The sequence below is a fragment of the Pinus tabuliformis genome, chromosome 5_1 (assembly GCF_031772625.1).
Source record: "Pinus tabuliformis cultivar Carrire ecotype Pingquan chromosome 5_1, CPIR1, whole genome shotgun sequence".
Classification (NCBI taxonomy): Eukaryota; Viridiplantae; Streptophyta; class Pinopsida; order Pinales; family Pinaceae; genus Pinus; species Pinus tabuliformis.
The window spans coordinates 942,709,421-942,768,778 of NC_142305.1; the positions used below are offsets into that span (position 1 = coordinate 942,709,421).

Genomic DNA, 59,358 nt, shown 5'->3' on the forward strand with positions numbered 1-59,358 from the left:
ATGATAGAAACAAATTGAATCTAATCATAAATCTCTTTACTGATTAAGATGTTACAGTTGGTCTAAGGGAAAATTGATATTCAACTTTAGCCTCTCAAAGAGTACTTCATATAACTCTGAATATTTTATGATTGCAAAGGTTGTGATTCATAAAAAATAAATTAACACATAGAAACAATACAAACTGCAAACAGTTGAAAGAAGAATCTATTGTGATTGACCAATTCCAAAGATATTTCCCACACACTTTTACAAAAATATAACACGTTCCGAATTTTCTCCCAAAATCCAACTCTTCTCCAAAGTTTGTTTCTTATATTTATACAAAATTATTGCAATAGAAGTTCATTGTAGATGCAACTTTTTAGGGTCTACTTTATAAAATAAGAAAGCAATATTCTGCAATGTGTTTAGAGGAAAAAGGGTAAAATTATGGAGTCTTTGGTGTGATCTAGGCTTATTAATAGAAGGGTTTCTCTCATAGCTTTATTCATTGTCAGGAATGGTTCTTTCTTGGTGTCATCCCATATTATCTCATTGTCATTCTTCAATGTCTAAGTCATGTTCTTGGTGACTTAGCAAAGGTTGTGGTAAACCTCCAAAGGAAATTTATCTTCCCATATAATGATTGGATGAAATTTTGAGCCTATGGGAAATAATGTTTATGGCCTCAACTCTTTTTCATATCAACCTACACCAGTTGAAAAAATACAATTTGTCCCAACAACCGGTCCTTCACCATCCCAAAAACCAACTTCCTTAGATTGAGGGTTATGCCAAACTTTTGAATCTTTTAAAAACTTGCCTTAAATTCCTCTGGTGATCAAATTCCCTCATAGAGAAAATAGTCATGTCATCCTAGTATATCATAATGAAGTGATATTTTATGTTTACATAAGCATAGTCCCTAACCTTTGGAGGTGGCTCAAACATTTATCATCCTAAGGGGATTCCTTATGCAAATGTGCCCCACAAAATAATAAAGTTGTTTTCAACACATCTTCTAGGTCAATATGAGTTGGTTATAGCTAGAGAAGTCATCTAACATGGAAATCCTCTTAGAATCTACTACCTTTTGTACCATTTGAGCCATCTTGGCCAATAGATAGTTATCTTTGAGGGAGACCTTATGCAAGTTTATGAAATCAACACAAAGCGTTGTCTCACCTTTCTTCTCTTTGGTATGCATTAAATTAGCAACCTAGGTTGAGTACCTAATTGGGATGATTGTATTCATATGACAAATCCTTTTAGCTTATTCTAGAGAAGAGGGAAAATGATTCAACTATCCATACTTTTACCTCAATGGCTTGATATCATCCCTGAGAGGAATCTAATGTTGACAAATGGATTAGTTATAAGTCTTTAGGTCCTCATACTTCCTTGCAAAAACATCTTTAAATTCATTGAATGCCTAATATATTCCTCCCTTTGTGAAGGAGATAGGGTCTTGGATAGTTTGGAAAATTAAGGATCCTCTTATGTGCCTAGATTGCAATCCTTTGGCTTAAACAATTATGGCTTTATTAAGAAATTTGTAGGCACATCGTACAAGTCAAACAACCTTTTTGAAGGGACTAGGCCTATAGGGATATAATTTATCTTCAACTAAATGACTCTCTAACATCCTATCTTGTTGGGATAGCATAACTGAGGGTTAATATATGTCTAATTCAGATTCTTCCTCCTCCCCATTTGAATCAATATTCAAATTTGTGTATTCATCCACCATAGCCAATAGTTTCTCAATCTATTCATCACCCTTGAAAACTTTCCATCCTTTGATGTTGTTAAAAATGGAAAGCATGTGCATGACCTTAATAAATTAAGTCAATTGATCAAGATTATGAGTTGAATTTAATAACAAACTTAGATAGAATATTAGCACCATGGTTCACTTCCCTGGGAACAATAGCAACGTTAATGGCCTTGAATAAGTTTTCAAAAATATCCTAGACCTCATTTTTGTACTTTTTTAGCCTTGGGTACCTAGTGTAGTAGAACTCCTTCACTTGGTTCGTTACCAAGTCAAAATCCCTAAAGATTTTAAGAAGCCTTACACCCATCTTTATTATAGTATCTAATCCAAAAATTAGAGAGTCATACTTAGTCACATTGTTAGTGCATTCAAACTCAAGCTTGAAACCACATGGGAACTCTTCCTCTTTAGGCGAAATTTAAAAACTTCTCCTACACCAATTTTGTCCTTATTACATGCTCCATCGATGTACAAAATCTAGAGGCTAGAGCGACTATGATTTTCTTCTCCAAACCCCAATTTTCACACCCATATATAGGATTTAATTCATAATCAAGAAGAAAGTTTTCGATGTCACCTAAACTATAGGAAGGAAATTAGATGGACTCCTAAGATCAATAATGGTGTATGTCATCTTAGGTTCTTTAAATAATTGACAAGTGTTGCCTACAAAGATAAGTATATTGGCATAAGACATGTAAAATATAGTAATACCACTTTATATAGGTTCACCATCATCTAAATATCAACATATCATGTATGGGGCAGGCTTCTATAGTAAGCACATTTATCATTACAAAATTCCTTTGGATATGCACCTTTCTAACCACTAGGTTTGTAATCATTCCTAAGAACTGGATTTTCTTGGAATGAAATGAACATAGGTTTTAATGGGTCCTTTTGATGTTCAATCCCAACTTCTCCATGATTTCCAAGGCTTAAAAAGATGATAGGTTTTGGAGTCATATAAGAAGTTGTGGAGATGAAAGTTTTGGAGTTATAGCGATATATAAAGGAGGAGTAAGCTTGTCCCTTCAATCGATTAGATTTCCTATCACAATATTTCAAGCATCATCTTGGATATTAAATATCAATTAGCAAGGGAACCTCATCTTGGAGAATTGTGACATTTGAAACTTGGCCTACAACTCTATTTTGAGACACTTGAACTATTGCAGGTTGGGTTTGAGGATACTCTCTTGCTCTTGTGAACTCAGATGCTTCTCTTATGAGAAAGACTCTTGAAAAATTTAGATGTGGCCATCAAAATTTCAAATTTGTACATTTCATGTCTAGTAATCAAAAGGTGGAGGCATCAAAAGGCTTGTGTTATAGTGATTTGGAAGCAAACAATGGGCCTAATCAAAATGACACATGGTTATTGTGATGTTAGTCGATTCTCACCAACACCACCACCTTAAGTATTCTTGGGTTATTCAACTACCTTGGGCCCTTCCTTGATTGGGACCATCGACATCCTAAAGTTAAAGGCCTTAAGTGCTTCTTATTTTCTCAAACTTCCAACATAATTAGATGCATCTTTCTTTACATTCTCAAATCCCTTTGTGGTCTCTTCCATTTTAAAATTTGGTTCAACCTTGGTTGTAAATCATTCCTTATTCTCACCTTAGCCTTACTATTGTTAAACATCATTATAAGTTGGGTAGGAGATATATAGAAGAGCTAGTCATCATTCGCTAAAATGGCCTCCTCTTATATTTCTTCCTCCTCTTTGTTATGAGCAAAGCAATTTAAATTTGGGGAGGGAAATTATTTACTATATTTATGTTATCATTAGGATGAAACAACAAACTGATATCTATTGGGATTTCTAAGTTAATACTTCTGTGATCCATAATGTTTAGATGAGAACTTTTTCGAAGAGAGCACATCGAATTTTTTGGAGCCAACACTTCGAACCCTCCATTGTGGTTCATCATCAGGGCAAAGGTGGAGTACCTTATCTAACATTAACAATAGGTGGAGATGCTTCAGCAAGATCAAGGAAAAACAAATTGATCCGTTAGAAAGTAAAAAAAAAAAAAAAAAATTGAATATAAAAAATAATAATAATAATAAAATTTATACATTAAAAAGTCAAAGTAAAATAAAAAAATAACTAAATTGATAATTAACATTCAAAGAAATCCTCATAAATCAAAATAAAATTGGAAAGTAAAAAATGTAAAAATGAAATGCTAATATTATGGAATAAATATTAGAATAAAAGAATAAAAAAGAAGTAAAAAAATAAAATTAATGAGTAATACAAATTTAACTATATCTAACACTACTATATATAAATATATAAAAATAAAAGGAAGTCAAACAATAAAATTAATGAGAAATACAATTTTCAACTTTATATAGATATATATATATATATATGAATTTTAAATATCTAATAAAGAATAACAATTGGAGTAGATTCTCAGACGGAGAAGATGGATTATGTGAGTGTGTGACTTGAACTATTGATTAGGCCATGCAGATACTTTCTCTGATCTACCACATTCAGATTTCTGTTAAAATGTGTCTATGTTCCAATTTCCTTATCAAAAATAGGTAGTTTAGCACCTGGGTGGAAAGGCATTGGTCAGTTTTTTCTGTTCCAAGAGAATTCTTTCTATGATCAAATCTGAATCAAGAAGGGCTCCGTGAGATCCGGACAATGGGGCAATATTTTCATATATTCAATAATTGGACCATATGACTTTACTTATCCTTTTCATAGTGTGAAAATGCATCCATTTCGATGGGAAAACTATTAGAGTGAATGAAGGGATCTAAGGAAGGAGAAAGACCAGATCAATAACAAGTCAATACCTTGTATGCTAAAAAAAATTGAGGTCTATTCGTAGTGATAAACACAAATTACAAGGACTAAGATGGTTTAAAAGGCATATCAATCATGATCAAATTTGTGAGCTTACTTGGGCCATGAGCATTGAACTGGAATAATAAAATGACCAATGATGGATGATCATAGACATTATTATAGATAATCAAAGGAAACCAATTATAATAATAATCTAAGGAATCCTAATATAAAAATGGAAAATTGCTATATAAATAAATAGAGAGGATCATAAAAAAATACAAAATTCAAATGAAAATCACAACAATATCTAGGAATGAAGAGCAGGGATCCAGTTGTTGCTAATTTTCCAACCTTCATCCCTATTCAGAGTGTTACCACACTTCTCAATTTCTAAATCCTCCCTGAACTTCCTATGAGGGAAGTGATCAATCTTGGCTAAAACCTGAGAATCCTCAATACATATGTGGTGTTTAGTGTTAGACGCATGCTTAGCTAAGGCAGACAAGCGGGATCTATTATGCCTAATATATGTCGCATGCTCTTGGATTCTTTACTTGATGGAACGATTCATTTCTCCAATATAGGGCATTCCACATGAGCAAGGCATGTCTTTACGGTCAACATCATCTTTGATAGACCTAAGGGAGCTTCGGATAGTGTTGAGGGACTTAAAGGATGCATGCACCTTATTCATACTAAGAATGTGTGCAATCTTGTCAGTGGTTCCACTAATGAAAGGAAGATGCACACAAATAGAAAAATCAGTGGGATCCTTTTTTGGCTTAGGTCAGAGGCTAGCTTTTTGAAAAGCTCTAAGACCTAGTGCCTACTACAGCCATTATTTTCAAAAACTTCAAGCTAATGGGATTTCTCACTTTCAAAGTGTCTCTCATCATAAATCCTCATAGCCATAGTTGCTAGAGTGTTGAGAACACCAAATTTTTTAGGAGGATAGTGATGAGAACTTGCATTAAGGTATTGCTCAATATGAGTTATTTTATGATAAACTTGGTGAGAAAAGGAACCATCCCCTTTTTTAAAGATAAGCACATCCAGGAAGGGAAGACTAACATTGACCTTAGTCTCCATTGTAAACTTAATCAACTCAGATTGACTATTAAGATGAGAAAGGAAAGAATCAAGTAAGTCATGCCCATGCAACCAATCGATGAAGGTATCATCACAAATCTCTTCCAAATCTTAGGGCGAAGGGGGCATATGCAAGGGATTTACTTTCAAAGTCTTCCATGAACAAGTTTGTGACAACGAGAGAGAGTGGAGAACCCATAGTGATTAGGTGCTCAAAATTAGGCTCAAAACTCAAAGTGACAGAATCTCGATAAACTTAGCTTTAGATCGAAGTGCTCGTCATCCTGATTCCAATGGTGCAAAAACACTCGAATCTGAGCTCATATGAATAAGTTAGAGCAAGTCAAAGTTCAGGTTTGACTTGGACAAATGGCAGGAGAAGATGACGTGGTAGGACTCTTCAGTGAATGGGGAAGCGCCAAGTGGCAGGCCGCCATTGGCCCCACATTTCAAAAATCGCATATCGTAGGCGGGTCGGCGTTAAAGAATCGACCCCAGAACAAGCTAGGGTGTGATGTGATAATCACAATCGCACATCGCAGAAGGGAAGTACTATAGAAATCGACCCCCAATGTACCGGGTTGTGATGCGATAATCGCAATTGCAGACCATACAGTACATAATGCCATATATATGTTACCCCCTGACTCCGCCGATTGCGATTTGCGATGGATCCTAGATGCGATAATATTATGGGCTTCAGTTGATAGTTTTGTTAGGTTCGTCGTTTATCGCAATCACATATTGCCCACGTCGCATTCACAAACCATAAGACCCGCCGATTGCGATTTGCGATGGAGCTGTCAATGCTAATAGCTTATGGCTGCCACACATTGAAATTTTCGCCCAGTTAGTGCTTTTTGGAGCGAAATTGTAGGATCATGCCGAAAATGGTGCATTTTATGGAGCAAATATTGGGAAAACTATGAGAGGTCATAACTTCTTCAGTTTTTCACCAAATTGGATGCAAAAAGAGGCTAGATAGCCATTTTTGGATATTCTAGACTGAGGGGAGCAGGTTTCAGAAGCATTTGAGCATTGTAAACACATCATTTTACACTTTTGAGCATTATCGAGAGGCCCAAGCCATTGGAAGCTGAACCAAGGATACGTAGCCCAGGAGGGGTGAACTCCTTTATCATGTTCTTGTTGTAATTTGTTTTTTGATGATGTTCTGTACATGTTTATGATGATGTTCAGTCTCTTATTTATGTTTAATTTCTCATAAAATTAACATTAAAAACTCATTTTTCACTTGCAAAAATTCATGAATCCTTAAGCACAATGAAATCATTTTGTTTCTAATTTGAGGAGGATCTTAGAACAACAATCTAATATTCTAAATCAGATCATTTTTGGTATCAGATCTCTAGGTTTTCTTTGTGAAAGAAGGATTTAATTATTTGCAAGTTTATGTCATGCTTGCAAGGTTAAAACTCAAAAGAGGAGAAGGGGAGCTGGTTGGAAGCCCTGAAGTTGGGTCAAGGGGAAGGAGAGCAAGGTTGCCACAATATCCAACACCAGTTCAGCCTCAAGTTGCAATTGAGACTCCAGAAATCATGTCTCATGAAGGAGAACCTACAAACATGACAGAAGATTGTTGGGTTGTGTTATATTCTTTCCACGACTAGCCCACATAGTTAACCAGGGGTTAGAGGGGGGGAGGTCACAGGGAGTTTGAGGGGCACTCGTAACCCAAATTTATGGGGTTTGGGGCAGCGCCCTAGAAAATTTTGGTTTTGGACCCTATGTTAGGTTGGGCGGACCCACCTATGGTTTTGTGCATGATTTTCGCACATGTTTTTTGGACGCGATGGTTTTTCGGTCCATGGTATTGGACGTGATGGTTTTCAGTCCATGGTATTGGATGCTTTAGAATGTATAAATATGTATTGTAACATTGAAAGGAACATAATGAAAAATCAAGCTGGTAGTCCCGGTTTTGGGATCCAGGGGAAAATCTCTGTGTATATGTGTTTTATGTGTTCTGCTCTCGCATTGTTTATTTTCTGTGTTTTAGAATTCGTATGCAAGTAATTTTTGTACGGGGTTAAAACCTACATTTGGTATCAGAGCAGTTTTGGCTTCAAGGGGACACCTTTGTTGCTGAGGGGTTTCGCTCAGGCCTGTGGTAGACCCTGTTCAGTGGGAGATCTGCGAGATCGATTCTAGTGGTGAAAGAAGATGGCGAGCAGTGGAAAGATAGAGATCGAGAAATTTAATGGTCAGAGTTTTGAGTTGTGGAAACTCAAGATGGAGGATCTGTTGGTGGATAAAGATCAGTGGATCGTGGTAGATCCAAGTACTAAACCAACGAGAGTGTCCAATGAAGAATGGAAGAAGTTGGATCGGAAGGCAAACTGCACAATACAATTGTGTGTCTCAGATTCAGTATTGTTGAATGTATCAGGGGAAGCTACGACGAAGGCTTTGATATGACAAAGATGGTGAAGGTCCTCTATGAAGAGAGGAATACTAGGCTGCAAGGGAAAAGTTCCAAACCTCCCAAAGGAGAAGGTTATTTAGGAGGAGGTAATGGAAATGGAGACAAACCTCCACCCTCTCCACCATCTTCTTCATCTTCTTCCTCACAAGCATCTTCACCCTCTTCCACTAACACAACCCTTACTCACACTCATCATCATACTTCAAAAGGAACTGGTAAATCACCTTTTTTAAAACTTGATGTTAAACTTGAGCTGCCCATGTATAATGGTGAAGTGACTGCAGAGAAGCTTGATAATTGGATTCGTCAGTTGGAGGTCTATTGCATGATTCAAAACCTTCAAGAGGATGACATAAATATTCAGTTGGCTTCCTTGAGAATGGAGGGGGCAACACTAGTATGGTGGGAATCAAAGACCCAAGAGGAGATTAAAAAATGCGGTAAGATCTTAATTTCTTGGATAGATTCATTGTTGCAATCAAAAGACAAGTCTACCCTCTAGCTTATATGCAAAAAGCCATCATGAATTGGAAGAACTTTAGACAGCTTAAAGGTTAAAATGTGCAAGATTACACCCAAGAATTTAGAAAAAGGTTTTTGATGTTAGGTGTAGATTTGCAATCACAAGACACATTGTTGAAGTACATAGGGGCTTTACACAATTACCTTAGGCATACTATCTTAATGTTTAATCCCAATAATCTAGAGAATGTGTTTGTGCAAGCCACTAATCTTGAGGCAAGAGGGAAAAACACCCCAGAAGGAGGTAGTAAAAATCCATTTAAGAGTAAAGGGAAGGCAAAGAAAAATGCGTCTATCAAAAAAGAAGGAGTTAAAGTTACATGCAAACATTGTTCCAAGGAGGGTCACGATGAAGCTCATTGTTGGAAGATTCATCCCAAAATGAGACCAAAGAGAAACAACAACAACGGAAAACAAAAGACAATTGTAACCACTCAACAGGATTTGGGATCCGATTCGGGCGATGAAACTAAAATCACAGCCATGGGGTTAAAAGGAAAAGAATCCATTGCTAGCACTAGTTCTTCAAACTCACAAAATGAAACTCCAAACAAAAAGAGGAGAATATAACTTTTTCACATAAGGGTGATCTCAAAACATAACAAGATTGATACGCTTTTCGATAGTGGCTCTCAAGCCAATCTTATCTCTGAAAACATTGTCAAAATTTTAAACTTGGAAACTATTCCACATCATAAACCATATCCACTTGGATGGGTGTGTGACAATGCACAATTGCAGGTTACTAGAAAGTGTAAACTGAAATTCGCCATTACTGCAAATTTCATAGATGAAGTGGAGCTTGATGTTGTGCCGTTAGATATCTATGGCATAGTTTTGGGCAGCCCGTACCTTTATGACAGAAAAGCTATCTTCCATAGACATGAAAACAAATATCATTTATTCAAAGATGGAGTAGAATATATTGTGAGAGCTCATAATAAGAAAATAAATTTTTCGCTTGTTAATGCAGGGCAGATGAAAAGGCTAGTGAATTCGAGTAAGAATTTTATGCTTCTAATGATCAAACCCAAGAATGATGTTGATAATGAAGATTTTAAAGGTTGTGATTCAAATTTGAAATCTGAATTGGTTGACGTAGTTAACCAATATGATGAGATGTTTCAGGAACCAAAGGGATTACCTCCCAAGAGAGGAATCCAACATGAGATATAGTTGCAGCAAGATTGTCCTCTTCCTAACATTGGCATGTACAGGATGTCAGTGATGGAAAGCGCGGAAATTAAGAAGAAAATTCAAGAGTTATTGAATAAAGGGATCATCAGACCATCTTCCTCGCCATGTGGTTCACCTATTATCTTGGCGCCAAATAAGGATGGAACATGGTGCATGTGTGTGGAGTTTTGTGCATTGAACAAAATTACGGTAAAGAACCGTTACCCACTACCTAGAATATATGATTTACTTGATCAATTGAAAGATGAAAAGTATTTTACTAAGTTGGACTTAAGAAGTGGCTACCATCAAATTAGAATACTTAAAGGAGACATTTGGAAGACGACATTCAAAACAAAACAAGGCTTGTTTGAATGGCTAATTATGTTGTTTGGTTTATGTAACGCTCCCGCTACATTCATGCATGTGATGAATGATGTGTTGAGGCCATTTATTGATGTGTTTGTCATAGTCTACTTAGATGACATCTTAATGTTCAGTAAATCTCGTGATGAACATGTTATGCATGTAAAAAAATTACTTGATGTCTTGAAAAAGGAACAGTTGTATCTTAAGATGTCAAAGTGCGAGTTTGGAAAAACTTCTTTAGTTTACTTGGGTCATATTGTTGGGGGAGGTGAGTTGAAAATAGATCCCTCCAAGGTTGATGTCATTGTGAATTGGTCAAGGCCCAAGAAAATTACTGAGGTAAGAAGTTTTTTGGGAGAAACCCAATATTGGAGGAAATTCATTGTTAATTTTTCTCTTATAGCCACTCCTTTGCATGTGTTGACAAGTGTGAAAAAGGTTTTTCAGTGGGGAGGCAAACAAAAAAAGGCCTTTGATGCATTGAAGGAAAAGATTAGTACAGCCCCAATACTTTCACTTCCAAACTTGAGACAGTCATTTGAGATTCAAACTGATGCTAGCGACTACACCATGGGTGCAATCCTCATGCAACATGGTAAGCCTATATGTTTTCATTCAGAAACTTTTAATGGTGCAGTGATTAACTATCCTACATATGACAAGGAATTGTATGCATTGGTGAAAAGTGTGAAAAATGGAAACACTACTTGATGGGTAAGGAAACCGTCATTCACACTGATCATTAACCATTGCAATACTTGCAATCTCAATCAAAGTTGTAGCAATCAAGGCACTTCCGATGGATGGGTTTTCTTCAACAATTCCACTTGGTAATCAGGTATAAGAAAGGTATCTACAATAAAGTTGTTGATATGCTTTCTAGGCCTATTGTTAGTGAAGCTACTTTACTCAGACATAGTTTTGTTTTACATGAAAGCTATATTGAGAAATATGCATTAGATAATAACTTTCAAAATTTTTATGCAAGCTTCAGTCAAGGTAACCAAGTAGAGGAATTGAATTATCATTTGCATGATAACTTGTTGTACCATCTTGGCAAGCTTTGTATTCCACAGGGAGAAAGAGTTAACATCATAAGAGAGGCACATACTTCTCTTATTGTTGGTCATTTCGGCGTAAGTAAGACGGTGGCACATCTACAGAGGTATTGTTATTGGCCTCGTATGCTTGAAAGTGTGTCTCATTTTATGAAAGGATGTTCATTATGTGCAATCAATAAGCCTAGCAATAGGAAGTTAGGTACACACCACTTTCGGTTCCTTCACGACCGTGGGAGAGTGTTTCTATTGATTTTGGAGGAGGTCTTCCATTGTCAAAAAGAGGTCATTATTATTTGTATGTAGTTGTGGATAGGTTCACCGAAATGTGTATTTTGATGCCATGTAAAAATCAAGTTACAGCTAAACAATCTGCTCAGTTATTCTTTCATAATGTTTGGGTGCATTTTGGATTGCCCACATCCATTGTTAGTGATCGAGATTCTCACTTTGTTGGGAATTTTTTGTCAAGCTTGTGGGGATTCATGGACACCAAATTGAAAAAGAGTACAACTTTTAATCTACAAACATATGGTAAAACAGAAGTGGTGAACAAAATAATGATACATCTTCTTCGTGGGTATTGGAACAAGCATCCAAAGTTGTGGGATGAACATTTGCACTATATTCATCATGCTTACAACCGAGCCAAGCTCTCTTCAACTCAAACTTCACCATTTGAGGCATTCTTGGGATACTTGCCTAAATCTCCTTTGGATTTTATTTTTGGCAAAGATGTTGTTATTGAAGGTCATAGTGACATAGACAAAGCAAGAAAGTTCATTGAACAAATCCAATTAGTACACCAAAAGGTTCAAGACAAACTTGAGAAAAGCCAAGGCAATTGTTGGCTTAGGGGGTCTTGACCCAGGTTTAGAGTTAGTTGCACCAACCAACAAAACCCTACATTGTTGGCCCTTCCGGAAACAACCTGCGTAGTGTAGGCTACAGTCTCACCTGAAGCAGTATTGGGGGATGCAAGAACCAAGTTTCTGCATCCAGAGACTAGTGTGATGTCTTCCAACGCCTTAGATCTGCCTTCACACAGATCGATAGACTTCTAGGGCTCATTACTGTATATAAGTTAAAGTTGCTCCAGACCTTCGCGAAGGTCCACAATTAGTCCTTGCGAACCTTGAACAGTTGACTCACCTACTTTCACACATCAACAAGCAACCCTAGATCGAAGTTTGCATAGTTCTACTAAATTCGTCAAAAAACATAAGAGCAAAAGATTCTAACTTCACGAAAGTGGATAACCATTCATTTCATATATTATTAGGACAGATTCAGTGAATATGTGTAGCATTCATTCAAGATTTCAGAGAAAATATCATTAATCGACAACATCTAACATAAACAAATGCAATGGAAATACTCAGTAATTCTTTAAAAATTTGTCTTTATTGATCTTCAATTCATTGACTATAGACTCTTCTTACCCTGCGCACACAGTTGTAGAGGTTTGTGCACTCAGTTGCGGACTCTACCCAAGCCTCCTGCGCACTCAGCTCAGGAGGCTCCCTTTCTCTACCTAAGTGCAGGAAGCAGAGCCCTCCTGCTTTAGCTCTTGCTCTAGACAACAAAACTCTTCAATGTACCCAAATATTTATCCAAAGCTATACTATTAAGACTCGCTAAGACTCAAATATTTATAGCTTTTCTAATACAATACCATGGCCTCTAGCTCACGGGTGAGTCTTCAAAACTGACCAAAAACAAGGGGCTAAGGCCCCTTTGATTCTATCTATTTGCGCGCTCCGCATCCACATTTCATGGAGACTTTACATCTTTTACAAAATTCTTTACAAAAAATGACTAGTTTATTCAATTCTACCCCTGGGGACCCCATCCCAACAAGCCCCCAACACAAAGATCGTGACTCACCCTCGAGTCACTCAACTGGTTGTTCCACTCTCTGGCAGAGTTCACTGAATGCCTTGGTTAATGCCTGGAGCTCCATGGTACTCTGTTCTACTGCTTGTTGTACCTCCTGGACCAGTTTCTCTTTGGTTGGCCCCTCAACTGCAAGTTGTGTAGTCCTCTAAGTTTGTTGCATGGCCTTCAATTTCTCATGAATGTTCTGTGAAACATGTCAGGCTTCCTCTATCCAAGGCTGCAGTCGGTCTCTTAGCAAGGACTGCTTTTTCTGCAACTCCTAGATTTGTATCAACTTTGCCTTGTCTTTCTGCAAGCGTGCGAAGTGCTGGGATGGTGCCAACATCCATGTCGTTGTAATGATCTCATCATACTGCTATTGCACTCCCTTGATCTATGTGTTCAACTGTTGCAACATAGGACCCTCCTGCAATGTATCCCATATGCCCATTTCCTGAGTGAATAGCTGGTCGCAACCCTGAACTACAACATCTAGTTGACCCATTGACTTTTTTATAGTTACACCTCTTTGTTCCTGAACTTCTGGTGGTGTGGTTGGTTACAACTTCAACTGCAGCTCAAATTTTTGCATCCGAAAATCAAAAGTCACCTTATCAATTTTCTCCTTTGACGCACGCACTGCAGCAGCCAATTTTCTCACTTTGGTTGAGGCCTCTGTATCCTTTGGAATATTTAGCTCAGGCACTGGCTTGTAGGACTACTCAATTATTGTTACTAGGTTCTGGCGTTGTGTCCGCAATTCCTCTTGTTCCTTCAGCGCCTAAGTTTTGTCTGTGAAAAGCTACTCATTATTGACTTTAAACTCATTGACGACAGTGAGCGCGCACTGTTCTCTGATCTTCAACTCATCTGAGACCCCCTGATGCAGCGCATGAAGGGTCTAGAGTGGCAGCGCAACAAGATATAGTCCCATATCCTTCACTATGTTGAGCACAGCACGATCATCGTCCGATTCAGCACAAATTGACCCTCTGGCAGAGTAATGACTAAGAGATCTAGAGTCTATTGAATCTTTGTTACTGTGCCACTACCTTGTGTCAGACTCACTTGTGCTCCACTCACATGTCCGACACTCACCTGAATCATGTTTGCCTGGATCTACAGCTCGCATAGATCCTTCTTGATGCTCCCCAAAGTCTGCATGTATTGTTGCTCAAATTGTTGCAGCACTTTTGTTGTTGTGTCCCGTATCTTGTTGCTGATCTCATCGAGATCGCCTTCTGTCAGTACCATGGGATCAATATGTGTCTTCTTATCAGACTTATGCTTCTTCCGATGTCCGCCCATCTGTTCCTGTCCATGCTTCTTTAGGATGAAAGGAGTGCTTTGCTATTCACCACCGCCTCCTCCTTGCGCTGACAACTCTTACTCATCAGTATGATGCTAAACAGACTTCTCACTCTCCTCGGCATCCTGTCGTTCTTTCTCTTCCTACTCTTTAGTAGTGTGCTCTTCCTCCGGACGTGCCTTCTCTGCAGCTGCCTTAATAGCCTCTTTTTTCCTTTGTTAAGCCAAGTTGCGCGCGGCTTTTAGAGCGATGTCCTTCCGCTTCTGTGCCTTTGCTGGTTCCCACCTCCAGCGTTGTAGGTTCGCGCCACTCTAGCGGTCAATACCCTACAACTTCCTACACATCCGTCTCGGACACTAAATAAGGCAACAAATGTCAACTTCCTTCTGGGTCCTTTCGCGTGCAGATTAAGACGTTGTGAAAGTCAGCCTTGAACTCCGCGTAGGTTGTTAATTTCCCCAACAAGTTTGGGGACAACCTTGGTCGCTGATTGATCACCATCCGAAGGTCCATCTCCATTAGGACCCAAAAAATCTTCATTTCCTTGATGTGTTCCACATCCTTCATAGACCAAATCGAGGCAAACCACGCTGCCTTTGGCAAATCGTTCTTGTGCGGAGGAAATTGGTGGTCCTCCGGCAACCTCCACGCAACTAATACAATAGAAAAGAGAAGCCAAGCATAATGAAATGACTTGCTTTTGTCTTGGGTTTCTTGACAGTTTGCGAGGAACTCCTGGCAAAGATACTTTGACCAATTATACTGCACGCCCTTCGCGCATTGTGCAGCAAGTGACACTACCGGCGCTGAAACTTTGTTCGTGCGACACTTCCTCATAATATTGCCTACGAGGATCTAGGTAACGAACTGGATTGCCTGGTCTTAAATTGACATGATAGAGTATCCTCACAACTTTTTCATAAGACCATATTCCTTCATTTTATCAGCTAGCTCCTTTTCCCTGGTTTTCCCTGCAAACTCCTTGGCAGGGTCCGCTCCTTTGTAGGGAAACTTTGTTATCGTGTGGATCAACATGTCTATTATTGGAATATGCTTCCCTAGCCATAGGATCCCATCATGCACCAGCGCAAGAAGCTGGCGCACAAAAACCATATTGATAGGAGAGCAGTGATAATGCAGTACTAAAAGCATGTTCAGAGCCCCAACTGCTCAACGCCGCAGACCCACTTGATGGGTTCTAATTGTGTAACTCATGTTTCATCATAGTATATCTTCGTCATATACTTATGGGTCGCCAGATGCAGAAATTTTTCATGATCCGCGAGGTCCTAGTCCTCCATTTTCAACAGCAGGATGTGCACGAGCTTAGGTCCTTCAAATGTGACCTACTCCGGTAGCAGGGGAGTGGATACGCCATTGGTACTCCTCTTCGTCTAAGTCCACCACTTTTTTTGGTTGCTTGTCCTTTTTCTGCTTCGGTTGTGCCTCTGTATGCTTCCTTGGTGACATTCGCACCGGCACTGGCTTCTTCTATTTTTCTTTCGCAACTGATTTCTTTTCTTTCATGGCGGGCTACTTTTCTTTTTTCACAGTTTGTTTCGGCCTAGGCGACCTTGGCACCGTAGGCACAATGGGCATGGCTTCCATACTAGTGACCTTGGGGCCTGGCGCGTGAGACACAACCGCTTCTAAACTTAGGGCTTCGGCAGGGTTAGTACTAGTCATATTCTCAATGAAACACTCTCGAGCTACTGCAGAATAGTTGGCAAATGAGGGGCACATCACAAATTCTTCCGAGAACATCCGATTCATACGTGTCAAACAACAAAATGCACAAGCAATTCTTAGAATGCAAAGTGTTCTATGTTGGACTAGCATGTGTAATTTATAGGGGGATTTGAATTCAAATCCGACCAAAAACAAGGGGCTAAGGCCCCTTTGACTCTATCTATATGCATGCTTCGCATCCACATTTCACGGAGACTTTACATCTTTTACAGAATTCTTTACAAAAAATGACTAGTTTATTCAATTCTACCCCCGGGGACCCCATCCCAACAAGTACAAAGCAAGGCACGACAAGCATCGTTAATATCACAAGTTCCAAGTTGGTGATGAAGTTTGGCTTCACATTAACAAAGAGAGGCTCCAAGGATAAGGTAAAAATATAAAACCAATTAGATATGGTCCATTCAGAATTTTGGAAAAAATTGGTAAGAATGCTTTCAGGTTGGATTTGCCTTCATATATGAAAATTTGTGTTGTTGTTAATGTTGAGAATTTAAGGTTGTATGAGCCACCTTTGATTGAAGATCAAGGAGAGAATATTCAAATTCCATCTATTGAAGACTTTTCTTCAGAATTCCTTGGTAAGTTTTAGCAAGAAACTATACTTGACAGAAGAATAAGGACAATTGAATGTGATCTTTTGGGGTCCAAAAGGCTTGCAGTGGGGAGGAGTGATCAGGTGCTCAAAATTAGGCTCAAAACTCAAAGTGGCAGAACCTCAAAAAACTTAGCTTCATATCAAAGTGCTCATCATCATGATTCCAACGATGTGAACGACACTTGAATCCGAGCTCATATGAATAAGTTAGATCAAGTCAAAGTTCAGGTTTGACTTGGACATATGGCATGAGAAGATGATGTGGCAGGACTCTTTAACGAATGGGGAAGCGCCAAGTGGAAGGCCACCATTGGCCCCACATTTCGCAAATCGCATATCGTAGGTGGGTCAACGTTAAAGAATTGGCCCCAAAGCAAGCCACGGTGCGATGCGATAATCACAATCGCACATCGTAAAAGGGATGTACTACAAAAATCAGCCCCCAGCGTACTGGGTTGCGATGTGATAATCGCAGATCACACAATGCAGAGTCCCGTATATATGTTACCCCTAACTCTGCTTATTGCGATTTGCGATAGATCTTGGATGCGATAAGATTATGGGTTTCAGTTGATAGTTCCATCAAGTTTGTTGTTTATCACAATCACATATTGCCCACACTACGTTCACAAACCATAAGTCCTGTCGGTTCTCTCCGATTGTGATTTGCGATGGATTTGTCGGTGTCGATAACTTATGGTCGTAGCACGGTGAAATTTTCACCCCGTTAGCACTTTTTGGAGTGAAATTGTAGGATCATGCTAGAAATGGTGCAATTTGTGGAGCGAATATTGGGAAAACTAGGAGAGGTCACAACTTCTTCAGTTTTTCACAAAATTGGATGCAAAAAGAGGTTAGATAGCCATTTTTAGATATTCAAGACTGAGAGGAGAAGGTTTCAGAAGCATTTGAGCATTGTAAACACATCTTTTTACACTTTTGAGCATAATAGAGAAGCCCAAGCCATTGGAAGCTGGGCCAAGGAGACGTAGCCCAGGAGGGGTGAACTCCTTTATCATGTTCATGTTGTAATGTTTTTTTGATGATGTTCTGTACATGTTTATGTTGTTGTTTAGTCTCTTATTTATGTTTAATTGCTCATAAAATGAACATAAAAACTCATTTTTCACTTGCAAGAATTCATGAATCCTTAAGCACAATGAAAGCATTTTGTTTCTAATCTAAGGAGGATCTTAGCACAACAATCTAATATTATAAATCAGATCACATAGCTACTCCACATGTTTACTCATAGAATTATCCTTGGAAACTAAAGAAAGTAAAGGTAAGGCAGAGACCGCCCAACTTAGTAGTATCAGGATCAATGGTGCGATTTATAACCTCCACAGCCTTAATAATTGGAATATTAGTATAGAGAGAGACGGTGTCAAAGCTCACAAGAAAATTATGAGGGTTAATTTTACTACCCTTAAGTTCCTTAATAAAAGAAGCTAAGTCCTTAACGAAGGATTCAATACGGCCAGCAAGGGGCCTAAGTTTTTGCGCTAAGAACTTAGCAACATGGGTCCTCCTATTGTATTGATAATAGGCCTAAGGGGAACCCAGACTTTGGGAAACCCATAGATCCTAGGGGTGAGGGGGTTGCTAACGATAAGCTTCTTCTTTGAGGGGTTAGGGATATTACTATAATTAATAGCATGAGCAACCTCATTTGAGATTTTCTTAATAGGGTTCTTATTTAATTTCCTATAGTTACCACTATTGAGGAGGTGATCCAACATTTTGCTTTGGTAGTCAATTTTATCTAGGATCACAACAGCTCCACCTTTATCGGCCTTAAGAATAACTGATCTGAATTTGATTGCTAGTTAATGTTGTGCTAGTATCATTTCCAGATATAAAATTTCTTTGCTCTAGTTTGCTTATCCATAAAGAGTTTATCCATGAGCATGTGATTGTCAATTCATCTAACTTGGTGAAATTTAGTGTTTTGCATGAAATTAAAAGCATGAATTTAAATGGTTGAACAAGATCATATAAAAACACAACAAGCACAAATAATAGAGCTCAATACACAATTTTTTGTTGAAGGAGTTCACCCCTCCTGGGCTACATCTCCTTGGTCCAGCTTCATAGTGTGGGCCTTTGTTAGCTTCAATAGTGCTCAAATTGTTGTTACATGCAACCAATGATCTTGTAACCTATTCCAATGAGTTTAAAACATTCAAATCTTAAAAAAATGACTATTTGTTTACTCAATTTGGTTACCAGCTGCTCTGGGAATGACCTCCAACACTTGGTGGCCCTTGGCTTCAAAAATATTCAAGTGACCAAAAACACTTGTATGTGACCTCTTCTACCTCAGAAACCTACTCCAATGAGTTCCCAACATTCCAATTAGCCAAAAATGACTATTCGTTTTCAAAATTTGGCTGAGAATTGAGTAAGTTATGGCTCAAATAGTTTTTCCTACAAAACCTCTGCTAACTCTGGAGAACTGCCAGTTAAGTCTGCCAAGTTTGGTGGCGGTTCCGGATTTAGTGGCCCCAACATAAATTCTGCCAACTTAATTGCAGATTAATTAAATGCTAAACTGATTAGTGGTGCACTAATCTCGCTTAACTGTTGGCCCCTAGCTCCTGGTTCGGGCACTTGGTCACATGGGGTGGGGGCTGCCCCGTAGGTTTTTTTTTTTAACTGAACTTTCAGAAGCTCTCTAACTTTTGCAGACGATGTCGATTTTTCGAACCGTTCACGATGTTGAAATCCTGGAGACGAACTCTATCCGTTCATTCAAGTCTGAAGCAATTCTGAACATTTCAATTTTTTAGCTAAAATACTGATCCCTTATCATTCCTCCCCACTAGAAGCCTTTTGGACCCCAAAACCTCTCTTGATCACTAATTATGTTGATGAGGGGAGTGTTCCCTCATCCTTCTAGTCTTTATCCATTGAAATTTTCCTAATTTCATCAATTGGAGCTTTTCATAAAAAGTCAAACTTTTCCTTGATTCCAACGACCATCTATTGTTGTCTTTGACAATGTCATGCTGCAATATTTCTGAATTTGCAGAACAACAATCTAATTTTGCTGAAAACATCTTTTTCTTACCTTGGTCAACAATCAAAGGAAACTTGGAATCTTTTTCACCTTGCACTTTTTCTCTATGGCGATTTTTAGCTGCTTTTGCCTTGTACTTGAGTCCACTCTTGCCCAAGTTTCTTCGCCATTGTACTGTGCCTTTTGGAAACCAGCAATGAACATTTGTGAAACCCATGCCTTCTTTACCAAGCTGCTTTGTCCTCTTCTCTTTGACCTTTGCAACTTGTTTTCAACACCGCTCAATGCTAATGTTGGCTGCTGCAAAAGTTTTTCTCTTTCTTTCAAAGGCAACCTGTTATCATTCTGAAACAACTCATTACAAATATATGATTCAAAACATCTCTTTGTTTGATCATCAACAATGTCAAGTTTTGACTTGCATTCACTAGCCTCTTCATTTGCCCTGCATTAACTAAAGAAATGTTCAGTTTCTTGCGATGAGCTCTCACAATGTACTTCACCCCAACTTTAAGCAAATGCTATTTGTGCTCATAGCGATGAAACACCGCTTTCTTGTCATACAAATATGGACTTCCTAAGATGATTCCAGAAATGTCAAGTGGAACCACATCTATCTTGACTTCATCAACAAAGTTTGCAGTAATAGCAAATCTAAAAATGCATTTCCTTGAAACCTGTAAATTGGCATCCTTAACTATCCAACCCAAAGGGTATGGCTTATGGCTTATGATGTGGTACGGTTTCAAGTTTAAGCTCTTTAACTAAGTCTTCTGAAACCAGGTTTTCTTGTGATCCATTATCAAAGAGTGCATCAATCTTGGTATGATTTGAGATTACTCTGACAGTGAACAACTCTTCCCGTTTGTCTTCATTTGGAGTGTTCTTGTGACTATTTGAGGAACTAGTACTTTCAACATGTTGACCTTTCAAACCCATAGCTGTAATTTTTGTCTCATCTCCTAAATCTGACCCTAAGTCTTTTTCAACTATAACAACAGTTTTGCCCTTCTCTTTGGCTTTCAATCTATCTAGTTTTAATTCTGGATGAATTTGCCAACAATGGTCTTCATCATGGCCAGTCTTTGAACAATTTTTGCATGTGAGTTTTTCCTTCTCTCTTTTTATACTTGCATTCTTCTTTCCCTTCCATTTTCCTCCCTTCTCTTTGCCCTTACCCTCACTTTCACCTTTCTCCTATGTTTTGTTTTCCCCTTGCCTCAACATGTGTGGCTTGCACACATACTTCATCTAAATTGCTTGGGTTAAACATAATGATAGTATGCTGCAAATAGGATTGTAAACCTCCAATATATTTCAAGAGTGTGTCTTTTGAATTCAAGTTTACTCCCAACAATAAAGCCCTCTTCCTAAAATCCTGTGTATAATCTTGGACTGTTTAGCCTTTAAGCTGCCTAAAGTTTTGCCAACTCATGATGGCTCTTTGCATATAGGCTAATGGATAAAACTGTCTTTTAATTGCAGAAACAAATTCAACCCAAGAAATGGATATCTTACCATGGATTCACATTTCCTCTTGATTCCTTACTTCCCACCAAACTAGTGCAACTCCTTCTAGCCTCAGTGACGCCAACTGGATCTTTAGGTCGTCTTATTGAAGGTTCTGAATTCTGCATTATAGCTCCAACTTTTGAATCCAATTGTTCAACTTTTATGCATTCACTTCTCCATTGTACATGGGAAGTTCGAATTTTATGTCCAATTTCAGTAATGGAGTTTTTCCTTTTGGGGTTTTGGAATGAGTATGGGTAGTGGTGGTAGTGGAATATGATGTTATGTGAGATGGTGAAGATGATGAGGATGGTGGAGATGGAGGTGGCTTTCCACCATTCCCTTTGGAATCCTTCTTCTCATCTTTTTTGTCCTCTGAGCTTCCTTCTCCATGTAGAGGTTTAGAACTCTCTCCAACCATTCTGGTGCTCCTCTCTTCATAGAGCACTTTAACCATCTCAGTCAAAGTGTAGAAAGCTTTCTTGAATTCTTCCTCTTCTAAAGAGCAACCTTCATGCTCTCTTTCTCCAAACATGATGGCTATGGATTCAAGCTCATAAATTTGTACTGATTGTACCTCTTCAATCACTTCAGCCTCTTGTGTAATCTGTACCTCTTCTACCTCAACTGATGGAGATGGAACTTGAGGTGATTCAGGTGTTGCCTTGAGTGTTCCTTTGGGTGAGGATGATGCTTTCTTAGCCTTCTTCCTTCTTGTCCTAATCTCAGGACTAGCTACCCGTAACTTCCCTTCTCCTCTCTGCAACTTCAGCCTTGTAATCATAACAATAATTGCAATTATTAAACCCTTCAAGCAAATCAAGCAAGCAAACTTGTGCTCCGATACCAACTTGATATGAATTTGATTGCTAGTTACTGTTGTGCTAGTATCATTTCCAGATATAAAGTTTTCATTGCTTTGGGTTGCTTATCCATAAAGAGTTTATCCATGAGCATGTGATTGTCAATTCGTCTAACTTGGTGAAATTTAGTGTTTTTCACGAACTTAAAAGCATGAATTTAAATGGCTAAACAACAACATATAAAAACATAGCAAGCACAAATAACAAAGCTCAATACACAAATTTTTGTTGAAGGAGTTCACCCCTCCTGGGCTACATCTCCTTGGTCCAGCTTCATAGTGTGGGCCTTTGTATTAGCTTCAATAGTGCTCAAATTGTTGTTACATGCATCTAATTCTCTTGGAACCTATTCCAATGAGTTTAAAACATTCAAATCTATCAGAAATGACTATTTTTTTACTCAATTTGGTTACCAGCTGCTCTGGGAATGGCCTCCAACACCTGGTGGCCCTAGGCTTAAAAAATATTCAAGTGACCAAAAACACTTGTAGATGACCTCTTCTGCCTCTGAAACCTACTCCAATGAGTTTCCAGCATGCCAATTAGCCAAAAATGACTATTCATTTTTGAAATTTGGCTGAGAATTGAGTAAGTTATGGCTCAAACAGTTTTTCCTACAAAACCTTCGCTAAATCTGGAGAACTGCTAGTTAAGTTTGCCAAGTTTGGTGGTGGTTCCGGATTTAGTGGCTCCGCCATAAATTCTGCCAACTTAATTACGGATTAATTAAATGCTAAACTAATTAGTGGCGCACTAATCCCGCTTAACAGTTGGCCCCTAGCTCCTGGTTCGGGCGCTTGGTCACATGGGGTGGGGGCTGGCCCCGCGAGGCTTTTTTTTATACCAAACTTTCAGAAGCTCTAACTTTTGCATACGATGTCGGTTTTTCAAACCGTTCATGGTGTTGGAATCTTGGAGATGAACTCTATCCATTCATTTAGGTCTGAAGCAATTATGAAAACTTTCATTTTTTTAGCTAAAACACTAATCCTTGATCAATAACAACATCAGGGTCATTGTTCAAGGCTTTAAGGGCCTGAAACTCTTGCTTAGATAGGTTTATTTTCAGCGGCCTTGATTTCTTAAGAACCATAGAACAATATTTCCTAATGGATTCTTTAATGTTATTCTGCAAGTCCTTGATCCCAAATTCAATATTGCAAATAATATCTTCAAGAGGAATTCTTCTGGGAGCAAGAGCGAAATTATGACCTTTCTCCAAAAGAAGAAAAGTGGAAGAATTAAACTCTTTGCTGGAAAGATTAATAACTTTTTTATTAAAATTATGGGAGGGAGAAACCAAATTATTAAAACCCTTAGTATCTTCTTGCTAAGTTCTTAGTGCAAAAGCTTAAGCCCCTTGTTGGCCGTACTGAATCCTTTGTTAAGGACTCAACTTCTTTTGTTAAGGAACTTAAGGGTAGTAAAATTGACCCTGATGATTTTCTTGTGAGCTTTGATGTCATCTCTCTCTATACTAATATTCCCATTATTAAGCTATGGAGGTTATAAATCGCATCATCGATCCTGATACTGCTAAGTCTCTGCCTTACCTCTACTTTCTTTAGTTTCCAAGGAGAATTCTATGAGCAAACATGTGGAGTAGCTATGGGTTCTCCACTCTCTCCCGTTGTCGCAAACTTGTTCATGGAATACTTTGAAACTAAAGCCCTTGCCTCTGCCCCCCTTCGCCCTAAGATTTGGAAGATATTTGTTGATGATACCTTCATCAATTGGCCTCATGGGCATGACTTACTTGATTCTTTCCTTTCTCATCTTAATAATCAATCTGAGTCAATTAAGTTTACAATGGAGACTAAGCTCAATGGTAGTCTTCCCTTCCTGGATGTGCTTATCTCTAAAAAATGGGATGGTTCCTTTGCTCACCAAGTTTATCATAAAAGAACTCATACTGAGCAATACCTTCATGCAAGTTCTCATCACTATCCTCCTCAAAAATTTGGTGTTCTCAACACTCTAGCAACTAGGGCTCTGAGGATTTCTGATGAGAGTCACTTTGAAAGTGAAAAATCCCATCTGCTTGAAGTTTTTGAAAATAATGGCTATAGTAGGCACCTAGGTCTCAGATATTTTCAAAAAGCTAGCCTCGGACCTAAGCCAAAAAAGGATCCCCTTGATTTTGCTAACTGCGTGCATCTTCCTTTCATTCTCGGAACCATTGACAAGATCGCACACATTCTTAGTAAGAATAAGGTGCATGCTTCCTTTAAGCCCCTCAACACTATCTGAAGCTCCCTTAGGTCAGTCAAAGATCATGTTGACCCTAAAGATATGAAAGGTGTTTACTTAGTCCCTTGCTCGTGTGGAACACCCTATATTGGAGAAACAGGTCGTTCCATCAAGCAAAGAATTCAAGAGCAAGTGACAGATATTAGGCATAATAGATCCCACTCGTCTGCCTTAGCTGAGCATGTGTCTAACACTAAACACCACATATGTATTGAGGATTCTTGGGTTTTAGCCAAGATTGATCACTTCCATCATAGGAAGTTTAGGGAGGCTTTAGAAATTGAGAAGCATGGTAGCAATTTGAAAAGGGATGAAGGTTGGAAAATTAGCAACAATCGAATCCCTGCTCTTCATTCCTTGATTTTGTTGTGATTTTCATTTGATTTTTGTATTTTTGTTATGATCCTCTCTATTTATTTATATAGCGATTTTCTGTTTTTATATTACGATTCCTTAGATTATTATTATTATTGGTTTCCTTTGATTATCTATTCTTTTTTAGTTAGTTAAAGTTCATATATATATATTTTGTTAGATAAAGTTGAAAATTGTATTTCTCATTAATTTAATTTTTTTTGACTTCCTTTTATTTTTATACATTTATATATAGTATTGTTAGATATAGTTAAATTTGTATTACTCATTGACTTTATTTTTGACTTCTTTTTTATTCCTTTTTTCTAATATTTAATCCATAGTATTAGCGTTCCATATATATATATATATATATATATATATATTTTTTTTTTTTTTTTTACTTCCCCAATTTTATTTTGATTTATGAGGATTTCTTTGAACGTTTGAATTATCAATTTAGTTATTATTTTTATTTTACTTTGACTTTTTAACATATAATTTTTTATTTATTTTTTCTTTATTCAATTGTTTTTTTTTCTTTTTACTTTCTAATGGATCAATTTGTTTTTCCTTGATTTTTTTGAAGCATCTCCACCTATATATTGTTAATGTTAGATCACGGACTCCACCTTTGCCCTAATGATGGACCACATTGGAGGGTTTGAAATGTTGGCTCCAAAAAATTCGATGTGATCTCTCTAAAACAATTCTCATTTATGGGATTATTTGTGAGGTCCTTTAAATCTTTCATATTATAATCCTAATACTAAGTATGGGAAAGAATTGCCATGTTTCCTTGTCATTTTTTTTTTTTAAGAACTGCTTTTATATATATATATATATATATATATATATATATATATATATATATATATATATATATATATCAATTGTTTTTTTCTACTTTCTAACGGATCAATTTGTTTTTCCTTTATTTTTTTGAAGCATCTCCACCTATATATTGTTAATGTTAGATCAGGGACTCCACCTTTGCCCTAATGATGGACCACATTGGAGGGTTTGAAACATTGGCTCCAAAAAATTCGATGTGATCTCTCTAAAACAGTTCTCATTTATGGGATTATTTGTGAGGTCCTTTAAATCTTTCATATTATAATCCTAATACTAAGTATGGGAAAGAACTGCCATGTTCCCTTGTCATCTAGAAGTTTGTTGGATATCTTGCTCTTATGTTATACTTTTCCTTTATAGCACATTGGGGGGAATTTTGTATTGAGGTTGCTTTATGATAGGTTGATTCTAAGTTTCAAGGGTTGGCCCCAAAGAAGAGTGATCGATTTGTCCTTGTCTTACCATAGTCAAATCATTGGCCATAGATCTCAAAATTTTGGTCTCTTTTTTCATGGAAAAGGATCCTCACCAACAATAGTATCTTAATCCCCTTTCCTCTCTTCCTATAAGAGAACTTCCGTCTCTCCGAAGGGTTATGTCTAGTTTTGAGTTGTATTCCTAAGGCCCTCATCTTACTTGTTAGGTCTTCAACATCATTAAATATTGCATCTAGGTCAACTGATTTCCTTTATCTTAGGTGTGGGGTAAACTTAAACTCAAAGCAAATGGTAGCATGGAAGTTAGCTCAAATGGTTTAAAAATATTAGGAATATAATAATAGAGCGTACATAACATACTAGTGAATTTATGGAGTGTCTCACCATTATTCGCCTTAAAGGTATTATATAATGTTAGTAGTATTTGTTGTCCTTTTCAACCCCCCATCTCTTCAAAAAAATTTCATGGAGCTATCTCCAATATTTGATAAAGTTGTTAGACAAGTTTTCATACCAATTCCTTGCACGCCCTTCTAAATAATGAGCAAACATTCTAAAACAAATATCATCATCTACCACTAAGATGTTAATGGTGGAATCTTAAAAAGTAGTGAGATTTAATAAAAAGACCATTACCTTGATTGAAATTAGGCATGATGTTCAAGTAGTCCTTGGGCATGTCCCCTAACTAGCTTGCATGGGTTAGGGTTAGAGGCTTGAATCTTACTTCTAGAAAGGGATTAGGAGGGTTAGGAACATCCATAAGATTGCGAGATTTCAAATCATAGGTTGGTTTGAGGTATCAAAAAATGGTTGACTCGTTGACTAGGGAAGCACATGAAGAGCAGGGATAACGACAACTTGAGGTGATCATATATGACTTAAGCTTTCCCCTCTATTCAGTTAGGCTCTATGATAATAAGGTGTATCTAGCACCCACTCATGCCCACCCCCCAAGTAGTTGAAAGAAATGGGCCATTGGGAAAGGTCCACCAACGGTGAATTGACAAGAAATAACCTTTGACAACCCATTTAGTGATAATAAATGGATGTTAAAGCTTGTACTACAAATATTATCAAATATAGGAATATAAATAGAGAGTGAAACAACAAAATTAGACTCCCTAAATGGAAACGAGCTTCTAAACCTTTGTCTTATTCACCAGATAAGGTTTGGCTATAATAATACAATAATCGTCACTCCCCCTGGGTTAAACCTCATAACAATGGTCCTTAAATCCAACTTTTATCAATAATATGAATCATAATAAATCTTAAATTGAGGTATTCCCATACTTTTTATCGCTCATTCATCTTTGTCCAATCATTTAACTATTCCCTATTTATTGCTCATTTATCTTTGTCTAATCATTTTATTCCCTTTTTATTGCTCATTCATCTTTGTCTAGTCATTTAATTATTTAAAGTAGACACATGACAATCACTATACTCATGCATAAAAACGTTGATTATAATGGCTACCATCAATGTTTTTCTAAACTTTGTTATTGATTTAACACATTAAAACTATATTGCTTTACCTTTGATTGCATGACATAAATATTTTTATATTTCTTTTCCTAGCACGCAAGTGAGTTTAATATTTATTTGAGGTGAAAAAGAAACAATGTGTCTTCTAACTCCTCTTTGACATGTCCTCAATTCCATAATTTCCAGAATTGTCTTTTCACTAGTCATATAAAACCAACGTTAGTTCCTTTAAAAAATACTTCATAAATTTGAAATATGATAAGTTCATGATGTTATTTGATGCTTGCTCCTTCCATTGAACACTCCTTATTACAACCATCTTTAATGAACACACCAATGATGATGATCATTTAGCAACCAAACTACTAAACTTGATAAGACCAATAAAATAAAATAAGAAACACATCACATTATAGACATAATATTTATTGTTCTTAAAAATATTAAAACTCATGAAAAGTTCACTAAAATAATATTAGTTTTCCATAATATAAATTTTTATTATGAAAATTCTCTTACATTATATGACAAAACACTAAAAATATTCCATATTACGAGTAGGTAGTATACACTCACTGATCAATATTGAATATATAATCAACAATCTTAGTTAATCATGAAAGTTTCGACAATCTAACAATTATAGATAATGATTAAAAAACTTTCATATTTTTAAATATAAAAATATATTTAAATAAATAATAAACCACGTTTACAAAAAATAAATTTTAAAATAATGTTATATCTTACTATGATATGAGCTTAAAGGATAACTAGACAAATAATAAATAATATTTATACAGTGTGTAATTAATTAGTTGAATTATATATATATAAGGATGGTTAAAATAAAGTATTTGAACGTGCAAAAGTTATCAGTTATTTAGAGGAAGTAATAATTCAGGGTTATGATTTAGTAAGATCTAAGACTCTTAGTAAGCAAATTATGACTTAGTAAGAGCTAAGACTTTCAAAGATATATCCACAAAGTGGGCCCCATTCACAAAGGGGCATCTACCCTTCTAACCTTATTAGTTAGTTTGAAATCACATTAGTTGGTTAAAAACTTCCACCGAATCCTAATGGTGTGATTAATCTGAAAGACATTCTCATTTACAATAAGTGAACATGTCATTTGTGGGAATTGAACCCATGTGGGGAGGAGAACAAACCTTGACCTTTAAAAAGATGGGCATGGAGCTGGGCTTTGATCCACTTATGTGTACACGGTCAAGAGACCATTAATATAATGTTTTTGAGTGCAACTACATGTTTGACCACTACCTCAAGGTGTGCCAGGGTCTCCATGACAATAGACATGAGAGGTGAGAAAAGAGTGAAGAACATGATAGTAAGCATACTCCTCTTTTTCCTATCATTAAGATAAATACTAGATTGGATAAAACATTTGATATAGGGTACATAACTCAACCTATTTTTAGTGTTTCTCATTATTCCTTTTTGATTAGTTTTATTTTTATATATTTTAATCATTTGAAAAATTTATGATTAAAATCATTTTGAAATTGACTAACATAGAGACCAAAAATTCACAAAGCTAGCTTCCCGGGAAAATATTTATTTATTCCATATTATTGAAAAATACAAATATATAACCTAATAATATATAATTATATTTAATTATTAAGATGACCAAAATGAAGATGTGTGTAATTGTAAGAATAAAAACAACTAAACATTGCAACTTAAACCTCAAAATTCCTCAAGGAAAGAAGTCAATACTAAAAACAAATGCTTTAACATGGAAAATCTTTATGCAAATGAAGTCAAAACAAAAACACGAAAGATGCTTCCCTAACAAAGAGGCGTGGAAAGCATAAACATTCATGGTCTGCAATTAGTAGGAAGGTTCAGTGTTTTACAACTTTGAAACTTCAATTTGTTACGTGTTTAAAATGCATGTAAATCTTGTAGCTCTGCAACTTTCACAATTTAGTACGTGTTCAAAATGCAGGTAAATCTTGGAACTGAGAGAACATCTTCAGTGACATTAATAGAAGTAGAAGTGAGTGTTTGGAGATGATAAGCAGTAGAAGACAATAACAGGTTTGGATTTATTAGTGTCTCTCCAGTCCCCATTTGTACATGTGTAATGGAGACGGTCAAAATGTGATCCATCACACAAGCGATAAGCCACGGTGGACGGGCCCTTCACGTTTCTGATCTATACATACCTCTCTGCTCTCGGGTACATCCACAACTTTAACATAATAGGTAAACGCTGCAATTTGGAGGGATGGATGGATGGAGGGACGGATTCTTAGGTGTATGACCGACGGGTGGGTTTTAATAATAAAAAAGATTGGTACACCTTTCATCCTCCCAAGATCCAACTCCTCCGCCCTCTTTTTGGGTGTTCACTCTCCTGTTCCTCTTGTTCGTCAATCTCATTTTCCCCATCTTGTAGCAGCCGGGTACGCAGATCGAATCTCCTTGCTATCATCTATCAATTTATCTGTGTCTGTATGTGTACAGGAGGGTGAGAGTGAGAGTACATAATATGGCGAGAATGACAAATTGGCCGAGATTCATAGAAGACAGCATCACAACAGTGCAGTGGGCCTCAGAGTGGTGGGATGAGATCAACGAGTCTACCAAATGGCAGGATGGGATTTTCTATACACTCAGTGCTGCTTATGCCCTTGTTGCTTCTGTGGCCCTGGTAAGTTTGTGTTTTATATCCCCTATTCCACTCAATAATAGCGCCAGTTTACTTTTACTCGGAACAGAAAAGAGCATAACATAATAGAAACAATTTTCTTCAAGACAAAACAGCTGCAGACGAAGGCTTAAGGTCACATGGATTTCTTTAAAAGTGTAATAGATGCTAAATATCTATGTTGATCGGCACATCTTTAGCAGCGACGACGTCGATGTCATTGCAATGCAATCGATAAGACTAAATTAGGTGTAGGAAGTTCAGCTGGGTCTGTACGTTGAAGCCTGTGTTAACCAAGCAGGGGTATTTCCATGCAGGATTTGGATCCTAGCCTAAACATGCACACCGGCAGTTGCAGCGGCTTAAACCCGCAACTAGACTTGATCATGTCCAGGTGCCAAATAGCTGTAAATCAAGGTTGTAACTCTACAATTTGAGACATAGTTATCTTACGCCACGACTGCCCTGGTTATTACATTCATGTTTGTGTTTTGTACAGCTTTACAGAATCTGTCAAAATGATAATCGAGAAGAAAATTAAATCATTTCTAAAAATTAGCAAATGCTTAGAATGAAACCCAGAATGTAACTATAAAGGAAATTGGGAAACCCTAGGAATTTTAGTTCCTGCAAGATTCATGAATTAAAATGTGTTGACTAAAGAGTTCATTTAGCTGCAAGAATGGAGAAGGTTATCCGGAAGAAAAACAGCATCAATAGGACAATCGTAGATTTGATACGGATAAAAAGATAAAATTCGGTGCATGTATAGAGGCAATGCTGAGAGAGATAAGCCAGCAAATGTTCTATTAGAATTCAAAAAGTTACGCTTTTCAGTGTTTTGTGATTCTGAAAGCTCTTTATGGCAATATGATCTGGGTGTTTTCTGATCAATGCTGACTGACTAAATTTCGACCAATGGATTAGATTGTGCATACTCCGGCAAACTTGTTTACCATTGGATTTATTTCTTGATCCGTCATAAATGCATTATACTTTAGAGTTCATACCCGATAAAGTTACCATGTCTATTTGGGGTTACTTGTCTCAAAAACTAGTCTACGCATACCAATTCAGAAGCATTAACATCTAACGAGAGATTAAACCCCGATTTTGTGTTGTGAACGATTAGAATTGGTATTAGCCTATAGAATTCATGGTGGCTACTAAAAAGTGCTTGATAGTGACCAGGGAGAAATATGGAATCATATGAACAAAATAAGCCAGTGATCAATTCAATGAAAAAATGCTATTCCATTGATAGAGGAAATAATGTAATGATTAGAAACATCTAGACTGATGGAGAATGCATGGATTTTGTTTTTTTTAAAAGGAAAGTAGTGAAGGCATACAGAGGCTGAACACTGCAGATTGTTGCCAACGATAAAGGCATTTGTCTAATGGAAAAAGCGGAGTTAACTCATCTCAGCTTGTGGGATACCCTAACTAAAATGGGGAGGTTTAGGTTAAAGGGTTCTTGTTAAAGCAAGGGATATAAAATAGGCTTGTCCTGAAAATTGGGTCTTCTGGATGCGGGAGAAACTCCCTTGTTGAAGCCCGCTTCATTGCAGATTGGTTGCATAGATGAGATAAGACAATTTTATGATTGCCTAACCAGTGACCACAATAGTAGGTCAATGGGACTCAAAGAGAGATTAGAGAGATTAGAAAAAGAGAAGTAGCCAATGGAGAACTTTTGGTTTCAAATCCTCAACCTGAAATAAAGTTAGACCTAGTTATACTTATTAAAGAGTAGGTATGCCTCAGCCCTCAACTTCTTATCATAGGACCATGTCAGTATCAGAATAGATTTGGGTTATAACGTGTAGATTCTAGAATCTATATGTTGAATGGAACGTGTTAAATTAAAAATGAAGTTTTGGGCCTAGTAACTCTTGCTATTGGACATTGTCTTATTTACTGGTTAACGGTCATCACATGTTTTCAAAACTTATCTATAATGATAGTGTTTGTCCAACTAAGAAATGTGTGATCGTTGTGTGCCTGACTATACTCAATTTGCTATATAGTTTCATCCATATGGAGCATTGTTAAATGGACCAATGAAAAGGGTCATTTGAAATAGATTCCCTTTCCCATGGACCACTGCTGAACAATATTTAGATGTTGATAGATTGTTAAATGTATGCAAATGAAGACTTTAGTGGGACTGCAGAAATTGTTGGAGTCGTTGAAAATTTTTCTTTTGAATGACAGATACAAATTATTCGCATTCAATTACGAGTTCCAGAATATGGCTGGACAACGCAAAAGGTTTTCCATCTCATGAACTTTATTGTGAATGGAGGTGAGTTTTGATGACAGTACGTTTTTATTTTTGTTTTGAATTTTTTGAGTGTTGTTGCAGTTACCTGTTTATGCATTACTGATGTTGTTTTCTATATGGCAGTACGGGCTGTTATCTTTGGATTTCACAAACAAGTGTTTGCGTTTGAACCAAGGGTAAGTTAAATTTTATTGACGGACAATGTGGTTTGCTTCCATTTTTTACATATTTGGCTGCGCTTTGTACATCTATTGTCTTATTAGGGTGATATGTGTTTTCATTGGTGGTCAGTTTCTGAAAGTTTCTGAAAGTTGGATGAGAGTCATGATTCTGGTTTTCCTCCCACATTTTTTATGTTTAGTTGCTACAACACAGTGATATCTATTTGGTATTCTCATGTGCCATTTGTGGTTATTCCATTTGAGGTCAGCCAAAAAACTATTTTAAATTACCTTGAACCAACTTCCCAAATGACCTATAGCTACTTATTAAGTTAGCTGGAACATTGATTCGATTTTAACATTTATGTGGAAATAATGTTCCAAGAACAGGTTGCTTTCTCCTAGTTATAAGACTGAATAGTATGGTGTTCAAACTGAGCATCCTAATCTAGCAGAATCTGTTCTTAATACATCTCAGTCAGACTGCAGGCAGAGTGTCATCTTATAGGATTGCATAATATCCTGCAATACACTATCAAAAAGTCTGATTTTTGCTTTACTTTATTGCTGGTTCATTTCTTTGATCCTGAATCCCATTTTTCTTTTTTGCGAAAATACTTCTTATATTACTTTTTGTACGTTGAGAAAAAATTATAACTTCTTGTTCACAATGTAGAAAATCCACGCAATTCTGATCTGCTAATATGAGCGATCTGAAATATAATTTCTTCTCATATAAACACAGAATTTCTCTACTAAACTTTGCAGCGGAATAGGAACAGAAATAAACACAATTCACACAATTAAAGACACAAAATTTCTAGGGAACCCAACTGGGAAAACCCTCTGCTTGTTGAGAACATTATTGATAGAAACTGAGGAATGATCTCTTACAATCTATGTCACAATGTTCGTTGAACTTCAACCTTGAGGTTTGAATTTTGGTGAACCATAAATTTTTTTTGAGGTTCGGTGAACCTCATCGAACCTCATAGCCACTGACCAAGTCCATAGATCAAAACTCATAACCTCATTTCACAACTCAAGCTTGTAATTTATCCTTGCAATTTCCATGTTTGTGATACATTTTTTTTTATGTTTATTGATGTTGATATCTTACTATTTTATCCTATATTTAATTTTAAATATAATATATGTATTATGTATATATATAGAAAATGTATATAGATGAACCTAATGGTGAACCTCTTAAAAAAATTCGAACTCAAACCAAACCTAATCATTGCTGAACCCATACTCAAACCCGAACCATGTGACTTAGCTTACAATACAACTCTATTTTCAACAGAGAATACACCCTTCTCCCTGCCTTGCCTAGGTTCGAAAAACACACTTACTGTAGCCTGATCTGCTTTCTAAATCCTTGCGCAATAGGTGTTCCTATTAAATAGGAATTTCCTCCTATTTCTATGTGCACTACCCAAGGGACCTCTTCCTCACAATAATTATGTGCATAAGTTTCTCTTGCACACTCTTCCTCACAAGTTCACACACAACCATGTGCGTACCCCTATTGCTTTGTCTCACCAACCCATGCTCACAAAACAATGAGTAACAATGTGCGTTCGCTCCTTTTAAAGAAATTCGAATGGCCAAATTTGGTGAGTTTCTAATTAAGGAGTTTGCTTTTGTGATTGTTTGAGTTAGCATGAGTTAACTACTCATGCAACTCGTCCTATCTCTTGAGACTCAACCACAAGTTCTTTTCCTCAATTAACTTGCACTAGAAGATTGATAACTCGGCCTTCCACTTTGACACATCAGTTAACTGCTTCATGAACACTTCCTAAATTTTAGGAATTTGCCCTAAATTTTAGGAACTCGTCCTACTTTTTAGGAATTAGCTCCTAACTTGTAGCAACTCATGCATGCTGAAGGAGAAAATCGTTGAGGCTCCTTGAATTAAGGCACAAAACAAGGAACCCATTCTCGCTACAATTTTCAACACTCCCTCTTAGAGAGGAAGGTGTTCCTGGAAGAACCTCGTCCACCTGGATCTGTCTCCAACTCTACCAAGTTCTCCGCTGCTGCAGCTGCTTTCTGAATTAGAAGGCTTCCTTGCTTTCTTCTGCGGAACCTGCTTTGAAGACTTGTTCTTTCCCACCATGCTTTGCGAGTCCACAATCTGCCACTATCAATGATCACAACTCCTTTTGTGTCACTGAACTTTGGCTCACTGATCTGCCCACTAGCAGGCCTCTAGCTCCACTAAGAAGTTTGCTCATTGGGTCTTCTGGATCTGCCCTCTTATCAATGGTTTGGCCATCTGCAACCCACTGAACTAGGGCTCCACAACTCTGCCTCCTAACAGCTCATTAGTCCTTCAATGATCACTGTACATGAGGACTTCAAGGACTGCCCACTTGTCAAGATTCTGGCTGCTCCAGAATGCTGCTCCTAGGGCACACAAATCTGCCCTGTCACTGTGACACATCAACCCTATTGTCACTCTCCTCAGGGCCTCCAAAACTGCCCACACACAGTCAACTCTTTGACTGATCTAGGGCTTGCAAATCAGCCACTAACAGTCCATACACTTACTGTTCTTAGGCTGCTTCAGAAGTTCTCCTATGATGTGTTGCTCTCAACTTGTGCTGGTCTTTATTCTGTTCTCTGCTCTGATACCATCCACGAAATTCTGATCTGCTAATATGAGCGATCTGAAATATAATTTCTTCTCATATAAACACAGAATATCTCTACTAAACTTTGCAGCGGAATAGGAACAGAAATTCACACAATTCAAGACACAAAATTTCTAGGGAACCCAACTGGGAAAACCCTCTGCTTGTTGAGAATATTATTGATAGAAACTGAGGAATGATCTCTTACAATACAACTCTGTTTTCAATAGAGAATACACCCTTCTCCCTGCCTTGCCTAGGCTTGAAAAACACGCTTGCTGTAGCCTGATCTGCTCCCTAAATCCTTGCGCAATAGGTGCTCCTATTAAATAGTAATTTCCTCCTATTTCTATGCGCACTACCCAAGGGAACTCTTCCTCACAATAATTCTGTGCACAAGTTTCTCTTGCACTCTTCCTCACAAGCTTACACACAACCTTGTGCATACTCCTATTGCTTTGTCTCACCAGCCCATGCTCACAAAACAATGAGTAACAATGTGCCTTCCCTCCTTTTAAAGCAATTCGAATGGCCAAATTTGGTGAGTTTCTAATTAAGGAGTTTGCTTTTGTGATTGTTTGAGTTAGCATGAGTTAACTACTCATGCAACTCGTCCTATCTCTTGAGACTCAACCACAAGTTTTTTTCCTCAATTAACTTGCACTAGAAGACTGATAACTCGGCCTTCCACTTTGACACATCAGTTAACTGCTGCATGAACACTTCCTAAATTTTACAAAATTGCCCTAAACTGTAGGAACTCGTCTTACTTTTTAGGAATTAGCTCCTAACTCATAGGAACTCGTGCATGCTTAAGGAGAAACGCATTGAGGCTCCTTGAATTAAGGCACAAAACAAGGACCCCATTCTCGCAACAATTTTCAACATACAAAGAAAATAAATTACAGTCTGCGGATGCTACAAGGGTTGACAAGGGAAAGACAATCTTCCCTATAACTGATAAGCTAACATAATAATAGGCATGAAAGCACCAGTTAGTTTTGGTACATTAACAAAAGGAAGGGATAACATGACAAAAACCAAGGATGTATGAAATCCTCAATCATACCTTTTTTTCTGTCTTCTTCTTGACCTCAATCCACCGTCCTGAAGGTAATTCCACAGAGTTGATCTGTAAATCAGAAGCTGAACTACTACCATTCATTAAAGATTAACTGCTACTTATTGGAGTCTGAGCTTTCAGATTTGTGAGCTCTCTTAATTCTTCCTGATGTGGCATCCTTTAACCACTTCCATTCCCAAGGGTGAATTATCTGTATGCTTGGTTTCCTCTCTAGTCTCTACATGGGTGATCTTTTCTTCATTTAAGGCTTCTGGACAAGTAGTATCGACCTTCTCTGAATCTGAAATTGCTGTAATTCTTTCTAAATCATCATTAATATTGGACATCGTTTGCTCAGGAAATTTCCAGCTATTTGACTTTGACTTGGGCTCTTTTTTCCTTGGAGGATGAGCTTACGATTGGTGATAAGTATCCCGAACATGACCTGCTTGTTTTTCCAAGCTATTGGAAAGGTGTTTTCTTATAATCCAAAACTCTGGTCCATCTAAAGTTTCTCCACTTGAGAATCAATTTTTCTGGATTACCTTTATGGAGGTCTATCTCAAAACAAATACAAACACGTGAATTAACCGGATGTAGCTCTATCAGAATCTGTGTTTATATGGCTGTCCAAAGAGTTCTCAATACTCTCAACATTGTTATATGCCAGAAATGTAATGGCATATTTGGGAGCTGGGTCCAAACAGGCATTCTAGTTACTGAGATTGTGAGGGTCAAATTTAGCAAACCATGAAGATAAAATGACTCACTTTCTCCGAAAACTGAGGCCCCTCAAACACTTTCTTTTAATCAGCATGATTGTAAAACAGAACTACTAAAAAAAACCTTTTGAGCAAAGAGATATCTCACAAATTTCTGTCCAAGTTGAGTGGATCCACCAGAACAAATCTGTAGGAGGTCAATACCCATTAAATCTACATATGATCCCGTCAGATTTATATATTGAATGTATATTTGTGATCTCTGAAGTAGAGATTTCCACCAGTGGCACCTCCTCTACTTTCTCCATGATACATTAGGCATGGGAGGCATCGAAGCACATGGAGGGGATGATTTGTGTCTGACCATATTCTTAAAGAAAGGCTTAGAGGATGAAGAAGCTGCTTTACCCATTGCACCTCCATGCGTGTGTAAAACCAATAAGAGAGTTGAATCCTTGCATATGTTGTAGTTGAATATCAGAGCCTGATCCTCAAGTCGCTCTCCTGCAAACATAAGCCTCTGCTGATCTGCTGGAATCCTTTGCATTTTGGCAACAGATAACCCAGAGTGCACCCACAACAGAAATTTTATCCCTGAGTGCGATTTGATCGTTATTTGAAAGCATGCATTTCTCTGGACACTTGTCAGGCATCATCAAAATGTAAGAGCTTTGATTACAATGACTGAACACTTCCTTTCATAGGAATTTCGTCAAATACTACTGATAGCGACCTTTCTTTAAACACTTTGTGCACAAGCTCTGCCGCCTTGGAATCTCTAGCCATCAGGTGAGAAGCTATGTAATCAATGTCAAAACTGCTAGTGCCATTATCAAGGTTTTGACTGCTGACTATAGCATGGTATCCCAAATCTCTGATATATGAGCCAGGATCCCCAACATGTTTCTCAATGCTGAACAAGGATGGGTCGAAAAGGTGGCCATGTCCAAAGAAATAATCCCATAGACTAAAACCATTGGGTCCAGGCTTGTTCCTCCATGTCTGCAGCTCTGTCCACTCTTACCCTCTTCTAAAGATGGGTACAATTTTTATAGCCAGTAAAACAGTGCAGTGCAGACTGGTTCCTGCTAGAAACAGAGTTTGGAGGAAGTTAAAATATTTATTATATTATGTAAAAACAATATGTACAATACGAATAAAATATAAAATACAATTACAAAAATGGAAACAACAAATTGTCTCTGCCTTATTGAGGTTAACACTGCAATGAGGTCAGAGTAGAGCTGAAATATCTTTGGCTGTTTGGCATCTTTTACAAGCAAAAATCCAACAAAGACAAAAGCACAAGTCCAACAAAAAAATGAAAGGACGAGCTGTTGTGAGTCACCAAGAAGTGCTGCTTTCCAACGAATGGCATATGCAAACTTTTTTTGAATAATATTCTGACCATTTATCTTCACATTCTGCAATTTGTGAAAACACATAACTGTGCCAAAGAAGAAACTGTAAAGATATAAAAAGACTGTCTTTTCAGCCTGCATTGAAGTCTAACGGTACTAACATAGCTTGTGATGAATCATGATATGGAGTTTCAAAATTTGAAGATGTATTGGATTTGGTATTTTTACAAAGTGGCAATGTCACAATGTTGTAAGCATGCAAAATATTGACTGGTGACTTTCGTGCTTCACATGGTCTATGAAATTTAGAAGTCTCTTATATCAATAGAGTATGTTCTTGGGTAATTAGTTTTTATGTCTTCAAAATGAAAGAAAACATACATTTGGTTTGAACTTGCTAATTGGTACTAACAATAGCTTGTGATGAATAATGATATGGAATTTCAAAATTTGAAGATGTAGCGGATTTGATATTTACTACAAAGTGGCAATGCCACAAATTCAGTAAACATGCAAAATATTGAGTGGTGACTTTCGTGTTATGTGGTCTACCAAATTTAGAAGTCTCTCTTACATCAATAGGGTATGTTCTTGGGTAATTAGTTTTTAAGCCTTCAAAATGAAAGAAAACATATTCATTTAGTTTGAACTTTCTAATGTGGGTTTTCTTTGTAGAGAAATTATATTAAGAAGCCCTTTTTGTCGTGTGTGGTATAATAATTACAGATTGCAAATGACCTATGACAAGTATCGAGCTATACAGATAAATGTAGTAGTTTTACAGCTTGTAGCCAGAAGATTATAGTTAGGTTTGGAATGTGAAATGACATAAAGCATAGAAGTCTAGCATCATATGATATACTCAGTATATATGAAGATGTTTGTAAATTGCTGTCCTACATAGAGAATCCTTGAAGAATTTTCTTATAAAACCTCATTCTTTTGTTCCATTATGCATGCCTTTTGAAACTTCCATGAATCATTGCTATTAGTTTGGATGAATTGTGGAACCGACAGATCTTACTGATGCTGTTTTGGATGAATGTAGGTTTTTGCAATTGTACTGCTAGATCTCCCTGGAATACTATTCTTTTCAACATATACATTACTTGTCCTATTTTGGGCTGAGATATACCATCAGGTAAGTTAACCTCTGTTTTAACTGCCAATGTCTCATCCCACATATAAATTTCATCCTTGCATGATTGGCTAAAAATATGACTTTGTTGGGTGTTGGTGATGTTTATTTACAGGCACGAAGCTTATCCACTGAAAAACTTCGGCCAGCCTATTATATTATAAATGGTGTAATTTATTTTATTCAGGTAACTGATTCATTAGGAGACATCATTTGCTTTACATCTTATGGATTTTCTGTTTAAATAGTTCGAGTTGAAGAAATCAATGTTTTATCTTTTCAGATTTGCATTTGGATATATCTTTGGATTGATGACAGCAATGTTGCGGAGGCAATTGCAAAACTGTTTGTTGCAGGTTTTACTTTCTATCCAGTATATAAGTAATTTTTTAATAAGCATCAGGTGCTTTATGGAAGACTTTTTGGTTCCTGTTTAATAGGAATTCTATATCAATTTTCAATCAATTGTAATGCTTTTGATATTGATATGACATTCAAGGTTGTGATTTTCTTGTTCAAAGAGGCTGCAGTGAGGAATTTTCTATTGTGTTATGATTTCAAAGTGAGTACTTTTACCAAGCATGTTCACTATATGTAATCCATGATTTTGCAGTTATATCATTTTTTGCAGCGTTGGGTTTCCTGCTATATGGAGGAAGGTAATTTACGTCTCAACAGCTGTAGTGCATGTCTGGATGCATCATTTTATATTGAAATACCACAATATTAGTTATTTTGTTCCCTTAGCTAACCTCTTTTCTACAGGCTATTTTTAATGCTGAGGCGGTTTCCAATTGAGTCTAAAGGGCGCAGAAAGAAGCTACATGAGGTTTGTTTTTGCTATTCAGTGATATGGTCTGATATCTTGACAGGAAATTATTTCTTGCAAGAAGTTGGATTTTCCACTTTTTAAATCCTGTATTTCATTTTCTTGGTTGGGGAGGGGGCAAGATACAGCATTGGCCAGCCTAAACAACTCAATGGGACATGTCTTCCACGATGTCTTGTCCAGAGCTCAGGATAATATGCTATTACATGCAAACATTCTTTTGTATGAATTGAGAAATTTCCGATAACGTATTGAAAACTTTCTTGAGTGAAAAATGCATTACTTACTGATATTGACATTATCCACGACTTGGGAATATGTTTGTAGGCTATGCATGCATTCTTCTTATATGGAAAGGTATCATTTTCAATCTAATATTAAAAATTTTGCAGGTTGGCTGTGTGACAGCTATATGCTTCACGTGCTTTTTGATAAGGTGCTTTGTGGTAAGGACGCTGTATGCATTCTTTTTCTAATATTCTGGTGTTTTTAATTTAAATTGCTTACAAATCACCTGTTAACTACATTTTATTTACTCAGAATTTGTTTCTAACTCCTGTCAATCTATTTGCAGGTTGCACTTTCTGCTTTTGATACAGATGCCAATCTGGACGTGATGTACCATCCAATTCTAAATCTTATTTACTATATGGTAAGATATTCTGTTCAATGTTCTGGGGAATTCGACTATAACATTTATTTGGCAAGATGGATAGCTATTACTCCATAGTTTCCATGACTTTTTATTATGTTAAACTAAGCAATCAGTGCCAACATTTTTTATTTAACTCTATACTGTCTCTGGCCGTTTTCAGCTGGTAGAGATTCTTCCCTCAGCACTGGTCCTTTTCATCCTCCGTAAGTTGCCCCCGAAAAGAATGTCAGGTCAGTACCATCCAATTCGATGAGCGCGGTCAACTATTGAAGAACACAAACTCACCGAAGAAGAATGATTTGGGATTGAAGTGGCTACCTTCTTTTATTATTCTTTTATGTGCCAAGTATCGGGAATGAATGAGATGCGTCTGAATCACACTGAGGTATGAGATTGGTGGTGCAGGGTCTGGACTGTATGTCTGAGATCTGTTGTGGCTATCTACCTATTTTATGGTAGTGGTGCTGGGTCTGGACTGTATGTCTGAGACCTGTTGTGGTTATCTACCTATTTTATGGTAGTTTTTTTCTTTCAACTTTTGTAATATTTTTAGGAATTGATTTTTTTGGGGGAGTGTATAAACCGAAAGTTATCCTCTTGAAATCTCGTTAGTGTATTCTACACTGTGTATTCAGGTCGATGCAGCAGCTCTTTAGCATTTTTTAACAAACTGTTCAAATATTGACAAACATTTCCAGCATAGACGTTGTTAGATCAAAGAACAGGAAGAGAGATTAAAGTATTCAAGGAAGAGAAACTAGTGAAATGTTAGTAGTCAAAGATGAAAGCAAAATAATTTAGTTTCTTCCACTTGAGCGTTCTGAAAGAGTGCAGTATGTATCCCTCTGACAAACGAATCACTGGAAGGTTTACTGTTGGATTTCTTCCATTTTGATGCTGCTTCGCTGTATTTTATCTCTTGTTTGATTTTTTTGGTAGATTAAGTTATGTAAATGCATAAGCAACACATTGACAAGGTTTGCAGACTAGCTAATTTACCATGTATTCATGAAAAGATTTTTAGCATCCTGAGATCAGGTTTATGGTGCCAGAAATTGCATTGGACCTAATTGTTTTCAGGAGGGGTAGGGAACTACTGATCAGATTCTGGCTGTACTTTGGAAACTGCATAGAAACTTTAGTAGAAGTTTCCACAGTTTTGGCTTGTTTCCACCCATTTTTGATCAAGTTTTGCATTCATCCATGTTAAAGCTAACTAAACCAAACCTAAATTAGCTGACCACTTAAATAAAAATGTCCCAATACACAGTCAACATAAAAAACAAGAAAAGTATATCCAGTTTTTGAGAGTAATTTAATTTGTACAAGGGAGGTTGTGAGCATTGGAGAAAATAATTTGAATGAACTAATTTCTCTAACCTGAATCATTATGGATTTGTTTTATAGAAATTTTACAATGAAAGGTTTATTGTCTATGTAACCATTTGTAACCTGTTTATTGCTTAATGTGTGAAGGAAGTGTTAACTTTCCTTTATTGTTTTTGGTAATGAAGTTGTTTGTTGCTTCATGAAATACAATTCTATTTGAGTCATGCATAGCTCATGTAGAGTTTGTATGTCAGCCTACAGTGAATCTTTCGGATCGAGAAGCCTTTAGCATGCAAATCGTAGACTATAATTTTCCTAGGGCTATTAAAAAAATCATCCCAATGAAGTTTTGTATGTCAAGGTGATTAAGGGGACAAGTTAATGTCATTTTTAATCGGTCTTGGTTTTACTATGGAGAGTTCCAAAATCATAAATAGTTTGGATAAACAAAATACACGTTGAAAGAGAAAAAACTGTAAACACAATTGGTATTGTTTAAAACTAAATAATCACAAGGTGCCAATGCAGGCTGTAAGAATCAAATTTTGGTTCAGATTTTTTGTTTGCAAGCAAACGAGTTTTGGTCAAGGGGAGAATCATCTGTAAAATTTTGACTCAGATTTTTTGTTTGCAACCAAATGAGTTTTCGTCAAGGGTATTGATTCTATTGCATCACCTGCCAAAGTAGCCATTCTTATTAATTATTTTCAGTTGTATTAACACTTTTCATATTTTGATAAGCCTGAGTTTTCAGGGTAATTTTTTTTTTTTTAAATTGAAGAATTCCTTTATGGCATTTGAAAGGTCGGTTGGCTTGTAAGCATATTGCTTAACCTTGATAGCCATATCCTGTTGTGTAAGAGAAAAGCCCTGAAAGAATTACAGTTGCAGAATTCTTAATATCTGCAATTTTTGCTTTTCTTTAGTTACTTTGACTCTATGGTGTTGAGAAATGTAGCTCAAGCAGGAACTTGCAAAGGTTCAGTGTGAATATGTAGGTAGTGATTGAGACATTTATTTGGTTACCACCTTGTTGAGGTTTGCCATTACACCAAAACCCATAAGCATTAATAAACTTCCAAACCTGAAACATTACTTTGAGTGGGTGGTTAGTCCAAGTCATCGATTCCCAGATGTGTGGCAGTTAGTTGAACACCTCCCTTCTGATGTAACTGGGGGGAATCGAACCTGGGCCAAGGCTTTGACACCATGTTAATGTTTGCCATTACACCAAAACCTGCAGGCATTAGTAAACTTTCAAACCTGTAACAGTCCCGTGTTCTTAGGGTGGCAGTTAGTCCATGTGCATTGATTCCCATAGGTGTGGTGGTTAGTTCGGCACGCCTTAAAAAGATGATCATTACTTTTATTTTGTAATTTCATTTAGAAAAAATGAAATTTTAATGTTCAGAAGTCATTTGGTCTTATAGTTATAAATGAAATGTTCTGGAATTTCTGAAACATTAGTGTGTTGGATTATGACTTAATTTTAGTTGTGCATCTCATGATTGAGATATGTTGCAGTTAGAATTGAGGAGATTAGTTGTTAGGATTGATAACATTAATTCTCCTTTGTCAAAGCATAAATGAGACAAGATAGGATAGATCTCACACACATGAGAAGCCAGCAAGAGGGTTGCAGAAATGAAGAGTGCATCAAGAAGAGGAGCATGAGCATATTTATTGAAGAGATCAACAAGACAAACACGCCATGTCATTGTTGTAGTTGTCCTTTTCGTATTAGGCCATACAACCTTAGACTTAGGTGATTTAAAGATTGCACAACTACTAGCTTTAAGTAGGTTGCAGAGATCGCCTTAAGTTTTGATCAAAGGAATGAAACAATGTATAGAAGGAGAAATCCATGTGTATGATTTTTTCTCTTTCGCTATTCATTTTTTTTTAGCTATTGTGTGATTGATGCAATGTTTAGAGTTTTTTTTTTTGTCTTCTTATTAGTTAAATAGATTTTGTTTTGAGTTATTTAATAGAGAACATTAAGATGATCACTTAGGCTTGTAGCATCGTGTGATTGAAGGGATGATGAGATCAGTTGCATGCTTGGGAGATGCCATCATAGTAGAGGAACACATGTTTTGGCGAGCACACCCCATCTCATAGGCATTTGAACGCTGTCTCCACTCATTTACTCCATGTGCAAGATGAAGTTTTGTATAGTATAGAGTTGAGCTTTTGGCATGATGAACTGGGAAACAATGATAATCATGATGGAAGGTAGTGACATCAATTCTCTATGTATGCAGAATGTTTGGTTGCACCTCCATTGTTGTTTAATGGCTTCTTTTGAATCCCCCCTACACCCCCCACTCTTATCCTTATGATACACTTCCAACATTGTTCTTTGTAGCCCTCCCTCCACCTTGAGGTAAGGGTAAGATATTCTTCAGGGCTCAAGGCCATTCAACAAAAGGTTCAAATCTATTACAATTATATTATACTCCATATAAACTCAACATGGCACTTACGGGAATTGAACTTAAGTGGGGATGATAATTATTCCTCCTAGCCACCTTAGATAAAGCTAATTGACATATTCAATTACTAATTACTTTATGAAGATCACATATATTTGTGATCTACTTGCAACAATTGGGGAGAAAGTTGTGTTGATGAGCTAGATTACATTGCTAAACAATCAAGGGACATAACTAAGAGAGAGGTCCAATTCAAATCTCCCCTGTTTGGGATACTTGACTCCTTCAAATAATGGCCCAACAACTACTTTCGATGGGCTTTAGCGATTGAAATAAATTCTAAACAATTGAAACCCTTCAAAACATGTCTCTCTAAATCATAAAACGAAGGCATTGTAATTCAACAAATATGATTAGTCCAGATCCATTGCATGAGAACTTTACAGTATATACTAATTGTAGAAAAGAAAACATTACACTAATTCAATAGGAATAGGAAATATTAAATTATACTTAGCTAATAAATGAACATTCAACTATTTTAAGATGCAAAAAAAATATGTTTGTGTAGAATAGTCTAAAGCACATAAATTCTTATCACAAGGGTCCATAAAGTGTTGGCATTATGACACAGGTTTGGCGCTATGGCACAGGGGTTGTCCTTGATGGCAACTCACTCTGGTGACAGATCTTAGTTCAGGCTCTCAGAATGAAGGAAAAATATATATACGCAAGTTCATCGTGACCAAGCCGCGTATACACGCGGGTTAGACGTTCCATAAACGCGTATGCGTATACACGCACTTTCACGCGAGGAAAAGCATGTACATGGGAGAACTTATGTTTGGTCCGTGGTATTTGAACCTATGGTTTTGGACCATGGTATCTCGTCTGAAGTGTTGATCCCAAGTATTGGGTCCATGGTATTGATTTGTTATGGTTTTGGACCGTGGTATTGTGAAAGGCCTAAGACTATAAAAGAGGAAGGAGATCATTTGGCAACAACATCTGAATCATTGAATATCTGATAAAGTGCTAGATTTGGAATACTGGTGATTGGAGTTATGGTGCAGATCTGGATCTGAATGAAGGAGGAACCTGAGCGCAAGGAAAAGGATAAGTTCTATTGATGAGTCAAAATATTAAGGCTTGAGTAATAGTATCTTTGTATGATTTTGATCTGTTATATGTGGCGCACACTTGATCTATAAATCTGATAATTTAGGTTAATTAATGTCTGAATATTTGAAGGAGTGAATTATCTTTATAGATCTGTACGCAGGTTCAGTGAAGCGAAGGCGCGTATACATGTTGTTTCTGTAAGTCAAAAGTGCGTATACGCAGGTTGGTCTTAACACAGAAGCGTATGCACACAGGTTTCTGAATATTGAAGTAGCGTACGTCTCGTAAATTATGTTCTAGCTGCTTTTGTTGATAACTGCAGTGATCTGGGTTCAGAATTGATGTATGGTCACTGTTACCGTGTTCTAGGTACAACTGTCAAAGAAGTGTCTATTTGATTCAGTTTTGATTGGCGAAAAGGAGATTGCTTGATGTAGAAATTCTTGATGTTTGATTGATGTTATTCATGGATCCAGTTTGGAAATTTATGAAACGTAGTCCCCAGAAGAAAGAGAAGGTTGTAGCCTTTTGTAGGTCAGCACCTACGTACTAGTACCTGAACTAGTACAAGAGCTAAGGGGGTTGTAGCTCCCTTCTAGGAGAGGCTGGAGAACGAGAGAAGGTTGTAGCCTTCTGCAGGTAAAAGCCTGCGTACTGGTATAAGTCTGCACCAGTGCAGAAACATTATAAAAAGAAGTTTCTAATTAAAAGAAGATAGAGACGAATTGCAACAGGTGGTTTTCACCCACATTGGGTTTCCACCTTATATCTTGTGTTCTTGTGTGTGATTATCTTCTGCTCTGTTTTACTGTTCATGGTTACTGTTTATATGATTATGATGCACAGATTAATGATCAACATTTGTAGAATAAACTAAATTATAAGTCTGCATGGTATACGCTGGTTTCCTTATCTGTAGTTGCGTATATACGCGGTTTTCTCTAACTGAAGTAGCGTATATGATCTGGGTGTGAAATGAAAAATAATTGACTTAATAATACTGATTCACCCCCCCTCTTAGTATTATTTCCAACAATTGGAATCAGAGCCAGGTCCTTCAGAAGAAGCTTGATCGCTTGAAGGAAGATCTATCATCATGAGCAACTACGAGAGAGAAGCATTGATCAGGCCACCAATTTTTTATGGGACCAACTTCGTCTATTGGAAGGTAAGAATCGTAACCTATCTTCAATCTCTTGGTACAGAAGTCTGGGATATCATAGATACAGGGTACACATTTCCATCAGCAACTCCTACAGATCCGGCTGGTAAGAAGCAGTGTGAAACAAATGCAAAGGCTGTCAATACTCTATTAGGAAGTCTATCTCAATCAGAATTCGTCAAGGTTATGCAGCTTAAAACCGCAAAAAAAATATGCGACAAGATCATTCTGAGCTATGAAGGAGATGAACAGGTAAAACGAGCAAAACTACAAACTCTTAGAATTCAATATGAAAGTCTCAGAATGCACAATGATGAAAGCGTGGCTAACTATTTCCTACGTATAGATGAGATCGTAAACTTTTAGAAGAAAAGAACATGATTATAGACACTTTGACATTGCAACTTGCTGAAAGAGATAAACACAATGAAGAGTTAGAATGTGAAATTGTGGGACTTAGAAAAGAAATTGAGAAAACAAAAGCTCTTAATCTTAGATTTGCTAGAGGATCTGAAACTTTAGATGAAATTATCAAAGTACAACTGATGCAGGATAAACATGCAAACACAAAATCTACAAACACTACCATGCATATAAGAAATGCATCTCAAATATCTGTACAAATAAAACTCAATGCTAGGCAATTTCAACAGTACATACGGAAGTTTTTCAACTTATCCATACATGGGCAATCTCACACACACTTTTCTTCAATCAAAAGTCAATAAAAGCAATGTGCCCATGATTTAAATTCAACTTGACATTGCTTCAAACAAACCTTTCACACAAACATTCCCAATAGCATTTGTCTGCACTCAATTACGTGTCTTTGGTTTTCCATTTCAATCGAACCAAGGCACCAAATCTGTTTATGCGTCTTTTCCCTTTCAGCATACCAAACTGGATTAACACTGCTCATGCCGACAATTTGCCACTCCTTAATTCACCTTCTCCACCGATTTATACTCTGGAAAATAATGATCGAACAGAATTTTAATTGCCCCAAATCACCCAATCCAATGGTTCGGATCAATTTCCTTTTCACTGTTCAAAAACGCTCCAAACTCTGGTCATACACCGATATATATCAATCGGCGATCCCAATCTATGTCCAACTCTGATTCAAAACAAAATCCGCTGCTCCGATCCGATTCACTCAGAGATCGGAGATTGGAGATCACCGTTTTGACGCAAAACAATTGGAACTCCGATGTGATTGTAATCGGAAATCGGAAGTCGAGTTGTTTTAATATCAAACCTGTTTTATTATTTCTTAGTCCCGATGCGATTTGACCGGAATCGCTGTGGTTCAATTGGAAATCAACCATCGTATTTGCAATGTGCTTCCACCTTTAGGTTTCCAATCTGATTGCTTATACTGGATCCGATCCGCATCAAACAATTTAAATACACTTCGCCTCCAGATCAATCATTATATGGAACGATGTGGATCCCTCTCCATGCTCCGATGTATTATTAATCAGTGAATTCCAATTGCATTTTTTTCAAAACGCAACATTATGGATTGACACCCTGAGCTGATTGACCCAATATCGAATTAATTTGCCACGTCGAATTCGATATGCCACAAGAGGTTGACACTTACTACGCTCCGATGCGAAACTGCTAGATCCGACTCAATTTCCAAAATCCTTACGATATCTTCAGAACCGATTTATTTCAAAATGGAGAGGTAGTTTAACTTAAGTCCGCTTACTGATTCCAACCGCAATTTAAATCAATTCTCTATGTTAACAGCTTGTATACTCACAGATTTAAACAACGCCAGATTTGACTTCAACACGGAATCTTGCAATTAAAATTAAAATAACACAGTCCACAACTATTTAAATCGAATACACAGCAAAACAACGCTCTGACTTGCACAACAAAACAACGCTCTGAAAAGGGTTTATTTCATAGTTTTATGGGTAATGAAATTTCACATGCACGGGCTCACTACTTCAGATTTTCTCCACAGAAATCTTTACAACTAAATTAAAACGCTGATCACCACCACTTCTATCATCACTAAGAGAAATTGACACATAGTCTTCCCGAATTATCATACATTGACTCACACAATATGAAATTTATTCATAAACAAAATCTCTGCTTTTTAACCAATTACATAAAAAAATCGACTTCCATTACACATAACACGCAGGCTACATATTTTCTGAGCTCTCGCTCCATCCAAAGACCCACACACACATCCCTTCCTCCCCTCCCCTAATTTCACTATTAATTATTCTAATAATAGCAAACATAAACCTCCTATTTCTTCGAAAGATCTTAACAACAAAATCTCCTAATCTTATCACTCTCGATTACATCAATATTAATAAGTCTTATCTCTAATTCTAAATAAAACAATCACATTTATTTCCATAACAAACTATTCATGAAGTCTACCCCTCTCGATAAACCTGAATTGAACCAAACAGTCAATGAATTTTACTGTGATTAGCCACAACATGTGGACAATCCTCCACATTGCTGGCTAATGCCGATGCTCCTGCATCAGACTCCCGAAGTTTAAATTAACCATGATCTCCTGATCATGCAATTCTGTTCTGTGTCCTCCTGGATCCCATATTTGGTTTGATAGTCTGTCCTTAGTTACTGCTGTTGTTGTTTGTCCTTCAAGTCTCCATCCTTTATACTGTAATGTCTTACTACCTGCTGCTGTCCTTTTCACATATTTCGTTGCTGCTTTGCTCACTCTAATTTGTAATTTTCCATTTCCTTCGCCTGTGCCATTTCTTCCAGCCAATCTTCCTTTCTTCTTTTGTCCTGTATTTGTTTTACTAGAATGTTGTAGTATGAGTTTCCATAACTCATTCAATTCTTTGTCTATTTCACTTCTCGTGTGCTGAATACTATTTTGCTGCAACTGATTGTGTTCTTGGATTAGAACATCATAATCTTTGTGCCAAAAATCTTCCATATACATTTTTGAAATGTACAAATGCCTTTTCCCAGGTTCTTCTTCTGGTTTCTCATTCATGACTTCATCATTCCTTGCTTCAAATTCCAGCATACCTTCCATTAATCCGATCTGTTCTTCTTGGTTCAGATCGACTTCACACTGCCCTTTTCCTGCATATAAATCTTCATCAAAATTAATCAACTCAATAAACACAAATGCTTTACTTGGCTTCCTCATCAAAAGATTCGACTTGTACAAATCTGCCATCTCATCTGGAAGTTCTCTCAAAAGTTCCGCCCCATCTTTACTAACTGCATTGTCCACAATATCTATCTTTAATCCTCCTTCACTCTGGCTTTCTTCAAGATCAAGGATCTTCAATGACTCAGTGTATCCTTTGAATTCAAAAATTCTTTTACCATCCTCCTTGTTCTGCATGTGACTATGAGTAGTCATTTCTTCAACAGTCTTCAATAACTGTTTGTCTTTCCTCAAGTCAATGTGACCTGAAAACACACAACAACCTTTAGTTTCCAAAATACAATACCTTCCATTTCCTTTTGATGCTTCAAGCACCAATCCTCCATCATAGATCTTTTGGATTTCAACGGATCCTTCTTGCGGTGACTTCAAATCAATATGAATTTGTTCTAGTTTCCTGAACTCGTTCATCAGTTTGCCATTCAACCTCCGTTGCAATAGCTTCCATTTCACCCTTTTCTTCAGTCTCCATCTGTATCTTCGGTCTTAACTTATATTTCTTTGTACTGCCAGACCAATTTCTGGTTCTTCATTCTGCTGCCAGCTTCTATACTTCTGCAATTTAATGCTTCCCTCAAATTCATTCTCATGTAGCTGATCATTCTTTCCAAATTTCTGGTTACTTCCATATTCATCTTGCTGAGTTAATATTTCTGTCTCCTTCATGCGTCTGAGGACATAACTCCTTTGTTGCTCATGATCTTTCATCTCACCTTCAAATAATCGCTGCTCGATTTCTCTGATTTCAACATCATATTTATTAATGCTGTCTTCGACACCTTTTCCTCCATCAGGTTCTGTAAGCTTCGTTTCTCCTTTGGGTTCCTTGAGTAATCTTTCCAAGAATTTTATTTCCTTGTGAAATCTCTCCAGCAGTTCATCACAATTTCCATTCTCAGCTTCATTCTTTTCCTGACAATCCTCTTGAGTTGACCTGTTTTCCACATCATCATATTGCAAGCATCTTTCATCAATTCCATTAAACAAATTCATTGGTTTACCTTTTTGTAGTCCCACTATGGAATTTTCATTAGACTTCTGGCCTATATCAACCTCATTTGACTGTTTCACACCAAATAGAATTTCATCTATGAACTCCTTCTGTTTCAATAGATCAACGCCTTCTTCCTCTAAAAGGGATTCACCATCATACTTTACCTCAAGATCTTCATTCGTGGTTGTGACAATTTCATCAGGCTGTCCATCATCCTCTGCATATCCTGCAAACTTACACAAACTATAAGAATCAAAATCACAAGGCTTCATTGCCTCGTCTGCTTCCTTTGTCAACATATCTTCGAATTGTTCTGAATTCTGCTAGTAGTCCAGAAGATCTTCAGCTGACCTCTCATTATCTTCTTCCCCCAACATTTCACCTTGTTCTACTTTGCAAATGGAGACTTCCAATTCTACCTTTGCTTCTCTGAGTTTCTCTGATTCCTCTTGAGCACTCAATATCTGCTCAATCTTTCTCCATTCTTCTACTATCTCTAACTTCACTTGCTGATTTCTCCTTTCCCGTAGTCTTTGCCATTTTACTCTTTTCCTCATGGTCCAAACACTTTTCTGCAGCATCTTCATCAATATTCCAATCTGGAAATCTATCTCAGCTTTCTCTCGGTCAAACTCTTCTTGACTCATCCTCATGCCATTTGCTTTGGCATCTTCCCTTCTACTGTGGCTTCTTTGTGAACTTCCGCTATGACTATCTGTAGTCATTTTCTGCTCCTCTCTTTCCATGAGCTCCTCGCACCTCTGCAACAGTAAGTCCTCCTTACTACAATCTTACCTCACTAAGCTCTCCTCACTCAATGTTTTGGTAAGCACGATCCCCTATCTGGAATCTTCTCTTGAGCAACACCTTTGCTCCCTCTAGGCTTCTGCAATCTCTCACTTTCTCTTTCGAGAACACTTCAATTGTCCTCTGTCCAATCTCTTGTTGAATTCTACAGGTTCACTGCCACTTCTAAGGACTTCCCGTATTCTGCTTTTAAGAACACATCTGGTTCTTCTCTCACAACTTCTCTTAGTCTAGATTGTTGCAGTCTTCATTCTTTCTTAAGCTGTCACCTGTATTTTGAATGAATTTCCTCTCTGCTGTAATCTGGTACTAAACTTCATTCAGAAAACAAACATATTCAATTTCAACAGAGCCAAGCTCTGATACCAAAAATGATGCAGGATAAACCTGCAAACACAGAATCTACAAACACTACCATGCATATAAGAAATGCATCTCAAATCTCTGTACAAATAAAACTCAATGCTAGGCAATTTCAACAGTACATACGAAAGTTTTTCAACTTATCCATACATGGGCAATCTCACACACACTTTTCTTCAATCAAAAGTCAATAAAAGCAATGTGCCCATGATTTAAATTCAACTTGACATTGCTTCAAACAAACCTTTCACGCAAACATTCCCAATAGCATTTGTTTGCACTCAATTACGTGTCTTCGGTTTTCCATTTCAATCGAACCAAGGCACCAAATCTGTTTATGCGTCTTTTCCCTTTCAGCATACCAAGCTGGATTAACACTGCTCATGCCGACAATTTGCCACGCCTTAATTCACCTTCTCCACCGATTTATACTCTGGAAAATAATGATCGAACAGAATTTTAATTGCCCCAAATCACTCGATCCAATGATTCGGATCAATTTCCCTTTCATTGTTAAAAAACGCTCCAAACTCTGGTCATACACCGATATATATATATCAATCGGCGATCCCAATCTATGTCCAACTCTGATTCAAAACAAAATCTGCTGCTCTGATCCGATTCACTCAGAGATCAAAGATCGGAGATCACCGTTCTGACGCAAACCAATTGGAACTCTGATGTGATTGTAATCGGAAATCGGAAGTCGAGTTGTTTTAATATCAAACCTGTTTTATTATTTCTTAGTCCCAATGCGATTTGACCGGAATTGTTGTGGTTCAATTGGAAATCAACCATCGTATTTGCAATGTGCTTCCACCTTTAGGTTTCCAATCCGATTGCTTATACTGGATCCGATCCATATCAAACAATTTAAATACACTTCGCCTCCAGATCCATCGTTATATGGAACGATGTGGATCCCTCTCCATGCTCCGATGTATTATTAATCAGTGAATTCCAATTGCATTTTTTTCAAAACGCAACATTATGGATTGACACCCGGAGCTGATTGACCCAATATCGAATTAATTTGCCACATTGAATTCGATATGCCACAAGAGGTTGACACTTACTACGCTCCGATGCGAAACTGTCGGATCCGACTCAATTTCCAAAATCCTTACGATATCTTTTATTTCAAAATGGAGAGGTAGTTTAACTTAAGTCCGCTTACTGATTCCAACCGCAATTTAAATCAATTCTCTATGTTAACAGCGTGTATACTCACATATTTAAACAACGCCAGATTTGACTTCAACACGAAATCTTGCAATTAAAATTAAAATAACACCGTCCACAACTATTTAAATCGAATACACAACAAAACAACGCTCTGAAAAGGGTTTATTTCATAGTTTTATGGGTAATGAAATTTCACATGCACGGGCTCACTACTTCAGATTTTCTCCACAGAAATCTTTACAACTAAATTAAAACGCCGATCACCACCACTTCTATCATCACTAAGAGAAATCGACACATAGTCTTCCCGAATTATCATACATTGACTCACACAATATGAAATTTATTCATAAACAAAATCTCTGCTTTTTAACCAATTACATAAAAAAATCGACTTCCATTACACATAACACACAGTCTACATATTTTCTGAGCTCTCGCTCCATCCAAAGACCCACACACACATCCCTTCCTCCCCTCCCCTAATTTCACTATTAATTCTTCTAATAATAGCAAACAGAAACCTCCTATTTCTTCGAAAGATCTTAACAACAAAATCTCCTAATCTTATCACTCTCGATTACATCAATATTAATAAGTCTTATCTCTAATTCTAAATAAAACAATCACATTTATTTCCATAACAAACTATTCATGAAGTCTACTCCTCTCGATAAACCTGAATTGAACCAAACAGTCAATGAATTTTACTGTGATTAGCCACAACATGTGGACAATCCTCCACATTGCTGGCTAATGTCGATGCTCCTGCATCAACAACGTTCTCCTCTAATCAAGACAGGTCTCGGATATTCTGAAGAAACGGCTCACGCACAGAAGCCATCCACCTCCAAAAGTTATCTTGATGCAGCAAGGAGAAGTGAACAGGTTGACAATCGACAGCAAAAGCATAATGCAGACTACCAAGTAAATCAGGGACCATTGGCTTCACGAATGAACAAAGATTACCAAGTAAGTCGGGGGCAGTCTACTTCAAGGATGAACAAAAGCTTCAATTAGTCACAGGTAAAACATTCTCAATTGGCCTAAAAAATGGATGTCAATCGAAACTATAATCAATTGGTTGGTAGGTTTGATAATCGCAGGAATTTCTTCAATGGCCAATGTTTTTCCTGTCATAACTTTGGTCATAAAGCCGCTCAATGTGTTGCCTACAAGACCATCATGACTAGGGAAGCTCAAAAACAAAGGAGTATGACTGGGAACATGAAAAGGACCTACAATAACTTTACTACTCTTGAAAATGAAATAGAATGTTCTATTTGCAACAACTTCGGTCATGTAGAGTCTGAATGCAGGAGTAGGTTCCGGAAAACAACTCAGAACGAGCAAGCTTCATTGAACCCCAAAACATGGAGAAAGAAAGAACCACAACTAGAAAGTTGTGGGATAGCCTTATATGCAGAAGGACAGGAAAATCAATGGTACATCGACAGTGGATGTTTGAAACATATGACAGGTGATAAAGAAAAACTTCAATCATATAGTGCCTTAGAAAAGAAAAAACAGTCTCATTTGGAAATGACACCCCTGTAACGACCCATCTAAACTAATTAACTAATATAAAGTTCTAAACTTTATATTAAAACTGATATGATAAACTTCATATTAAAAATAAATATGAGTTAAACTTTAAAATAAATATGAATTAAACTTTATAATAAATATAAATTTAAACTTTATAAAATATATAAAATTAAACTTCATAGAATTAAACTTTATAATAAAAATAAAATTTAAAACATTATATAAAAGGTGACGCATAAACCAAACCTGGTGATATAAACAAAGTACATGTATAAACAAAATAGATCAGATCGATAATATCTGCGGGTCTGAAATGCATGCGAAGGCGTGGCGAAAGGAGAAAGAGCGGTGGCTGCAGGGGAGGGCAGCCACCGCCAAGCCGCAATTATAAAACCACAGATCTGAGCCGGGCACAGTGGGGAAAAAGACGGAGGAAAAAGGAGGAGGAGAAAATCATGGGAGAACCGGGAGGGCAAACCAGAGGAAGCAAATTGACCATAGGAAGAGCTTTATGCACTCTGAGGTTCTAGGCACGGGGGATAGTGAGCTCCTGTGAGAAGCTTACTAGATTGAGCAGCCAGGCTCTGCTCAGTCTGGCTGGGTGGAATTGGTCTCCCGATAATTGGAGCAGAGCAGTGGCAACATCATCAACTACACCAAATCAGATAGCAGTCCAGGTAGGTACTTGCTTTTAATTTTTGCTGTTTCCGCATTTCAGTTTTATTATGGTTATTACAGATGGTATCGGAGCCTAGTTTCGAACCCTGGAGACCTTACAGGCCCTAGAAGTAATTAACGCGGTAACTTTGCAGAAACATCCACCGAATAAATTTACGTTGCAGCTAGATTAGCTCCATATTGGAAATTTGCTCATTTTCCTTGTCTGAAGATGATCTATAAATGGTCATTGAAATTTGAGCGCTCTGTCTCAGTTACCTTTAAACCAGGCTGACAGTAGAATAGATTGGTAGAGTAGGCATCAGTCTAGAATGCAATTATCAGAATAATGAAGCTTCAATATTATATAAAATAAAAGGGAAAGATGTTAAATGTAAATTAGCTGGATGAGAGAACCCATTCATATCATTATCGTATCAGCTGTGAGGCCATTACGATCATGACTCTCTGCACCGTTAAGAATGATCTTGTCCAGGGCGAAGCGATATCCTCTTGAACCCATCGTGAAATGGAGCCCGAACTTGAATCCATTTCTTAGGAAACAACCCCTGTTCCTAGAAAACATAATATATCAACGCATTCTGCATCCTAAATGAGACAAATTTGAGTATCGTCAACAAATGTTGATCCGAATCTACGCGACTTATTTAACATCTATTTAAATATGAATAAAAATAGTTTCTTTACAGTAACAAAATAACAATTTTATTAATGAGAAATATGTGAGGTTAAAATTTATAATCTAAAACAATTGCAGAAAAACTTGACTACAGCAAATCATTTTTTTTCAACAGAGCATAAGCACATGCTGCCTGCGAAAGAAAGACGTATATGCACCAAATATTCCTATGAATTTCGAGAAATTCGACTCTCCAAGCCTGCGTTCAAAATAGGTTTCAGGATTGCAGCGATCTCAGAAATATATCAAATTCACACGGATTGGATGACACGTAAGGGCCAGACGGTATCAACCTGTGGGAGGAAAGCCGGGAGGCATGTAGATCTCCCTTTTCTATCTAACCCGTGGCCATGGAATAAATCTCTGTTGACCAATGGCAATACATTATATCGCTAATGTATATTATAAACTATATATTCGAACTGGAGCCTTTAAAACATAATCATAAATATTTAAATTCATTTAAAATATATTTTGTCCAGCGTTTCAAAAGCCATGGGTTGTATACAAAAAAAAAAGGGTTCACGGTTGTTTGATTTATAAACCTGAAAAAAAAATGGGTGGGTACTATAAAGTACCGCTTTTCAATTCTTTAGTCATATCCTCGTGCTGTTAATCGAATCCGTGACATCAAACATAGCATTAATATTATTAACCACGAGATCACAAATAAGCTAAGTCTCGTTCTCGTGGTTTAATGGTAAACACGTTGCTTTGGTAATGAGCAGGATCTGTTATGTTGACACTTTAAATAACACCGTAAGAGTTATATATATATATATACCTAGCAACGATTGAAATAAAATCACTTGTTTATCACGCTATGACGGCATAAAGAAGAACTCAATTTTCTGGTTGTGGATGCCCAGGGGGCATTGGCAGACGTGGAAAACAAAAATGTCCTTTAAAATTTCTACTTATATATTTACATTAATTACTGGGAAATTGTCTTGCAAATTGACGCATAGTGCCTGTAGTTCCGCTTGTGGGTCTCTCCGTCGCTTGGATCTTGAATGTGTTATCTTAAAATTGCAATAGATAAAATCTATATATAATAAAGTAAAAATGAGTAACGCATAATATATATATATATATTAAGGTAAGTGAACAGAAAGAAATATAATAAGATTGAAGGAAAGAAAAAGATACAGAATAAGAGTGTAAATAAGAGTGTAAATAAGAGGAATTTTATGGGGCCCGAACCAAAGGCAAATATATATATATATATATAAAAAGAGCATAATGGAGGAAAAAAAAAAGAAAAAAAAAGAGAAATGAAATAAATAGTAAAAAAAAAAAAATCACATATAATTCACCAGAATTTTAGCATCGTTCTAGCCTTTTTCATCTTTTGATAAGGGCTCTAGTTCACTGATTTTATTCAGCTGAAAGATCTCAAAAGTTCATCATTCAAATTGTGTTTTTAGAGGATCTTCTCTTCTAAACAGTGAGCAGAATTGATCATCAAGTCATTTCTGTTTAGAGGCAGGGATACATGGCGCAATGGTAGCGCGACCTTCAGATCTCCAGTCTGACGCTCTCCCAACTGAGCTATCCCCGGTGGCGCAATGGTAGCGCAACCTTCTGATCTAGGTCTAGTGAATGCTCTTTCCAAATAAACTTGCATACTTCAAAAGCATATCTTGATAATCCTCAACTTCATTTGACCATGTATCTGACACATTTATCACATGAAGATTTTGTTTCAACCCTTTATAGGTGATTCCTTTTCAAAGTTATGCATGTATGTTAACTCTACCTACGAAGTAACTTTTGTGGCTGATCTTATAAAGTTCGTTCTGGTCCTTACCTCAATTTACAGTTGCTTGGAAATTATCTTTTCTCTTTGTTCAAATGGATTCACTAGTCAATAGGTGATGGCACACACTTTTAAGATGACAAATTTCTAGGATACTTTATCTTTTGGCATTTTTTTAGGCATGCACATGCTGATTGGCCCTAGCATGCAGCCTTTATGAACCCTTCTAACAGGTTCCTTTTTATGTTCCTTGACAGTAATCAGATCTAACTTGATAGGTTCCCTGTTATGTTGTTTGATCATTCATAGCCTCCTAGATTTGCCAGTTTCAAGTTGAAAGGAACAACTAAATTTCTCATATAATATCTATGCAAGTTCTCTGCTAAATATTGTGAAATCTGAACTTATGATAGCACAAAATTTTCTATGAATCCTATTGCAGTCACTTTGCATTTTCATCAACCATTAAAGTGTTATGTGCAGTTTATAAAAACTACTTTCCAAAGCATCCCTTAGAGAACTAAATTGTACTAAGTATATCCTTTGACGGAGTCCTTCTTAAACAAAACTGGTTCTAAAAATCATAATCACATTTTATCCTAATTTATTTCCTCCGTTTAAACCCAATCTACTTTTTATGATATATTGTTGAACTATATCTCTTCTAGATTTTAATCATGACATGTCTAGGATAAATTTTTCGGCTAAAGGTCAAACTGATATGGAACCAAAACAACCCTTCATTTTTATAGATTTAATCCATATCCAAGTAATATATTCAGAATATAAATATGTATGACCTTCCTTAAATGTAATAGCTAGATTGAGGTATGGCTAGATTTAATCCATATCCAAGTAATATATTCAGAATATAAATATGTATGACCTTCCTTAAATGTAATAGCTAGATTGAGGTATGGCAGGTATGTTACCAACGTACATTGTAACGAGACATTTAACATATTTCAAATCATGGATGTTATTTGGTAAATAAACTTTAGATGT

The 59,358-nt window shown here is 37.0% G+C and overlaps 2 protein-coding genes across 5 annotated transcripts; both read left to right on the forward strand.

Moving 5' to 3' along the window:
* The first annotated feature begins 23,779 nt into the window (after window positions 1-23,779).
* Window positions 23,780-24,421, forward strand: LOC149167885 (uncharacterized). Its single transcript, XM_089430618.1, has one exon. It carries the CDS (start codon window positions 23,780-23,782, stop codon window positions 24,419-24,421), a length of 642 nt encoding a protein of 213 aa, XP_089286744.1.
* A 4,881-nt stretch (window positions 24,422-29,302) lies between these two features.
* LOC149167886 (tobamovirus multiplication protein 1-like) lies at window positions 29,303-41,994 on the forward strand. Of its 4 annotated transcripts, none has more exons than XM_089433225.1 (13): window positions 29,303-29,427; window positions 29,534-29,793; window positions 30,055-30,241; window positions 32,456-32,546; window positions 32,649-32,701; window positions 39,526-39,618; window positions 39,731-39,802; window positions 39,899-39,971; window positions 40,229-40,274; window positions 40,381-40,444; window positions 40,837-40,890; window positions 41,019-41,096; window positions 41,260-41,994. In XM_089433225.1, the coding sequence occupies exons 3-13, from the start codon at window positions 30,080-30,082 to the stop codon at window positions 41,350-41,352; spliced, it is 879 nt and encodes a 292-aa protein (XP_089289351.1). In that variant the 5' UTR covers window positions 29,303-29,427; window positions 29,534-29,793; window positions 30,055-30,079; the 3' UTR covers window positions 41,353-41,994. The 4 variants fall into 4 exon arrangements, with proteins under 4 accessions (XP_089289351.1, XP_089289352.1, XP_089289353.1 ...); XM_089433226.1 differs by having other exon boundaries at window positions 29,534-29,767; XM_089433227.1 differs by lacking the exons at window positions 29,303-29,427; window positions 29,534-29,793 and having other exon boundaries at window positions 29,800-30,241; window positions 40,247-40,274.
* Window positions 41,995-59,358: the final 17,364 nt, after the last annotated feature.

Coding starts and splice junctions, on each gene's coding strand:
- LOC149167886 (XM_089433225.1), top strand. CDS start 30,080: ATGGCGAGAATGACAAATTGGCCGAGATTCATAGAAGACAGCATCACA. Junction 39,972..40,228: donor TGCAAAACTGTTTGTTGCAG/GTTTTACTTTCT, acceptor ATGATTTTGCAG/TTATATCATTTTTTGCAGCG. Junction 40,275..40,380: donor TTCCTGCTATATGGAGGAAG/GTAATTTACGTC, acceptor TCTTTTCTACAG/GCTATTTTTAATGCTGAGGC.
- LOC149167885 (XM_089430618.1), top strand. CDS start 23,780: ATGGGTTCTCCACTCTCTCCCGTTGTCGCAAACTTGTTCATGGAATAC.